The sequence below is a fragment of the Diachasmimorpha longicaudata genome, chromosome 14 (genome assembly GCF_034640455.1).
Source record: "Diachasmimorpha longicaudata isolate KC_UGA_2023 chromosome 14, iyDiaLong2, whole genome shotgun sequence".
NCBI classification, from domain to species: domain Eukaryota; kingdom Metazoa; phylum Arthropoda; class Insecta; order Hymenoptera; family Braconidae; genus Diachasmimorpha; species Diachasmimorpha longicaudata.
In genome coordinates this window covers 2692630-2764718 of record NC_087238.1, presented here as the reverse complement: position 1 = coordinate 2764718, position 72089 = coordinate 2692630, and the positions used below count along the sequence as shown (strand labels likewise).

General features: G+C 40.1%; 4 protein-coding genes across 11 annotated transcripts; 2 read left to right on the top strand and 2 right to left on the bottom strand.

Moving 5' to 3' along the window:
- The first annotated feature begins 15606 nt into the window (after positions 1-15606).
- On the top strand, positions 15607-17377 carry LOC135168990 (piggyBac transposable element-derived protein 4-like). 2 transcript variants are annotated; one of them, XM_064133650.1, is made up of 3 exons: positions 15626-15727; positions 15805-16120; positions 16202-17377. In XM_064133650.1, the coding sequence occupies exon 3, from the start codon at positions 16218-16220 to the stop codon at positions 17337-17339; it is 1122 nt and encodes a 373-aa protein (XP_063989720.1). In that variant the 5' UTR covers positions 15626-15727; positions 15805-16120; positions 16202-16217; the 3' UTR covers positions 17340-17377. The 2 variants fall into 2 exon arrangements, with proteins under 2 accessions (XP_063989719.1, XP_063989720.1); XM_064133649.1 differs by having other exon boundaries at positions 15607-16120.
- Positions 16252-60597, top strand: LOC135168989 (uncharacterized). Of its 7 annotated transcripts, none has more exons than XM_064133646.1 (9): positions 53367-56452; positions 56813-56918; positions 57194-57867; positions 58172-58570; positions 58645-58716; positions 58983-59063; positions 59142-59416; positions 59499-59676; positions 60039-60597. In XM_064133646.1, exons 3-9 carry the CDS (start codon positions 57633-57635, stop codon positions 60164-60166), a joined length of 1368 nt encoding a protein of 455 aa, XP_063989716.1. In that variant the 5' UTR covers positions 53367-56452; positions 56813-56918; positions 57194-57632; the 3' UTR covers positions 60167-60597. The 7 variants fall into 7 exon arrangements, 5 of the variants coding, with proteins under 5 accessions (XP_063989717.1, XP_063989718.1, XP_063989716.1 ...); XM_064133644.1 differs by having other exon boundaries at positions 56813-56999; XM_064133647.1 differs by lacking the exons at positions 53367-56452; positions 56813-56918 and adding an exon at positions 16264-16391 and having other exon boundaries at positions 57594-57867.
- Positions 25428-29985, bottom strand: LOC135168988 (uncharacterized). The gene is made up of 6 exons (XM_064133642.1): positions 29710-29985; positions 27222-27328; positions 26848-27143; positions 26538-26761; positions 25943-26406; positions 25428-25799 (listed from the first exon to the last, which is right to left on the bottom strand). Exons 1-6 carry the CDS (start codon positions 29774-29776, stop codon positions 25428-25430), a joined length of 1530 nt encoding a protein of 509 aa, XP_063989712.1. The 5' UTR covers positions 29777-29985.
- Positions 60598-64104: 3507 nt separating the features above from the next.
- On the bottom strand, positions 64105-68089 carry LOC135169161 (uncharacterized). Its single transcript, XM_064133898.1, has 2 exons — positions 68023-68089; positions 64105-67940 (listed from the first exon to the last, which is right to left on the bottom strand). Exons 1-2 carry the CDS (start codon positions 68087-68089, stop codon positions 64105-64107), a joined length of 3903 nt encoding a protein of 1300 aa, XP_063989968.1.
- Between the last annotated feature and the right edge of the window lie 4000 nt (positions 68090-72089).

Sequence of the window (72089 nt, the reverse complement as noted above, 5' to 3'; positions counted from 1 at the left end):
GGTTTCTACAAGGGCATACCGTATGACCTTCATTCTGCAAGCATGAGCTTGTAAGCTGTAACACCAAGTGCTCATTTCTAAAAAGACCACCCCATTTTTTACCCCCCTAAAACATGTTCCGTTCGATGAGGTGGTTTATTCTAACATATCGTTATTTATGCCGATTCTTCTGATTTCACTTGAGAAATCAGGAACATAAAAACAAGTTTCGCGACTGAAGTCAAATCCCGTCCATGAATTGTGTTAAAAATCAAGAGACAAAATATTCAATAGACTTCCAATGCAACACCAGGAAGAAACTATTTTTCAATCCGGGGAGCTGAAATTAATGGTTTCGCCCACGTGCAGAATTATCGGTCGAGTTGAAGGCGAGGTTTTTAGCGCCCGCCGGGACGAAAAAATCATTTCAGTCAAGAATTGTTAGGTAAAAAAATACCTTTTTGGAAAGTATTTCTCCAACACAGTAATTTTTTGGTGGGTTATTACAGTCATGTTAAATGACTCAATTATTTCAGTGATTTTAGCAATTTTTAATTCTCTCAAGTAAAATAATTTGGAAAAACTCCATGTGCTAATGGATTATGTAATCGGTATTGAAAGTCATCTAAAAACATTTGTTGAAATTATTATAATTTCTTATTTCAACCTATTTCTCATGCCTGAACTTGAATTTCGACGACCTAAAATTGACTGGATGTGTGTCATTATATTTATAATAAAATCATTTGTATTTCTCAGTGCAATGGCGGGTCCTAATCAGTTTATGGTCTCGGTATAACAGGTTACTCTCACATTAGAGCTCAACTAATTGTATTATAACAAAAGTACTTTATTCGTGTGCTCTTTTTTGCTGATAATTTATACATATATACAATGAACTGTCCGATGGACTTATATACCATACCATCAAGCCCTTACATTTTTTTTACAAGTCGATTGCAGAGTTGTATGCGAGTGAACAAGGTGCAAAATATTTAGTTGGGAATTGACCAGTAGATTTCACTTTTCGCTTCACCTGTGGGATCACTAGGGCAGAACCCACTTGGTAGTTGTTCCGTCAACTCCCATGTAGGTATGTCTACAATATGAATGCAAACACAGGTAGAAGACACCCGCCGTGCGATCCTACCTTGCACCTATTGTACGGCCAAGTTTTCTACATGTTATATACTTCCTGAAATACATGGTTACATAATTTCTACAAAATGTTTTTTCCCTCAACTTTTCACCATACGTCGTAAATATGACAAGTCGTTCAATATTTTCTATATTTTTTCACTCATCTGGCTCACAATTCAGACTTCATTGATATTATAAATTCGTTGAGAATCCCAGGATTCTATTGATATTTGTTGTTATACTCTGAGCACTGAAGAAAAAAAAATTTAGCCACTTGGTGATATTTATTAATAATTAATATGAATTGTTTGTTGTTCGTTTTTGTGGATTATCCAATTCATATATTTCACTGCCATATTCTAATGGTAATTGTGTCATTAGAAGTGTAAATTAACTACATGAAATATCATTGGAATCTTTTCCAGTGAAACTCATATATCTCAATATCATAGAGATATTTACAATTTATGATATTTCATAAGCTTTGCATTTTCGTCTGAATTGCTTGATACTAAGAAGCAACGAATCAATTGTTCATCCATTTCTTACCCAAATATGACTCCATGATGCTATCTAATAGCAACAATTTTACAATTCGGTTATCCCGAATTGGCTATAACTTTTCGGATTTCATTTACTACAGATTATTTCAACAAGCATTTTGGTGTCAACGGAACGCAATTTAGTAGTATAGCTATTTAGATATTGACTAACAAAAAACTTGGAAAAATTTGCCATATTTGAAAAACTAGTCAAACGATTGCACTGAAATTGTTCTGCATTTGCTCCCAAAAAAGAGGAATTATTCCACAGATTTTAGATTTTTAGTTTTAACTTTAGATCTTCTTGTTTTGGTGAAATTGAAAAAGTCATACATATGTACGGATATACACACATTTCTTATTAACATCAGACGCCCGCGTTTCACAACATTATATATCATTTCCACGCAAAATTAGAGAATCGGGAAAATGAGAGATTACAAATGAGAGATTCCGTGCTGAAGCAAAATGATAACACAACTTCTCATATATCTGATTAAATAGTTACCGCTCATATTTTTCAACTTTTCATGGTTTTTGCTTATGAATGGAACCTGCTTAAACGTGAAAATACCAAATTTAAGCCTCATGTGTGTATGCGGACATGGTCAACTTCACCCACTATTTTTGAAAATTAAAGAACTAAACGGCTAAAGTTATTCCGAGAAAGGTCAAATTCCATCAAATCACAGGTGTTATTAAGCACTAAGTCTGTGCGAATATTCAACTCGGTTGCTCCAGACATTTTTCATAGATTTCCATTTTGTTCTGAACCGGTTATCGCAAATATCTCGAAAATTATCGCATATAATACCACAAGAGCTCCGAAATTATCGGATATTTCCCGATAGGTTCGTTGCAAACAAATGAACGTGTCAAGTTTTCCAGTCTAAAAATCACGAGCGCGAAGCGCGAGTGATTTTTCTGGAAAACTTGACAAGCTTATTTGTTTGTAGGGAACCTTGAGGGAAATATCAGATAATTTCGAAGTTCGAGTGGTATTCGGGGGATTATTTTTTGCATCCGAATGGTGGAATCCTATTGGCTAAGATTTGGATGGGAAAAATAATCGAATTAATTTCAATTTTTCACTTCTCAAAATATTCGTCTCGATATACTCCATGAAAATTGATTAGAATTGGAGTACCCATTCGTATGGGGTTTTTAAGATATTAAAGTTTGTCTCTTTTGTCCAATATGATCTGTCAAAATTTTAAATTGTTTTTTCCCAATAGAAGCATTACAATCGGTCATTTTTTACGGTTCTTAATTTCCATTGGAAATTATGCAAAACATTCTGAAGTGGAATAATACGAAGCTTGAGGGCCATATATGTAGATATGTACCTCCTACATTGCTACTTTTGCGGAATCAACTTTTACAAAATTGAATAATAAATTGATTAAAAAAATTAAGACAGTAATAATCTGAAATTTTCACAGATCACAGGTCTTAATATCAAGTCGAAATTTGGAGAAAACATGCTCATGACAACAGCGATTCGTATTGAAGAAGGGCTCCATCGAACCCGTGGCTCTTGAGATATGAAAGTTTGTGTACAAATGTGTTTTTGCAAAAATTTGCAAGAACAGTAGACCCATTCCATTTTTCACATGTTCTTCTGAATATCTTCTATGCTAATCCTCCTCTAAAGGTGTCGAGGATTGATCAGCATAGCTCTAAAGTCATTCTCAGAAAATTTCGGAAGTATTTGGAAGGATTTGTCAGTTTTTCCGAAAGATCGTTGTTCAATCTCTAGCATTCGCAAAAGTTTACATATCAACTTGACGTTTAATTTTTTAATTTTTTTAATTATTCGTCTAGCCTTCATTGAAATATTCCATACCTCTTTTTAGAGACCCCATAGAATATAGGGCCCTGTTGCAGGGATAAAGTGTCAAGTCACATGATGAAATAACTTTGAAAAATTTCCAAAATGTAGGGGAAGTTTTGTATTTGAAACATTGGACCTTTGTGAAATTGAATTAGTACGGATTCATTCGTAAGCATACTACCAATGAAATTGGCAGAAATTAAGGACAGCATGACGCATAATGTGAAGCTCACAATTCTTGTGCCTATTGGTATAAAAATTGCATTTAAAAAAACATTTTTTACCCATCTATTTCAATGCTTCAGTTCAGTTGAAAAAAGGCAAAGTGCTCATCTTTGACAATTTGAATGATTATTCACAAGTGGCAGTTTGGTGTTTAGACGTAAATGAAGTTTGAAAAATCACTTTAATAATGGCGAGGACATGACGAGAAATATTCCATAAAAATTACGCAGTTTGTTCACCGATTACGCAATCGAGTGGGAAATTTCACGCAACAGTATCGTCAAAATTGCGGCACTTTCGAGAAAAATTCCGTAATTTTTTATTTAATTTTTAATTTTTCTTTAATATTTCTCTCCGTGTATTGTTTGAAAGATGGCAATGAATGTTGTTCTTCGAAATGGTGCTATTATCAGATAATATTAGAGCTCAGTTTTATAAAGTAAACAAATCAAGAGATCTACTTGTCGGAAATATACATATACACATATTTAATTATTCTTTAAGTTTGTTATCATACAATTGAATAAAATAAAAAGCTGCTGAAGCAACCATAATGCTGCAAGAAAGAACTCAATATTCCCTATTGGAGTGAGAATCAAGGAGAGATTAAAGTGGAGATGCAAGAGTGAATCGACGTGGGGTGCGCGAATAGCTGGCGGACGGATAGATCGTTTGACCGAGGAAGGGGGGATTTGCGTGATGTTGTAACATGACAGTAGGGAGCAGCACTTCGTGGTTCGAGTTATTGGTATGCCAGTAGTTATACCATTTCTACGGACTACGCACTGACCACGTTTGAGTGATCGTTACGGGTATTATGCTGCCATCTGTTAGAATTCCAGTGTACTTGAATCAATTTCCTTTGGTATACATTGAGATACCGGGGATAATTTGCAATAATATTTCAACGAATTGAGAAATTTAACAAGCGCTTTGCTAAATTCGGATTAATTATTAAATATAGAAATGGAATGAAATAATGAAAAATGTAAAAATTTCATCATTAATTGTTAGCATTTTTCGAAGATATTCTCTTCTTCCATTTGTATCCCAGTGATTATTCCATATTTTAACATTTTTCTTTTAAATATCGATCGAATAAACCGGTGCAGTTTAATACGCCATGAGTAACATTGAGGAGTACATCGTTTTTCTAAAATAATTAATTTAAAAAAACGAAGGGTTGCCCTCCGGGAGTGCAGGTAGAAGTGAAAACTTGAACTTATGGCGCGTTGGGCACTTTTTTGGGGGCGCTCGCGACATGAGAAATTGTACATAAAAAATCAAGTTTATCAAAGCAATGTGGGCACTTTTTCAATGGACATGAAGTATAATAATATAGAAACTATATTCGAAGGAAGTGGTTTTATTTAAATGAGTAAATATTAGTAAATAGTGAATACAAAATTTATCAATTCTTATCCATAATATCAACAACTCTTACATCATCATTATCAGCATTTTCATAAAATTCTAAAACTGAAAAAATAGGTCTATGGTAACTAAAGTATGAAATGAACAATTTTGATTTAAATCTATTTATATATCTTGTGAATACTGCATCAATAGTATCATATTCTTTTCTTTTTTGTTTTCTTTTTTCTACTTCATCCTCATAAGTGGAGTCATTTATCGAGTTTTTTCTTTTTCTTTTTCGAGCATCATTTGAATCACCCGCATCCATTTTCAAGACGAATCTATAATCAAAAATAAAAATGTAGATTTTTTTAAAGCTATAATCGTAGCATATATATTTTTTCGGGGTTTCCTACTTTTGCAGCTTTCCGATAATTTTTAATTCTTAGCTGAAATGAGTATAGAGTTAATTTCCCTAATTCCCCAAAATTTCGAGATTTTCTGTAATTTTGTAAAAATTTATCAACTTCAAACTTTAAATGCAGCGCCTTTCTAAACGCTAGCGCCAAACTTGTATTCTTGCGGTGCACGACTGTTTGGCGCCGGTACATTTTGGCGCTGATGTTATACGAGGAAATATATATGGGCGCCAAAAAGTCCAGCGCCAAAAACGTGGCGCCAAAAAGTCCGACGCCCAAAAAGTGGCGCCAAAAAATCCTGCTTCGGTATTCTTGTCATGTAACTGTTGGTAAAACAGGAAGTTGTCTCCCTAGCCGAAGAAAGAGACAGCTGATATATATCTATGCGTATACTAATAGTATTGTACACTATTGTAAACATATATGTACCCCACGTGTTTCTCATTTTTTAGATAATTTTATTTAATAACGTGTTGCATTTGTTTATGTACGTATCATGTACATAACAAAATTTACCAAATAAAATAATAATTTACTTACGTGATGACGAGCAGCAGTTGTAATAATGTATACAAAATATAGTAACATTATAGTATACAAAAGCACTACAACAATGTTTTTATTAACTCTATTAACACATTAGATTTGTTTTTTTTAACACAATACCATAGCAGCGACATAAGTCAAATGAAATATTTAAATAAATCAATTTTCCGTTTAATATTCATTTATAAAATAAATATAAAAAACTCTCAATCTCGTCTGTCGCGAGGGCACGAACGAATGTCCATGCAAAAACTGCGTATAGCATGCAGCGCTCTCGCATACCTATACACTCTGAGTATACATATAGGTATGTAATCTCGTATGTCGCGAGAGCACGAACGAATGCCCATGCAAAGAGCGCGTATAGTATACATATATTATAAGAATACACGCGGAGTATATCTGTGTAAAATCTCATCTGTCGCGAGAACGGCTGAAAATGCGCACCCACAAAAGTGCCCAACGCGCCATAAGAAGTTTTCATTTAAAAAATTATCCGTGAAATAAAAATATGTATCGAGAAACACGAGAGCATATCGACCTCGTATATATTTCGAAACCTCCATGATATATGCCAAACGATAACGTCCAAACTATGCCTACCACTTCCCCCGAAACTTATTTTATTAATTGGTCTATAGTGACAGAATTGAGATAAAAATTAATATCAGTCACAGAATAAATATCGCATATGTATTTTTTTTATCCGGTGCGAATGAAAAATGGAAAAGATACGCACATAAGAAAGAATTCATTTCACTTATTCTAGCGCTGAAATTATTTTTGCACTGTATCACCCGGACTGCAGTTTGGTTGGCGATATTTTTTGTCATATTTCGTAATTTTCAATGAGCAGTTGCGTAGTTAGGCCAATAATCGTGTAGCATGTATGTGCAACAAAGAAAAAACACCAACCCCAGATAGTTACAGGTGAGGCCCTAGGGTTCACTACTACAGATGGCGTTATTAATCGCCCATTTGTGGGTGTTTTGGATTATCTCACACAAAATGTTCAAAGCTGGTTGTTGGCTAAGTCAAGAATATTTATTGTCTTCCTGAAAGCAAGTCCTCAGGCCCAGTAGAATTGTCGACAAAATTTCAGGCCGAGGTTCCGCTGAGGACATGAGTGTTGCCTTCAAAATTCGGTGGCAACGTTCTATCATTCCGTTTGATGCGGGATGATATGGTGTTGTTCTCACCTTGGTTGCTCCTATAAAATTGGTGAGAGCTCGAAATAGAGCTGATTCTAATAGCCAATCTCAGACTGTCGTAATCGTCGACGGTGTTCCGAATTGAGGAATCCAATCATCAAGAAGTGCAGTGACTACAGTGGCTGCTGTCATGTCACGTAGTAGTACTAGCCACGACTGGCCACCTAGAAAATTGATTAATTATGGTTGAACAATAATGAAAACCTTTTACCCCAGGAAGAACGATCAGGTCCAGAGGCACGTGGTTGAAACGATTATCTGGCACACTAATTCCCTTGGCTGTCCATTCTCCTGCTCATTTGATTGCCTTCCGTTTTATTCCAGGCCAGATGTACTTTTATTTGATGTGATGTGAAGTTGTATTCCTTTTGGGGTGTGCTACATCATGCCCGGTATTAAAAACTTATTTTCAAAGTGTGGCTGGAATGTATGGCCAAATAATTCCCGTGAGGTGTCACAAAACATGTTCACATCTAGTTGCATTGTGAGTTTCTGTAGGTTGAGTGATGAATTTCTGTTGATTAGATCAGATAATTCATTTTCAAGCTCATGGTCTTAAAGAATGATCTGTGGATCAAGCATTGTTGGCATGGTAATGGAACCAATTTCATTTGTTCCGTATTAGAAACATGTTCGTGGAACTGCGGGGGGTCGAGTGTCTCAGGCGCGAAACATTTTCATGTAAACTCATTGCTTCTTCCTTTTGAGAAAATTCACCGGGATTTCCTGGGCTACACCATCCCATCCACTTTTTCTAGTACATGGAAGACTCGCGTAATTTCTCCAAGATTTAAAACCGACGGTCTCTATAAACATTCAAGACTATGTTAGTGTTAAACTGTGAGATTTTTCGAAAGAATTGTCTATGTCTCCACAAAGTCCAAGAAACTTTAACTTTTTTTGCTTGCAACCTAACAGTCGATTCAAACGGTGTATGACTCAGACCCTTTCAGTCGCTTCAAACTTAAGTGGCCCACGGTGGGCCTTTCCCCAGACGTGACATTTTTCCAAACACCCGGATTCCTTCACTCCACGCGGAGTTGGTCAACATCCAAGTCATTAACCGCCAACTGACCAATCACATTTTCAAGAATCACTCTTCATCAATCAGAAGGATCCTGATACCTCTATTCATCCTGAAGGAGGAACTCAGGAACAAGGGTTTGACCTGGAGAGAACGAAGGGGGGTAGAATCAGTAGGTTTGAACGTCGAGTGAGTCTACGTTGATAGAAAATAGAGTGCGCGTTCTGGAGATATTGCGACCTTTCACAGTTCTCATCAATTACCTAACTCAGTTTGTTTTAAGTGTAATAATAATTTAACCAAGCAAATCAACCTTACGCTAGAAAATGAACACGTTATTCACCCAAGTCATTGATTGTTTTGAGTCAATTCAATTAGTAGCTTAAATGTGTCGTCTGCTATAGAGATAGACGAAGCATCATTGATCCTCGACAGGCCATCCGCCACGACGTTATCTCCTCCTTTCACATAAACAATATCAGTTGAAAATTGAGGGATGAAATCCAGCTGTTTCAATTGACGGTCTGGTGCTTTTTCTGATTTCTGCTGAAATGCATAAGTCAATGGCTTATGATTTGTCCTAATGGCAAACTGTCGAGACTCGACAAGATGTTTGAAGTGTTTGACAGCAGAAAATATTCCCAGAAGTTCACGGCCATACACAGAATACCTGGTTTCCATTGCCCTCCGTTTCCTTGAAAGAAAACCGATTGGCTGTATGATATCATCCTCTATCTGTTCTAGAACTGCCCCGAGAGCTATTGTTAAAGCATCGGTAGTGAGTGGAGCTGTTGGAGTCAGGCGTCTGCTTACAAGTCTCAGAAGCGTTTTCACCCTTAGTGGTCCATATAATTTTTGTTTTATTATTTTTCTTTTGGGTGCTCTTCAAGTATTTGTTGAGAAGAATCTGGTGAGTTGCTGCCTTAGGAAAAACGCAACGATAGTTACTTATCATTCCCGAAAACCGTTGGCGTTCCCTGACTGTTTCCGGTTTGGGAAAATTGATAATGTTGTCTATGCGTTCCGTTGATGGTCAATAAACCTTAGTAAGGATGTGATAGCCAAGGTAGCTGACTTCTGATTGTCGAAATATACTTTTATCGACGTTGATGGCTAGACAATGTTCTTGCAATCTTCCAAAAATGGTTCGAAGATGTTCATGATGCTCTTCGGGTGTAGTAGACATGATCAACAAAAACAGAGTTTAGATTACGGAAGGCTGAATCGATGAACCTTTGGAAAGCTTGCGTCGCGTTCTTTAAACCAAAAGACGTCACCAAATAGTCGAAGAGTCCTCAAGATGTGCTAATAGCAGTTTTTCTTTATGTCATCAGCATGCATAGGTATCTGATGGTACGCACGAACCAGGTCCAGTGGGGAAAAGATTGTTTTGCCATACAGTAGCGGAAAAATATCCTGAATTAGTGGTGGTGTATATTTATCTGGAATCGTAATTGAATTCAACCTACGGTAAAATCCGGATATTCGCCAGCTATTTGCTTTTTTACGTGTTAGATAAATTGGACTGCTCATGCAGGGGCTGCTTGATGCTTGACGAATTCCAGATTCCAATATAATCTTGACATCATGCTTTTTCGCTGTAGCGTTTTCAACAGCTATTTTCCCTTAGCGCTCGACGACTGGGGGACCAGTGGTAACTATTCGACGAACAGATGACATTTTCAATCACGTTATTACAATTGACGGTTTAGTGATGACAATGAATTCTTGTAGCAAATCCACCTACGATCGATTGGAACTTAAAGTTGAAACCCCATAAATTGACATTCTGTTCACTTCACCTTCTCATGTGAATGTAATGATGGAGTCAATGATCTGCCAGGCGTCAAGAACTATCAACCGTGAGTAGTGGGCCAGAAAATCAGCTGCTATAATCGCTGACTGGCCGTCAGCGAGAGGTAACGTCTATATAAAGTTTCGTCGAAGATTCAAGTTCCATGTGAGTACGTGTGTGCCATCAGTGGGAATCACAGAAGAACTGGCTGCATATAGCTCAAAAACATTTAACTTACGGTTAGTAGAACAATACTGAACCGGTAATATTGATATCATTGATCCAGAGTGAATTAAAAATTTCTATCGACTAGCCTTGTCAAACAGATGCAGTCTCATCCCCGTTGAAGTGTTGACCTGATTGGTGTCACCAAAGGAGTTTAGCGACGACAGCTTGTATAATTTTCGGAGTAATCCACCGAGCCAAATGAATAAGTTTTGGTGTAATGCTTAACCTTGTTGCCATATTTTCTGTGATAACAGCGCATTTGACATGAATTTACTCGGGTAGTATTCGCAGAAGACATTCCCAGGGCCTTGAACGAGAACGATGACGTGAATTGTTGAATTTATTGACCTTCATGGTAAGATCACTGAATCCCTACAGGAATGGAGGATCAATAATATTAAAGGATAGTATTTGTTTATTGTATAAAGGTAATGGTAGGTAGGTAGGTAGGTAGGTAGGTAAAGGTAGGTTATTGGTAAGGTAAGTTTATTTTCAAATAGTATACACTCAAAATTATATTAATTTACTAGAAGAAGAGTATCCTCTCGCGCTACCGGGCAAGTCACAACTGAACTCGTACCGCTTTTCCAAATCCGAAAATGCACGGTTTTATCCTTCTTTCTTTAAACATTAACCTTCTCCCTGAGTCCTCAATAATGCAAGGTCTATCCTGAGAATGAACCCATATGGCCAGACAAAACCCACCGTTATAGTACATAGAAAATCATTAAAACTCGAAACATGACTGTCATAAAGCTGTCATGGTCGGCAGACATGTCTCCTTCTCCTCACTTAAACTTAGCACCTAAATACAAGTGTGCGAATATCTGAAAGAACACAGCACTCACTCTTCACTAATTTCATCCATTCCACAATCTACCATCTTGTACAGATATCGGACTCGATGCCGGGTTACACTGAATGGATATGTCCATCCAAATCAATCTCATTATCAGAGAACCGCTCGTCGTAACTTCCAGAAGTCTTAGCCCAAGGCTTCATAAAGTCGGCTATTGTGCTCGTGTGATTGGGACCCTCGTGATCCCCAACGTTCTCCACGAGGTAACGGTTGTTCCTCATCACCGGAACTGTCTTGTATGGGCCGAAAAACTTAGGGTACAGCTTAAGCCCCCCTCCAAACTGTGTCCTCTGAATGGTGACTAAATCGACAACCGCGTACCTATCAGCCGGTTTTCTCTTCCGGTTGAGGGTCTTCTTGTTCTCTTGGAGTTTAGAATATTCTGTCTTGCTTCCTCACGCATAGACGTTCGTTTCTCTTCGAGCAACTTGAAGACTTCCTCCTGAACTAAATTGCTGGTCATCAGCAAGCTTCATCTTTTCACCGACCAGCAATTCAAACGGTGTCTTTTGGGTGCTTCGGCTCAGCGAAGAACTCATAAGTCTTTACACCTGACCGACATACTTCCATCATTCCACTGGATTTTCTGCGGACAATTTCGATAATATTGGGATGATCACGCGGTTCAGCCGTTCCACCTGACATTTGCTGTGGGCACTCCAGTTGTAATGAGAACATGCTCAATACTCTCCGCTTTACAATAATCGTCGAATGCGTGAGCCGTGAACGCAGTGCCACGATCTGAAATGATCCGTCTCGGATTACCGAAATTCACCGCCTGGAACTTTAGCTACCCAATTGTCTCCTCCACTGTCGGTGACTTCGTGGGGTACAGCCACACAAACTTCCAGAATCCATCAACAACAACAAACAAATGATTCTATGCCTTCCGCGTCGACGGCATCGGCCCCAAATGGTCTATATGGTAGGTATCCAGCGGAACTGAAACTTTCTCGATGGGATTCAACAACCCATCACTCTTCCCACATTTCTTCTCTGATAGCAACCACTTCACACAATTCTGAATCAATTTTTGAATTTTTTGTCTCATATTGGGGAATCAATATTTACGTTGTAATACGAACTCCACTTTATTCCACCCAAAATGTCCTTGCTCTTGAGCCTGTTTGACGACATCATACTGCATGTCTTTCGGCACAACCATGAGTTCATCTCCATGGTGATGACGGTACAAAACTCCTTGTTTTGATATTGAAAAATCACTCGTCGAATCAACCTGCACCGAGTCAATGGTTTTCTTCAATTCGGGGTCTTCCTTTTGCGCCATCAGGCTCCCCTCTACGAGACCATCTCGGCCTCCCTGCACTAACAGAATCTGGACCGGATTTCTGCTTAGCGCATCAACATGCCGCATCGACGTACCTGCACGATGCTCGATCGTATAATTAAACTGATCAGTTAGCAACGCCCAGTCTGACACTCTTAAGCACAAGTCTTTTTTATCATAGTGGACACGAACGCTTTACAGTCTGTCACGATTTCAAAGTCAATGTCCAGCAAGTACACCCGAAACTTCTTCAACGCCTTCACTACCGCCAGGATCTCCAACTCATTGCTGGTGTAGTTTTCTTCTGCAAGGGTCGTCTTCCAGCTTGCCTAATAAATAGGGTGTAGCTTACCATCTGATGGATCTTTCTGCAGTAGAACAGCTCCTAATCCACCCACACACGCATCTGTATGTAGTTCGGTCACTGCACCAACACGATACAGCTTCAGTACTGGCCCTTCCATCAACGCTGCCTTCAATCTCTCGAATGACGCCTTCTGCTTCCCATCAAACTCAAAATTGACACCGTCTCGTAACAATTGCGATAAAGGACGTGCCTCGACCGCAAACTGAGGGATAAATTTCCGAAAATATTCCGTAAGTCCACGAAAACTTTGCACCTCTTTCACTGTTTTTGAGATCGGAAACCTCGCCACCGCTAACGTTTTCTTATTGGAGGGTTGAATCTTTCCAGCCCCAACAACATATCCCAAATACTCCTCTTATCTCACTAACAGTTCACACTTTTTCCAGTTTATCACTAAACCGAGCTCATTCGCTGCGCTCAAAACAATTTTGAGTTTTTCTAAGTTTTCCCTCTCGTCTCTAGCAGGGATAATTAGATCGTCTAAGTAAACTAGGACAACACCACTCGTAATTAATGGGCGAAACACTGCCCTGACATGACGCTGAGAAACTGCCGGAGAGTTGCAAAGTCCAAAAGGAACCTTCAGAAACTCATAGTGCCCATCTGGCACAACAAACGCCGTAAATTTCACACTTTCATCCTTGACCGGCACATGGAAACACCCGTCCTTCAAATCTAAAGTGGCAAACACTTGTGCATCCTGCAGGCGGTCTAACTGATCCTCGATCAGTGGCAACGGATTACGGCCTTTTGTAATTTTTTTATTGAAGGACCGATAATCCACAGATACCCTCATGGACCCATTGTTTTTTTTCACTAGTACTATTGGACTGGCATAATCCGACACACTCGGTCTCACAAACCCTTCATCTATCCACTTCTCAATTATTTCATTTACCTGCTTCTTCTGGTCAGCTGAGAGTCGTCGTGGATTTTGAAAAACCGGTGAATCATCCTGTAGCACTATATGCATTTATAGACTCATATCCTTCGTTTTGATCGGCGTATAACTCTCCACTATGTGTCGTAATTCAGTTTTAATATTTGGATTGCTCACATATTGGATCGAAACATCATAGTCACTGTCATTGTCCTCACACACATTTATATTTAAGACCTCGTTCCATCCAGGGTCATCTGTTTTAACTAAAAGTTCCTTGGAATCAATCCTTTTTAAAGCAGCTTGTCTATGTTTCCCTCGCACTCCAGCATGACCCGAAAATTCACCACCAATTAATAAATCATGCCCCAGAAATTCATCTGGAACGACATCAAAAGCAAACCTGAACTTCAGATCGTCGATTGCAATGTCCGCCTTAAAAAGTCCAAGTGTGCGTTGATTTGATGCTCCGACACCGTCAAAAGGTATAGTTTTCTGGTCAAGATGCGGAGCTCCCAGCCTCACGTAACAACTTGACCGCACTATATGTAGGCCGCTTCCTGAATCTAACACAGCGGTCACCTCTTTACCCAAAACTTTTACCTGCTTATAAGTTTTTTGTCTTTGAAGTTCAGCACATCGCAGCGGAGCTCTTCTTTCCTTTCCTCTCTACCCGTTTCACTCCTGAAATTCTTCTTCTCTCTCGGGCACTTGGTAGACACATCTCCAAACGCGATACAATTGAAGCATCGAGGCCCCTTGGCCTTGACCGGACAACTGTCACTAAAATGCGTCGTAACATACTGCCACAATTCAAGCAGTGTGCCTTACTTTTCCCACTATCCCGTACGTGATTCGACCTTTTCCTTCTGTCAGTTTTATCACTCTTCGGGGTTGACTTGATATTCCCTTTTGCTTTTGCATTTTTCTTCTGCGTTTCGTACTGCTTCAATTTCTCCCTCAACTCCTTCACCGTCGTCGCACCGTACAAAATCAGCTTGTTGATTTCTTCATCCTGAATACCATCGATGATGTATTGCAGCTTCGCATTCAACTCGATGTCACCGTGACTAGCCGTCTCTTAAACGCGGTAAACGTAGGCTTCACATGTCTCATCACCATTCTTGCTGACGTTACTTAGCTGCTTATGCACTTGCATGCTGTTCACCGTTTTGGAGAATTCCTCAATCAGCCACTTCTTCAATTTGTGCCACTCCTGGGCATGATATTCATAATCTGCAAACAATTTTGCGGGTCCGTCCAACAGTTTCTTCATATATATCCCCTGTGTGCCTCAGACCAGGAACACATTTCTGCCGTCTCCTCAAATCTGGAAAACCAATACCGAACATTTTGGCTTTCATCATCGCTGAACCTCTCAAGTGCATCTTCTATATCCTTAAATGACAGCATAGAAGGCGGATAACTGAGAAAACGGGATACTTCACTGCTCGTCACTGGAACACGTTCACGGTGGACTTGTCGTTGATGACCACCATTGTGCATGTACGGTAATAGCCTCGTCTTTAGCGACACATAGGAGCATTTTGACTGCTGCCACTTACGGTGGCAGCCCTTACTGTGGGCCCGTCGTCGCGTCGGTGGACATGTCGCATGAATCAGAGTACAGTCGGATTTGTGACGTCATTCGCAGTTGTCATTATAAACAATTTAATAAACTTGGGTTTTTTATGCCGAAAGGCTTTTTCCCAATCAAAATACTGTGTTATTATTTTATTCTTAACACTATTCCTACCAGGACCGGTCAAATGACCGTTTTTAAATTTTCATTTGGAATTTCCTACATTCAACGTATGTGAATCGCCTTTAAACTTTACGACTTTTCCTCATATATATGTATGATATATTTTTCAATATTCACTTATTTTTCTATTGTTTATTTTCCGAGAAAAATTTGTAGTCTGTCTTACCTACCACGAACGGTCATTTGACCGGTAGTACGATTTATACATTTTTGTAAGAGTTTCTCTCTAAGACTCAATGCCAAAACTATAAAGTCGTTACAAACGAAAGGTAATGTAGTTATGACACGATTTTATCCGATAAGTGCCTTCCAGAAATTGGTTTACGGCACTTCCAAGTGTTTACAGTTCTCGCTCGACTATCGGGCTAGCGGTGTTTATTTGCTTGATTGATATCCGATACGGTCAAGATCCTCGAATGTTCTACGCCATCTCATCTACTATGACGTAAAATAAATAAACTTGTAACTGAAGGAAATGTATAGACGTCTTCTCACGAATTCAAATCAGTATAGTCTTGCGACACGAACAGAGTGCATCGAACGTGAAAGTCACAAAGAGCATACTTGGCAATCTTTTAGTATTATTTTGTAATATTTTATATCGTATTACGTGTAATAAGTGCCATTTTCAAAATAGTGAACAAGACTAACAATACGTCGCAGTAAGTTTCACATTTTATCTTTTATTCTTTTTTTTATCTATTTTGATTTACATTTTCATATTTTAGTTTTTATTTTTGTAGAATATTTGTCCCCAAAATGTCAAGACGTTTGAGGAGTGCGAATGTATTATTAGAGAGAATAAATGATATCGATGCAGAATGTTCTGAAGATGATCAGGAAATTCTGGATATGGAAAATAACAATACGGAAAATTATGACCCACTTGAAACAGATTCGAACACCGATGAGAACGAAGAGAATATTTCGAACGTACGTAGACGACGAAAGAGAAGGAGATTTTTAGTTAGTTCCCATAGTGAGAATGAGGAAGAAGTAAGCGAAATTGCGATGCACGGAACTGTTTGGCAGGAAGTAAAAATAGGGTCTAATCCTGGAAGAGCACCTGGTCATAATATTTTTAGGGAAACATCAGGCCCGACTGGGTACAGTAAACGTAATATTATGAAAGGCGAAGTTAGGACGGCATTTTCTGTGATAATTGATAAGAATATAATCGAACTTATAAGAAAGTGCACAGAGGCAGAGGCATTTAGAGTGTTGGGATATAAATGGGAACTGTCTACTGCAAAGTTATATGCATTTTTTGCAATTCTGTATGCACGCGGCGCATATGAGGCTAAGAATATAGATGTAGCACTTCTATGGAATAAAAAGTGGGGCCCGCCTTTTTTCTCAAATACTATGAGTAGACATGACTTTACGGAGATTATGAGATTTATTCGATTTGACGACAGAAATCAACGAAGCCAACGGTTACAAACCGATAAATTTGCTATGATTTCCGAAGTTTGGTACAAGTTTATGGACAACAGTCAAAATTGTTATAAACCAGGACCATATATTACTATTGACGAACAATTGTTTCCAACGAAAGCAAGGTGTAGATTTACTCAATACATGCCCAATAAACCGGACAAATTTGGTATAAAATTCTGGTTAGCATCCGATGTGCGTAGCAAATATATAATAAACGGCTTTCCATATTTGGGAAAAGATGAAAGTAGAGAACCCTCAGTTCCTCTTGGAGAGTTTGTCACTATGAAATTAGCAAAACCGTATGTAGGATGTGGAAGAAATATAACCACGGACAACTTTTTTACAAGCCTACCTTTAGCAACAAAACTTTTAGCAAAAAAACTACGATTGTCGGGACAATTAGAGCAAATAGAAAAGAGCTACCAAGACTGGCAAAACTGAAAAATGACGACATGGCACTTTTTTCAACCAAACTCTATCGCTCAAATAATTGTATGTTGACAGTTTACAAAGCCAAACCAAGAAAGAAAGTTCTAATTCTCAGTTCAATGCACAACTCCCTAAAATTTATTGGAACCACCAAGGGTATGATGGTATTTAACAATTAAACATGGTGCCTCCTGTGAGGTTTAATTTCTGCCTCAATTAAAAACTGCGAGTGACGTGAGAAATTCGTATAGTGGTGAATAAGAAAAGACAGTTTTAAAAAAAAAGATCAGCCAAAGCTCAGGAACATCGGGACGTGCATCCGGATTGACAGCAGCCAACACTTTCGGTGGAAAAATCACCAGCGCGCTCAATGGGACATCGCTGGCTACAGACCATCTAAAAGATAAGTAATCATCTAAACATCATCTATGTTCATCTATTTTGCTACCTTTTTCACAATTAAACATATATTCTAAGAATCAGTGGAGTCAACGTCAATTTAACTCTTCCTCTCACTCATTTAAATATATTTTTTTTCAAATCAGGAATTTAAATTAATTGAATAACCTATAAATTATTCAACATGGAGCATGCCCCAGAAGAGGAAAAACATTTCACTCATTTGCGGGTGAAATTAAATCTCCTCATTGATCAAACCGAAAAATTAGTAAATGATATCGACGGTTTAAATGTTGACGCGATAAATGCGAAGGTACGTCTAGATCGTTTAACAACATACTATGCAAATGCCGGGAAATATAATGACAAAATATGCGCGAAATATCCCGACGATCCTCTCGTCAACGAGCGAATCGAATAGCGAATCGAATAGCGCTATTTTGAAGTGGCTAGTGCAATCGCAAAATTGAGACAGAGCGCGTCTCTTCTACGCTCTACGGCTAATACCGGTAACATCACGATGACTGAGCGACAAGAGCTACCGAAACTGCCCAAAATTCGCATCCCGGCCTTCGATGGAAAACGCAAAAATCGGGCTAATTATGAAAACAAATTCATCGTTTACTCGCGATCCGACATTAGCGATGCAATCAAGTGCAGTCAACTCATTGACTCATTTACCAACAAGGCCCTCACCAAAGTCAGCCAATTCGATCGTAGCGAAAAGGATTATCCGAAGGCATGGCAAACCCTTTTAGATTTTTACGATCACAAACGTATGGTGGCCGTGGAACATCTACACGCGATTCTTGATCTTCCTCAGGTCCAAAAAATGTCGGCTGACGAGTTATCAGCTGTGATAGATCAAGCTCGTCAGCATCTTCACATTTTCGAAGGTCTCGATGTGCAGGTAAACGATGATCTGATCGTATGCATCATCGAGCGTTGTTTTCTCCCTGTCCTCCGAAGTCGATGGCAGGACACACTCGAGATGGACACCCTCCCTAAACTGAATGACCTCTTCAAGCTCATTCAGAATGCCATTTTTAAACAAAAAGCCTTCGAACATTCAGCTGCATCTATCCAAAATCAATGAAAAACGGGTAGGAGAGAATCTCTCTCAATCATTTCATAAGGTCCCCAAAAGATTCAACACCTTCATTACCTCAGCAACAGCTGAAACCCCTGCAGCATTTTCGTAGTGTCCCAGCTGCAATGAGTACCATCGTCTTTACAAATGTCCAACTTTCAACTGACTCAGTACCTAAGATCGTTGGAACCTCATCAGAAAGGTCAAGGCTTGTCAGAAGTGTTTGTGGATTCAACAGTTCCCTTGCAAAAGCAACCAGCGTTGTAAGAGGTGTAATCATAATAACCACACGCTGTAACATAATGAGAGAGGTTCTCAGCAACAAAAAACTCCGGAACCATCTTCATCAAACATTGGACATCAATGACTAACGGTCCAATCGTATGCCTCGGTTGCCTTCCCGTCAGATTCCCACCTAATGACCACCGCGATGGTCAAACTGACTGACAATCGTGGAAAAATCCTATTAGCCTGTGCACTTCTAGCTTCGTGTTCGACCGTGAATTTAATCTCTTAACGTTTTGCGCAATCCCTTCGGTTAAACACCATTAGCTGTTCGGTTAACATCGGCGTGGTAGATGGCTTGTGCACCATTGCAGGAAAAGACGGTCAATTAGAAATACGATCGAATCACAACGACTTCAAGCAACGATTGAATTTTCTAATAGTACCTCAAATCGCAGAGAGGATTCCCAACGAAATATTTCCCCGACAACTATTCGATATCCCCAAGAATCTTAAGTTGGCCGATCCTCAGTTTCATCTGCCCAGACTGGTCGATCTGTTAATCGCGTCGAATACTATGTTATCAGTGCTCTCGGTAGGGCAAAGTAAACTTCTTCATAAAGACTCTAGCATCGTGATTCAAAAGACCCGTTTGGAATGGATCGTCGCCGGAGGATCCGAAATCGTAACGTCGTCCACAAACTTGCCTTGTAATGTCGTAAAACTCGACAAACTCATCGAACGTTTTTGGGTCATCGAAGACTTCGACCATTGACCCAGTTCGATCTCGCGATGAAATCTCCTGCCAGCAACATTATTCGACTCACACCAAAAGGGACGTCACGGGTCGGTATATAGTTCGTCTCCCATTCAGAGATTCCAAATTCAGTCTGGGGGAATCTCGTATGCCGGCCCTTAAACGGTTCCAGGCGTTAGAGCGAAAACTCTCAGCTAAGGCTTCACTGAAACTGAAATACACCAGGGTGATGGAGGAGTACATTTCTCTCGGTCATATGACTCTGTGTGACGAGGTGGAAGGGGGATGTTATCTTCCTCACCATGCTGTCATCAAGGAGTCCAGTGAGACCACCAAAGTTCGAGTCGTGTTCGACGCCTCCGCGAAAACTTCTACGGGCATTTCCCTCAACGACACTCTTCTTCTCGGGCCCACTATCCAAAATACCATCTTTGAACAAGTCCTCCGATTTCGCGTTCATCGGTATGTCATTACGGCAGACATTGAGAAAATGTACCGTCAGATTCTCGTCCATCCGGAAGATCGCCAATTCCAAAAGGTGTTATGGACCCATCAGGGCCAACTTCGAACCTTTCAGCTTAATACTGTCACTTTCGGGACAGCCTTGGCCCCCTTTCTCGCGGTTCGTACCATGCAACAGCTTGCTCAGGACGACGCAGAGCATTTCCCAGGCGCTAACAAACTCCTACTTCGCGAATTGAACGTCGATGATTTCATCTCCGGTGCAGATTTTCTCGACGAACTCTTAACCATCCGGGATGAGATAATAGCATTGTTGGCTCGCGGCGGTTTCAAAATTCGTCAATGGCCATCCAACCACAGCGCGGTGCTCAATTCCATAAATAGAAAATTCTTCGACCTGCATTGTCTGGTCAAAACTGATCCAATTCAAAAAACTCTAGGTATCATCTGGGACGCTGAAAGCGACGTCCTTCGCTACACCATCGCCCAAGTTAACCCGAATGTTTCCGCAACAAAACGGAAACTCCTTTCTGAACTCTAAAATGTTCAATCCACTGGGCTTATTAGCTCCCATTACTCTTCTCGCGAAAACCCTCATCCAGGATTGCTGGAAATCAAAAATCACATGGGATGAGTCGCTTCTTCAAGATATTCATTCCAAATAGATATCATTAGTACCCCAGCTTCCAAGCCTACAAGACGTAGTTTTCTCTTGTCAAATTTTGATTCCGAACGCTGTAAGCACCGAAATTCATGGATTTTGTGATGCGCCCATCAATGGCTACGGAGCCTGTCTATATGTTAAGTCTCAGGACACTCAGGACACTCAGGGCACTGTCGCGATTAGACTAATCTGTAGCAAATCTCGAGTAGCCCCTCTGAAGGGAGTCACAATTCCGCGTTTGGAACTTTGCGCAGCCACCGTTCTCAAAGGGCTATATGTCGAGACTACACTGAGAAAAAAAAATTCTAGGAAATAGAAATTATTGCATTGAAACAAAACTTTCTCGCATCGTATAGTCGTAAAACGAAATCGCATTGCAACCCAAAGACATCCATTTGGATTTGCGGTTTCCAGTTGTACAATTATAATATTCCTCGTTAAACTTTCAGTTTCATCCTGACCAATTTCTCGATAGATGGAACTCGAAAATTATGTGATAAAAAAAATTAATGTATAACTCCAATCCGTTATCGTTTTGAGAATAGCCGCTGTTTTCTCCAAATACTCAGATTTTTTTATGTTTCCGTCACCATTCACTTCAAATCAATTGAGTCTTTATAAAGCATTAAAATCCCTGCTTATGAAGTGAAAAAGACAGAAAATGGATACAAATGAGTAAGTGATTGGATCTGAGATATTATATCGGGATTGGTAAGCATGAAATATTGCAAAAGTTAATTCATATTTCTTCCACCAGATAGAATACGATAGAAGCGAAACTATTCCAATTTGATCAGTAACGATATTGACTTATTTTCAATGTAATTTTATTTCAATTGATTCGATCCCCCATCTGGATGACATGCCAACTCACCCATCGCGGTTGACTATCATTTCAGATGTAGTTGATAATATTTCATGGACAGAAAACATCATTTCAGTTTCTAGTATTAATTTGAGAGTTTAAATTTATTCACATTTAGTCCAATAATCGATACGAGTGCGTGAAAACATTTTACTCGATGTACGAATTGGTTTCATACTGGAAGGAATTCCTAATATATTAATTGAACAGTTCTTTCGGTCAACGAACACTTTTCCAGTTTTGAGAGAATGTATTTTCATTTCTGGATTAACCCGGTATTTTATAGATGGAATGCATGAATATTTTACTTAGAAATTTTATCAATTAAACCTGGAAAAGATGTAGTTCTGTCCGATCCTATTTGTATTAAGCAGAAGATTCATCACGATCGATTCTATCTTGGATCTTATTAATACAAATGAATACTCAACACAATAAACTCGTTATTTAATAAAATTTTATTAATTGAATCCTTCTTTGAATAGAATGTTATTTTACATTTTAAACTTTATATTTTTATATTTATTATCACCCCTTCTCCTCATTCACTGAGGTTCACATAAACACTTTACCAATATCATAATGTTAAACTAACGAACAGTATTTTAACAATGTTAGCTTATAGGTAAGTTTCTCTCCGTCTGAGGGAATCATGAGACTTAATGTTCGATGCAAAAAAATGATTTTCCAGAATCTACTGGAATCAGGCTCGAAGAAATATAAAATACAAGAACTGAAATTTTTTGAGAGAGCATGACAATCAGATACATGAAATTACAGATGTACCACAAGGTAGAGAAAAAATTATGTGAGTGACGTGACTAGCCAAATCATTCTTCCTAATTGCGTGCCAATTATCACTTACAATTACTTGATAGGCTTGAATGTGTTCAAGCATTCTGACAGTGTTTAACACCCGAACTACCATATAAATTTCTTCTTCTGATTGAAAAATATATTTTATTTTCGAAAATAATGGAAGATTATCTTTCTTTCCAAGGCATACTGCCATGTCCTCTCTGTACAAAGTACCGTCATATTTAACCCAGGATAATACACTAATGTTATCCTTAATGCCTTCAGGAAGAGCGTGACTGAAAAACTGGAGGTCCTCAAACGATTTTAAATGGTAATTGAATTTTTTACCCAATGTTATGACATTCATCATTGGTTTATTCAGATAAAATCTATAAGCCAGGCGGAGTTGATGTTTTTGAGCGAGGGTATGTGCTATATTTACTCGAGTTGTGACAATGTTTGCCTCTTGTTTGAACTCTTTATGTTTAGCTTCGTAACGAATCGTGCTGACATAACGTAAGGGACCCAATTTTTTCATAGCTGAAGGATAATGAAGTAGGAAATGGTGTTTGGGTTTCAAGTTTCCATACAGCTGGCGATATATTTTGTGATGTTTTGTAATTAGATGTTTCAATGGTTGCAAAGATTTCAAGGTGAAAGAGGGCGCCATTACAGAACAATAAATTTGCCTCAACATTTGATACAATTTCCATGCTTTATCATTTTTAGGTACGTAGTCACCAACGAGTACACCCAAGTTTAATATTAGAAATCCCATTTCTGATGCTGACAGAGTAATGTAACCTTTTTTAATTTGTTTTATAGAGATAAAAGGAGGGATGTTGATTCCATTTGAGAGATCTACATTTATGTTTGAGAGCCTTTCATTTAAATCATTAAGAGTGAAATATTTCTTTACGACAATTAGATCTCGCAATATTGAACCTATTTCGTAACGAGCAATGCCTTCATTAATGTCGTGTGTGGGATCTAGTGTTGGAAAATCACAAATATTACCTATTACTGGATGGAAAATGCATTCTTCCTTAACACCGTGAGAACGACTAGCAACATCTTTCTGGTATTTTTGAGGGGTACGCAATGAGGCTTTCCTTTCAGTACATTGTGTCTCACTCTCTGTTTTGCTTGTTTCACAAATTCTACACCAATAAAATGCGTTGAAACTAGTTTGAAAGCCCAGCAGGGCATTCAAACCCAAATTATCCCCTATAATCCTTGCTATTGCGAAATTAACCCTTTTGTTTTCACCATCAATATTCAGCACAATCCCCTCATCTGCCAAGTCCTGTAACTCTTGAATCAACTGAGTAAAAAGAACTTTATTCCCAAATTTTGCAGAATCCTTATCAAGATTTAGTTGTGCTAAGAATGAATTTTCTAAATGGCTTGAGAATTCTGGGGGAAGGCAACTGATGGAGTAATACACTCCGTTGAGCTTTTTCAAACCGCGGTGACTACCTAAGGGATTATTCGTCTCATACGCGTCTGAGAATAGATTTAGTGGGATTACTTTTTTATCTCGAAATCGCCCTTGAATCTGTTTCCACACATCCCCTTGTATCATCGATGAAATTTCATTGTCAGGGTAATCAGTAGCATCGATTGATTTCATGACGGATTGATAAACACGGGGCAGCTCTAGAAATTTCTTTAAAACTGTTTTCATCGAAATAAATTCAAAAGTACTTTTCAATATTTCAGGCTGTAATTTTTTTTTACCTTGATTAAGTGATGACTCTATGTGAATTGTCTCGGGGGAAACAAGAGAACCGTTTTTTTTTAAATATTCAAATGATCGATACTCTGTGCTGAACTCGAATAAAGAATTTTCAAGGATATTAAGGATCATATTAAGTTTTGAAGAGTCTGGACAATTGGAGAACTGATGACTTTCTCGAATTGTTTTAATTGTTGTTGCTTGATATTCATCGATAATGTTCAAAATTTTATGAGCCGTCGCTCTGTTCAATGAATTATCGGCATATAACTTGCATGCTAAATCTGCAGCTGCACGTGATTGTCTTGCTTCGACTCTATCTAAAAAATTGTCAACTAAACTGAAATCATTCGATGACTCTTCTGAATTTTTTTCGAAATTACCGAATGAACTGGGTGGGAGTAATCCATCGTTTGCATCACTCGAGTCGTTCTTTTCAGATTCAAGAATGGACAATTGAAATAATTCTGCTGTATTTTTGTAATCCGTAGGAATTGTACTGGACTTCGAGGCAAATCTCGTTTTATTATATTCATCAATTGCGTGTATTTTTTGTAAATGCGATTGATAACTATAGATCGTGCTGAATGATGAAGCACAAGACGAATATGGACAATAAAATCTTCCGTGAGTAGTATTATGGATGCATTTCACATGTAGAATGAGTAGATCGGGTTTGCTGAGTTCTTCAGAACAGAGAGGACATGGAAAGATGGGAGCATTCATTTTAAATCTTTTCGAGGGAGAACAGATTTAATTATCGGTGATTTGGCTCACTTATGAAATATCGAGTCTTTTTATAAGATAGAGATGTGCGTGGTTATTACCACGCAAGTAATATTCTTAATCTAATAAACCTTTAATAATTTCATATCATCTGAATATTATATTCATTGGCCTCTTATAGCAGCCATGGAGTTGAAGAGACTAAATCTTCAAATCCAATATCGCAGTAAAAAAAATCTAAGGAAGATCAAACTCCGGTGATGACGCAGCTCACAGTCAAACAGAAAAAATGCGCGTTTTTCATGTGTATAAGGTGGATTATATGAAGATGTTGCAAACGAAAGGCTTACAGTACTTAACGTGATTATTAACAGGCCTATGCATCAGCATCCGGTGACCTTTCTGCTACAACACTTGCAGCGTGATGTATATCCAGATCCGTGCAAATCTCAGCCACAATTGAATCTGGTTCAATTGAGATGTCATAAACGGCTTTCTTGATTAAGCTCCAAATAGTCTGGCTTTCTGCAGGGAAGTCTATCTTGGAGAGGGTGAAAGCTTTGAAGACAATATCTAGAGCTTGCAGCACAGTTGGCACTTGGTATTTTACTCCTCCAAGACAGGCATAGACATGAGTTACAGATGCGATGGTACTACCAATCACGAGAATGAACGGCTTAACAAGCGTTCTGCGAGTTTTTGCAATGATGCCTCTGGCTTCAACTGCCTCATCAATAGTCTGTACGCTCTGAAACACAAAACCATTTCTTTTTCTAAATATTGTCCCAGAAAATCCGAGCATGCTCTTGAATTATCGAATTCTTAGAATTATGAATGAAGCATTTCATGAGATTTTTTCGATTAAACATTGATTAGAATGTTGAAAACTACCTGCGTTGAAACTAAAATGCTGTCCTGGCAATCGGGGATTGAAGGCTTCCAATTTTTATTAATTTTCTTTTTTGGAGGAACGTTGTGAGCAAGTAGATGAATTTGGAGTGCTGTTCGACTGTTCTCATTGGTGTTAGGGTGATCCAATAGCTCGATCCAATTTTTTACGATCTGGTCACGAGTTTTAATGGGACGAACTGCCTGGATTCCACTGATCAATAATTCCCATTTCTCACGAGTCAACTGAAGCTCTGGAGCAGGAAAATCTCTCAGGATTAGTTCGTGTCCTCTGTTAAGCTTCAGAATCGGCCATTCGTTGATGAAATTATTAATGTCATTCTTTGCGTTCAGTGCATCTGCTGCGCGTTCTTCATACAGTGCATCCCAAATTGTGACAACTGAATCCCAGGGTTCAGAATTTTCCTGCATCCACTGTTTCTGTTCTGAGACCTCATGGGTACTAACTATTAAAAAATAGAGAAAAATGCATCTATAGAAATTCACTGAATTTTAGCTTGGTTAATTGAAAACAGTTTCACCCAAATGATCGTTGGTTATTCAATCATCTCGATAAATAGTCATCAATCTAACTTACCTGCAGATGCTTCCGGTTTTCGGCCTGTGTGGCCCTTTTCTAGCTTCGTCAATTTTGCTTGCAAATTGCGATATGCATTGGGGATTTTTCCCATGGGCCCTTTAGATTTTATTCCCAGCTTGCTGTTCCCAGAAACTGGAGGAATGTAATAAATCTCCAGAACCTCAGTAGTAAATATCTCGATGACCTTTCGTGCTAAAAGTTCCAAGCATTCTTTGTCTAACCTGGAAAAATCATGAACAATAAAATCCAAAGATTGATTTTCAATGTTTCTCTCAAGCACATGCTTTTGTATATGAATCAGAATTACTTTAGTAACTCCTTTACACTAGCTTTAACTACGATTTCAGCAATCTTGTTGCGTGCAGTCTCAGCATGAGAGAACTCTTTTGTAGTTTTGTATCGAGAGAGTATCCTTTCTCCGTGAACATCAGCTTTCAAAACCCTCTCCACAGAAAAAAATTCAAAAAATAAAGCCTTCCCTACGAATCCCTTTTGTTTCGTCAACCGATACTGGTGTCCATTTTCCTTGACCGCTGCGATATTTCTAGAAGTATTCTCCTTATCTGAAGAATTTTGTGCTGATGCCTCGGGCTTCGCAGCACCCTACAATTAATAATGGATATATTCATACACGGCGGAAAAGGGTCTTCTGAACGATTTAAACGTAATTGAAAACATTACTGTTGAGATTTCAGATGATTCAGATGTATTGGCCATATTATGTGCATTAATTTCTTTTAATTCCTCTGAACTTAAATTTTTCAATAATTTGTGATTAATACCTTCACCTGGAAGATGATTGAGAAACATAAAGATCGGTTAGTCGGTGAGAGGAATATGAATATTAGTACTGTTTGCATATAGGTTTCGTAAGTGGAAATGGACTTGTCACATTCTGAGAAATAATTACATTAAATGACTAATTCGGATTTCTCCTAACAGAATTTTTTGGCCGTTTGACTAATATTTCGTCATCTTTTTCCACTCCACTAGAAACGTTTCAATTTCAAATTTCAATTTCAAATTTCAATTTCAAATTTCAATTTCAAATTTCAATTTCAAATTTCAATTTCAAATTTCAATTTCAAATTTCAATTTCAAATTTCAATTTCAAATTTCAATTTCAAATTTCAATTTCAAATTTCAATTTCAAATTTCAATTTCAAATTTCAATTTCAAATTTCAATTTCAAATTTCAATTTCAAATTTCAATTTCAAATTTCAATTTCAAATTTCAATTTCAAATTTCAATTTCAAATTTCAATTTCAAATTTCAATTTCAAATTTCAATTTCAAATTTCAATTTCAAATTTCAATTTCAAATTTCAATTTCAAATTTCAATTTCAAATTTCAATTTCAAATTTCAATTTCAAATTTCAATTTCAAATTTCAATTTCAAATTTCAATTTCAAATTTCAATTTCAAATTTCAATTTCAAATTTCAATTTCAAATTTCAATTTCAAATTTCAATTTCAAATTTCAATTTCAAATTTCAATTTCAAATTTCAATTTCAAATTTCAATTTCAAATTTCAATTTCAAATTTCAATTTCAAATTTCAATTTCAAATTTCAATTTCAAATTTCAATTTCAAATTTCAATTTCAAATTTCAATTTCAAATTTCAATTTCAAATTTCAATTTCAAATTTCAATTTCAAATTTCAATTTCAAATTTCAATTTCAAATTTCAATTTCAAATTTCAATTTCAAATTTCAATTTCAAATTTCAATTTCAAATTTCAATTTCAAATTTCAATTTCAAATTTCAATTTCAAATTTCAATTTCAAATTTCAATTTCAAATTTCAATTTCAAATTTCAATTTCAAATTTCAATTTCAAATTTCAATTTCAAATTTCAATTTCAAATTTCAATTTCAAATTTCAATTTCAAATTTCAATTTCAAATTTCAATTTCAAATTTCAATTTCAAATTTCAATTTCAAATTTCAATTTCAAATTTCAATTTCAAATTTCAATTTCAAATTTCAATTTCAAATTTCAATTTCAAATTTCAATTTCAAATTTCAATTTCAAATTTCAATTTCAAATTTCAATTTCAAATTTCAATTTCAAATTTCAATTTCAAATTTCAATTTCAAATTTCAATTTCAAATTTCAATTTCAAATTTCAATTTCAAATTTCAATTTCAAATTTCAATTTCAAATTTCAATTTCAAATTTCAATTTCAAATTTCAATTTCAAATTTCAATTTCAAATTTCAATTTCAAATTTCAATTTCAAATTTCAATTTCAAATTTCAATTTCAAATTTCAATTTCAAATTTCAATTTCAAATTTCAATTTCAAATTTCAATTTCAAATTTCAATTTCAAATTTCAATTTCAAATTTCAATTTCAAATTTCAATTTCAAATTTCAATTTCAAATTTCAATTTCAAATTTCAATTTCAAATTTCAATTTCAAATTTCAATTTCAAATTTCAATTTCAAATTTCAATTTCAAATTTCAATTTCAAATTTCAATTTCAAATTTCAATTTCAAATTGGAATTTCAAATTTCAATTTCAAATTTCAATTTCAAATTTCAATTTCAAATTTCAATTTCAAATTTCAATTTCAAATTTCAATTTCAAATTTCAATTTCAAATTTCAATTTCAAATTTCAATTTCAAATTTCAATTTCAAATTTCAATTTCAAATTTCAATTTCAAATTTCAATTTCAAATTTCAATTTCAAATTTCAATTTCAAATTTCAATTTCAAATTTCAATTTCAAATTTCAATTTCAAATTTCAATTTCAAATTTCAATTTCAAATTTCAATTTCAAATTTCAATTTCAAATTTCAATTTCAAATTTCAATTTCAAATTTCAAATATCAATTTCAATTTCAAATTTCAAATTTCAATTTCAAGTTCAAATTTCAATTTCAAATTTCAATTTCAATTTCAAATTTCAATTCCAAAAGGCGGTTTCAGGAGAGTCTAAGAAGATGACAAAATTGTAGTCAAACTATGTCATCTACTGATATAGTTTGATGCATGTCATCTACTCCTCTTTTCTAAGTGCGGTTCTACGGAAATTTCGCCCCCCCGTCCCTCTCACTTCCAACGGACAAGTACCCTTTCTCCCTTGTGGAATATCAGCGAACAAAATAATGGATAATTTTATATATTGCTGAATTTTCGATGAATTTTTGCCACTCACGTCTGAAAAAATCAACACAATCGTCAGGTTCGTAAGACTTCAGGTGATTTTTCGTGGTATGAGTCATGAGACCGCTAAAAAATTATATACACTTCTGGGAATAGATAACAAATCACATTTTCGTACAAAGTATCGATGTCAGTCAATTCAAAATCAAAAAGGTTCATTCCAACAGTATAATCATTTAGTTCAATAACATTCTGTTTGCGACTGTTGAAAAATAAACTTCTCCGAGGCCAGTATTTTTTTTTCCTCTGCACAGGGTGTATCTCGCATTGGAGAGTGTTTGTAAACACCCCCCCCCTTCCGAACCGTCGTACGGGCCAGCGTTGAGTCCGCGCAGGAATGCGATCAGAAAAAGTGAATATCGAGATTTCATTTTCTTCCATACTAAAATAATATTCTCTTGGAACAAACCGTTTTGATTTCGAATTAATTGCATTCGGTCAATCTTGGTTTTCATAGTGTGGATGCAATCCATTCAAAACCAACATGTTTTTTCCCGAGAGAGTATAGCCTTGCGTCAGTAAGATTTTTTTCCAGACTATTCACAACGGAAATTTCTCATTTGTTGTAATTCTTTTTGTTAGTGATAAACATTGTTTTTTTTTCATGAAGAATTAGAATTAATTGATTGATTATCTGGAATTAATTGATTAGAAATTATTCGAGAACAATCGAACTCACCACGTAAAAACACTCGAACTATCACTTAATCCTTGAAATCGGAATAATTTGGGTAACGTAGCGAATTATTCGAAACTAAAAAACCTGGGAAGCTATATTTGCTTTATAATTACACCTATTTTTCGTTTGTAATCTCTAGACTTTATCAACTTAATTATGAAAGATTGAGAAGGAAAACGTTCACGCAAACTGAATTCACATTCGATACTGACTAACGTGTTCACCCTGGCATCGTGGCCACATAGTGTGGAAGCTGTCGAATTTCAGGGCGCTCAAATCGCCTCACCCCCCCGCCCCCCTTACCGTAGTGACCAGCATCGAATCTATCCACAGTGCGACAAATCGTTTCAAAAAAGAAATATTTTCGAAACGAACTTGAATATTCACAACGGAAATTTCTCATTTCTTGTAATTCTTTTTGTTAGTAATAAACATTGTCTTTTTCATGAAGAATTAGAATTAATTGATTGATTATCTGGAATTAATTGATTAGAAATTATTCGAGAACAATCGAACTCACCACGTAAAAACACTCGAACTATCACTTAATCCTTGAAATCGGATTAATTTCGGTAACGTAGCGAATTATTCGAAACTAAAAAACTCGGGAAGCTATATTTGCTTTATAATTACACCTATTTTTCGTTTGTAATCTCTAGACTTTATCAACTTAATTATGAAAGATTGAGAAGGAAAACGTTCACGCAAACTGAATTCACATTCGATACTGACTAACGTGTTCACCCTGGCATCATGGCCACATAGTGTGGAAGCTGTCGAATTTCAGGGCGCTCAAATCGCCTCACCCCCCGCCCCCCTTACCGTAGTGACCAGCATCGAATCTATCCACAGTGCGACAAATCGTTTCAAAAAAGAGATCTTTTTGAAATGAACTTGAATATTCTCTACAGGAATCGTTCTCTTTTTTACTAGCCCATGAGTTATCCAATAGGAGGAATTCGTTCATTTCTAAAGAATTCTATTTCAACGTAAGAATAGTACGATCTCTTGAAATTAAAGTGCAATCTTTAATTTAGAAAAACATCAGGAGAAAAAGACAATGAATTTATTAGAAACGAGTAAACTAAAAACGCAAACAGGACATAATGATCATTGTTATACTTACGCTTTGCATTGCATCGACTCACTGTTGATATCATTTCCGCACAACACTAGAAGTGAATGCATTCAAATCGGAATGGATTCAGTTAATTTGATGAAAAATTGAAAATAAATAATTCTAGACATTTATTGCTGCAAACTTGTTGTTGCATATTTTTCGTTTCAATGAGCAATTACTCTCAAATCTAGTGCATATCACTCACTTTTGAATTTCATATAACGCAATATTGAGTAATTCAAAATGTGTAATGAATACGCAAAAATGGTAAGTCAACCAACGCAGTCAGTTTCAATGAAGCCGGCGAAGTATCAATGCAAACATTGAATGTAGTATTTCATTCCATTCTCAAATTGAATAAAGAACCCAATAATAGACGGAATTAAAATCTTATTAGTACCAAAGCGTCGCATTCTCTTCAAACAGACAATTTCGGTCTTAAAATGAGTCACGTGGTCATGAGGTCTTACGAAATTCGTTTCCGATGAAGCAGACAACACATGCATGCGATATAATACCGATTAGATTTATGATAGACATACGCTTTTGGATACATTATCACAAGAATATTGCAGCAAGGAGTTTTACATTTAACTCAAATCGAGTTCTTGAAGATCTCAGTAAATTAATTCTGAATTTCAATTGAGAAAATAACCGTCTTCGCTTCAAATCTGATGAGTTTGGGACGAAAGGAACTTGTTTAGTATCCAGAAATTTTGGATGCAAAAAAACATAATTCTATTCATATGAGTAATTTTTTTCTCAATGTATTAACAGAACTATATTTTTTTGCGCCCAATACGTATCGGTTCCATTCAATCTATAATGAATTCGTTTCTACAGGATTCTGTTTTACGACTATTCAAAACGATAATTTCTAGTTATCAGAGAATTTTTCTCTCAGTGTAGGGCTCAAATTGAATTTTCGGTTGATCAAGTATATTTATGGTTGGATTCCACCATCGTGCTGTGTTGGTTGAACTTTAGGAGATCACGTTATCTGGAAACACATCCGATCCGAGGATAATCCCGCTGATGCCCTATCCAGAGGACAGATGCCTTTAGAATTTCTAAAACATGCACTCTGGATACCGGGCCCGAATGGCTAGACCATGATCAAACACAATAGCAGAATTCAATCATACCTTCAAACCTTCAAGTTGTCGCATTAAAGAAAGGCATTTGCCTCCTGGCTGAGGCACCTCCCGAAGCGATATAGGCGCGATTTTCCAATTTTGGACGGCTCATACGGGTTATTGCGCGTATTCTCCGATGGAAAAAATCAAAAATTCCGCGTTCGGGCACCGTTTCAATTGAAGAGCTCCAAGAAGCCTAATATCGCATCTTAGCTATGGTCCAGCGCGAACGATTTTCCAACGAGCTACGAAAGCTAGCCGCGACCCACGATTCCAGCGAATCAGTCCGACCGCGTCAAATAGGGACTCCCTTTGATCAATTACATCCCTTCATAGACGACAAAGGAATTCTACGGGTAGGTGGACGCCTCACCCAGTCGGAACTTCCGTTTAACCGGAAACACCCCATTTTACTGCCAAGTAAATATCTCATCACTGATATGCTCATTCGCCGAGTTCATCAGTCAAACTACCATGCCGGGATTCAGACTACCCTGTACATCCTTCGGTCCAAATATTGGATTCTCAATGGCAAGGATCAAATCACGAAAATTGTTCATTCCTGCCTTGAATGTATCCGCCAGAGACCAAAATTTGCCCATGCTCAGATGACAGATCTCCCAAAATTTCGTGTTAACGAAGCCCCAGCATTCGGGAAAACAGGCGTCGACTTCTTTGGGCCAATTCTCATCAAAGAGAAGAAGGACCGCAATCTATCTTTTTTGAAGGCATACGGATGCGTTTTTATATGTTTGGTGTCGAAGGCAGTTCATATCGAACTCGCTATCGACCTTTCGACGGAAGGCTTTCTTGCAGCCTTCCGTAGGTTCGTTAGTAGAAGAGGAGTTCCGGAACATATGTACTCCGATAACGGCATGAACTTCGTCGGGGCGAATCGAGAACTCGATGAATTATATAATCTAATTTCTAGTCCCGATTTCGAAGACACTGTTGCCGCGTACGCGACATCTAAACGTATCCGTTGGCACTTTAATCCACCATTAACTCCCCATTTCGGCGGGATTTGGGAAGCAGCCGTGAAGAGTTTTAGACATTATTTGAAACGTGTTTTAAAGGATCATAAATTAACATATGAATAACTAAATACTCTGTTAATAGAAATTGAAGCAATATTGAATTCCCGACCGTTGAGTGCTCTTTCGGCTAATCCCAATGATCCCATAGCTATAACCCCAGCACATTTACTCATTGGTCGTCCCTTCAATTAATTACCCGAAAGGTGTTTTTCCTCAGTTGCAGTTAATCGCTTGTCCATTTATAACTTCATCACCAAGGCCAAACAGGACTTTTGGAATAAATGGCACAAGGAGTATCTGCACGAACCGCAAACTCGCCACAAGTGGCAGGATTCCACAGCTGAACTCAAGGTGGGATCAGTGGTGTTTTTGATGGATGATCTCCTCACTTGTGCTTGATGGCCACTAGGAGTCATCACTGAGGTGTTTCCTGGCAGTGACGGAATCGCTCGGGTGGCAACCATCAGAACCACCAATGGAACATTTAAGCGCAACAACACCAGATTGTGCATGTTGCCAATAACTTAGTTTTAAGTTGTATTGATTATTTGTATGTGTCGTGAGGCAGTTCGATGAAGACTGACCCACGACGGAACTTATACATTCCTTATCATACGATTTTTCACTGCTACGGAACTGTTCAGTGAACATTCGTTTCGCAGCTTCCGCCGAGAGCATGTACGGTAATAGCCTCGTCTTTACCGACACATAGGGACATTCTAACTGCTGCCACTTAAGGTGGCAGCACTTACTGTGGGCCCGTCGTCGCACCGGTGGACATGTTGCTGTCGCCGATTGCGAGGCGGGACCCAAAAAACGCCTGCGTCGGAAAGCTTTTTTTATGAAAAACCCAACGGTCAGTTGGAAAAACCTTGTGAAAGCGTGCACTGTGCAATTGTATCGATCGCGATTTACATCCACCTTTTTAACAAGCAATCTGTCCCGCAAAGACAATAAACTTGATTAAACAAGTGATCCCGAGTATTACAATGGACAAATCACGAAATATTTAAACTATTAAACATCCGTAAAGAAAAAAACGCGATCTCGAGATCAGTGGTCCTTAGCCTCTTAGCTAGCCACATAAATAATTCACGAACGGTGAAAGTTAATTATATATCCTAAACGATCAACTCTAACAACCGAAATGTGAATCACAAATTATCAAATGCATTCAAAAATAACCGCGGATTAATTCCAAACAGAAACTAGTGTGCGTGTATGCGTGTACGTGTTGGCGCATGAATCAGAGTACAGTCGGATTTGTGACGTCATTCGCAGTTGTCATTATAAACAATTTAATAAACTTGGGTTTTTTATGCCGAAAGGCTTTTTCCCAATCAAAATACTGTGGTATTATTTTATTCTTAAATACTTCCTAAAATTCATTGCAACCACCATACCACCAAGGGTATGATGGTATTTAACAATTCAACAGTGCATCTCATGTTCATCGTCACTGTCACTCGAACTATCCGTCGAATCGCTATCGCTGCTGTCTGAATCGCCTTCAACAGACTTGATCAGCGAGCCTTTCAACCTTGCGAGCGATTCCGTCTTTTTGCCCGTGATTCCCAGCCGCAGTCCTTGGAGATAGGATTTCAACTCTTTCGTCCTAAGTTGTTCCGAACTGTACCCTTCTCTCGTTCGTGAGGTTTCACCTGCTATGTCGTTGCCTTTAATAGTTGTGATGTTTTTGTCTGCCAACTCTGCTGACCGTATGCGTTCAATCAGCGCAGCCCTTTTTCCAATGACCCGTAGTTGTAGCGCACGTAAACTAGACTTCAGCTCGCCCACACTCAAAGATTCCAGATCTTCTTCGTACTCGTCTTCTTCTTCGACGTCGTCGTCCTGGGGGACATTTAGTTGTAACTCAACTCTTCCCAGTCGCTTCAGCAAAACAGCTTTCGCACCTTTAGTTGATAAACCCAGCACTTGGACTTTGCACCTCAACTCCGAAATTGTCAAACTGTCAAAATTGTCAAACACTGCGGGATCTGCCATTTTAACACCGTAATTGCGTTATACAAAAATTAACAACGTGTGGCCGTCTGCCGATTGTGTATCACTGCACCTTCATGATGACTCCGCAAGGACAATGTGTCACTCTTCAAACTTCACTGAACCCTCCTAAAACAAATCACAAATCCCATGAGATGATCCCGGACGGGCCCCCAATTTGTAGGATCAACAATATAAAAAGATAGTATTTGTTTATTGTAGAAAGGTAACAGTTTATTTTCAAATAGTATACACTCAAAATCATATTAATTTACTAGAAGAAGAGTATCCTCTCGCGCCACCGGTCAACTCACAACTGAACTCGTACCGCTGTGCCAAACCCGAAAATGCACGGTTTTATCCTTCTTTCTTTAAACATTAACCTTCCCCCTGAGTCTTCAACAATGCAAGGTCTGTCCTGAGAATGACCCTATATGGCCGGACAAAACCCACCGTGATAGTACATACAAAATCTTTAAAACTTGGAACATGACCGTCATGAAGCTGTCATGTTCGGCAGACACGTCTCCTTTTCCTCACTTTTCTTACGTTAAAAACAAACACATAAATTACAGTGAAAACTTAGCATCCAAATGAATCTTAACGTTAACCAATGTTATATTGTTCTCTCACACGTGCGCGAATATCTCAAAGAACAAAGCACTCAGTCTTGTAAGGAATTCCGAGTGAACCCCTTCGCTCATCGCGGAATCTGCGGAAACACCGCTTTATCGTGAGTAGGCAGAGAGAGAATGACCTAGTCGAGCTCAGGTTGGCGAGAATTAGGAAAAAAGGGATTTAATTAATTATCTTTGGGGAGTCCGATCTCAACAGTAGTTTTCTATGTTTTCGCGTTTTAAGTTATTAAGGGTTCGAAAATTAATAGAATTATTAGTTATGTTAAACTTAAGTTTTGCGTTTTTTTTTTGAGAATTCGAAGGAATTGGAAAATGATGTTTTATTGGGTTTTGCGGATATTTGATGCGGCTCGCGGTTTTCGATTTCGGCTTAAATTAGGCTATTGGGTTCAGGGAAAATTGTCGCGTTTTTAGGCGGAAATATTACAGAGCTACGTGATTTATTTCATTTGAAACCCTTTTTTCGTCTTCGCGGAAATGTGTAGGTGCAGTTGAAATACTGCCGCTCAAATAGTGGATTTACGGGGTAGGATGGGTTTGTTTTAGGCTTTGGGTGGAAGGTCACGCGAACAATTATAATCGTTGCTCTGGCGTGAATTGCCAAAGGTTGATTACGTTTAAGATATAGTTAATGTTAGGGCGATAAAAATATCATATAAAATGGCGAAAATATTATTTTGTTTCTGATTATGTATTTACGTTTCTCCTAACGCCGGAAATCCCGAGAATACGGTCGCGAAGATAAAAAGCGAGTCCTGCGGAACTTCAAACGTTCGTGCCAAAATCTGCTATTACCGGTCGTAGGCCAAATCTGCGTTATCATAGCGCATGGGGCGCTACGCTCCCGTCTGTCGGGGGGGCTGCATTCGTACTTGTTCAACTGTACAAATGGTCACCGGTACACAGAATTTTCAGACGGTGAGAGCACCACTGTGCAAGGATTCCACTGTCGAGAGAAAAAACTAGGCAGAGTCACATCTGTACATGCGGCGTAGGTTCGGTTAAACAACGTAGACAAAGTAGAGATTGATAGTTTTTTCTCTCGACAGTTGAATCCCTGCACACTCAATGCGGTTTGATGAAAACAAGCTTGGCAGGTTATGGTTTTCAAACCCTCGCAAGGCCTATTAATCTACTCTACGCACATGATAACAAACACTTAGGCCATTACCCACTGCCAAGAGGGGGTTTGGAAAAATCGATACTGTCGGCCGGTTCAGATGGCCGAAGGATACTTAGCAACCATGATGGCGCTGGGTCATAAGTGACTGACGCAGGCATGGCTCCCTCGGGGAACCTCGGGGTGGTGGTACTTGGTGTCAGTCTGACACCCAGAATGTGAAAGGTGGATAAGGTTAATTGGGATAAAAAGAAATAAAATGGAAGAAGAGGAAGAAAAGAGAAGAGGTGACTCGAATTCTCATTCATATCTCCAACCGGGCCAGGGTTGCCCTGAGAAGCTTACTGGGTTCCTGCCCCACGACTCTCGTCTCCGACAACGAGAGCTGGTTGGTCTCATTCATTCATTCACTCATCGTCTCCGCCGTTTCTTATTTCCGCGTACGCTTCCACGCATTTCAGCCACATGCATTCTCGACAAAAATCCGCGAACACGGAGAATGACTCCCTCGATGACACTAGCGGTCTTGCCGCCTGGGGCCATGGGCGTTTCCCGTTTATACTCACGATGCACTCCCGTTGTGGTGCATATATCGGACAGTCCATGATGACATGCTGGACGGTGTCTTCAGCCTGGTCGCACTCGCAGTTGCGTGACTGGGCAAGCCACCGGTCTTGAAGATAGGACCGGAATTGCCCATGCCCCGTCAGGACCTGCGGGACCCAGTGGCCGCACTCGACCCACTTAGCGTCCAGGCGCGCCGCAGTATCGGGGAAGAACGCAAAGACGTTCCTCCCGGTTGAAGCCCGCTCGAACCTGGCCTTCCAGAGATTACGGATCTCTGCTTTTATATCGTCGACGGCCTCGATCGGGAGGCCGTTGTTATCGACGCGCGGATTGGCGGGGTCTATATCTACGTCGCCTATTCTGACCGGAATGCCTTTCTTGGCTTGGTAGCGTGCTGCTCTTTCCCTCAATAAATGTCCACAGGAAAAACTACCGCCGCTGCGCAGAGTCCTTCGCGTGAAGCCGTCTTGTACGCGCACGTCACTGTTAGCAGCACGCTCCTCTGTGCGGTGCGGAGCTTCCGCCAGTCATAAAGTGTGCACCGGTCCACCCACCCGTGGGCTGCATACGACGCGATAGCCTGAAAAATGCCCTGGAATACGATTTTAACCGATCGGTATCGGAGCCCCCAATGCTTGTGCATTAGGGCTGATAGCCGAGTGAAAAGGACCCTAGCTTTTTCTCGTATATATTCTGTATGGGTCCGGACCCTCATGTTCCTATTGAAATGTACCCCGAGGTACCTCACGCTTTCCCTGAATTTAATCTTCTGCCCGGCAAGCCTAATTTCGGGTGGGCCGGCTGTCTAATGGCGGATTGATTTGATGCCGATGCCTTCGCGCCCTATCCCATTTAAGATGCGCCAGCGGCGCTCTCTTCTGCAAATTGCATGACAGGACAATTGTCTCTGTCTTGCTCGTTGACAGTTCGAGCTTCGCCGAGGCACACCACGAAGAGATGTGGTGAAGGACAGTTTGGCCTAACCTCTGTGATTCCCGACGCGAGTCGGTCGATACGACTGCGATGAGGTCGTCCGCATACGCGACTTCGATTGCGCTGAAGATCTGCTCGATGCCCTTGAGGGCATCGAACATGAGATTCCAGCATGCGGGGCCGAGGTCTGATCCTTGCGGACAGCCTGGAGTGGCCGGCTTGGAAACCTGTTCGTCGCTCGAGGCGACCTTAACGGTCCGTTTGTCGGAGTAGCTCCGGAGCACTTCAAAGACATTCTTCGGGCAGTCTCGATCCGCCAAAGACTGGAGGCCTAGGAGCCACCACACGTTGTCAAAGGCTCCTGAGATATCGAAGAGAAGTCCAATGACGTACCTCTTGTCGTTACCGCGCTGTACCAATTCACGCAACTCTACTATCGCGTCTTCCGTGGAGCGTCCAGGCAGAAAGCCATATTGACGTCCTGATATCTTGTCCTCGGTAAGGACTTTCACCGTCAGGATCCCGTGAAGAACCTTTTCGAAAAATTTCCTGACAACCCACAAGAGGCAAATGGGACGGTACGATTTGGGGGCGGACACATCCTTGTGAACTCCTTTGAGGAGAGCACGAAGTGTGCCGACTTTCCAAACGCTGGGGAAAACACCGTGCGTCAGGCAGGCGTTGAAGACTCTAGTGAAGATGGTAGGCATCCTTATCACGGCGGCTTTCAAGACCCTAACTTCTACTAAATCGCATCCTGGGGCTTTGTCCTTCTTAAGGGTCTTTACGAGACCCTTAAGTTGGTCGTCCGTCGCGTCTGGTGCGTCCTCTGTCTGAACCCTTAGGTTCCTCGCGCATTCGCGGATGTACGTCTGTTCCGGTGTGTCGTCGTTGGGGTCGTCGTCGGGTACGTGTGTGTCCAACAGTACCTCAGCAGTCTCACGCATCGTAAGTGTCGTGCCATTCGCGGTGCTAAGTGTGCTGAGTACCGTGCCTACACGCAATTTATCAGCCGCGTATTTATAGTGGAAGCCCCAGGGATTCGCGTTGCTTTCCGCTGTTATGTAACCGCGCCAGCTATTCTCCTTACACGTCCTAAGTAGTCTGGTATAGGACCGTAAGAATACACGATACCTATTCTGCTTGATTTTTCGCGCGTCAGGGTTGGTCTCCCTTCAGTAGCCGTGACGGAGACGACTGACCAGCTTGCGTTTGCTGGTCAGCTCCTCGGTCCACCACGGATTCGCGCGACGGTAATGTTTCCGACGCGGCATCGAATCTTGGCAGGCTTTGGTGAGTACGTCACCCAGTAGTTCTGTCATTCTCTCAACATCTGCTGGGAGATCCAGCGGATGGTCCGCGAGTTTCTTACGGGCCTCCGTATCGAGGGTCGCCTCGAACTTTTCCCAATCGGCCCGACGGAAGTTGAACCGCATGGTAGAGCCCTCCCCGACCCCCGAGTTATTGACGCGCTGTGAGGAACTCCGGATCGCTAACCGAAAACTAACAGACGTGTGGTCACCGGTCGACGACTCCTCCTGCAACCTCCAAGCACGTATGAATTTATACATGCCAGGGGTGGCCAGTGTGACGTTGATGAACGACGTACCTGCGGCACCCCTGAAAGTTGGGCCCTGCCTAGCATCATTCGCGACGCGGCGACCGAAGGCCTCGATGAGCTCACCCAGGAGGACACCACGGTCGGTGGTCCTGGGGCCCCAGAGGGAATGTTGGGCGTTGGTATCTGCCGCCACCAGAACGCGGCGACCCCTGAGACAGCTGAGAACCTTTTCAAGCTGCCTCAGGTGGATTTCTATGTCGTCTGAGTACTGAAAATAACTCGAGCCGACGAAGAAGGACCCACCGGGGACGCGGGCTTCAGCACAAACGCAATGTGCTGTACTAAGTTGGGACACATAAGCAATCTCCACGATGGAGTTGCACGCAACTACGGCCGCCCACGGTCGCTCCGTTCAGCTCGCGGCAATACGCATACCAAGTCCTAGGTCTCAGATGGCCCAGGTGTTCGCCTCACGAATGGCATACGGCTCTTGGAGCAACAGTATGTCCAGACGCTCTTTGCGAACTAGCTGGAAGACCTCCCCGGTTACTGCAATTGAGCGGGACATGTTCAATTGCAATATCTTAACGTCGCGTTGCGTGCCCGGTCACTCGACTGTGGGGGTCCGGGGAGGATGACCTATTGGAACGGGGGTTACCGGTGAGCCTCCGGTCGCGACGCGATGACTATCGATCCTACTTAAGGGGTTACTCTCATGTGAACGCCTATATTTTACCACTTTTCAGGAAATTTTTTTTTTTTGCGACAACAAACTTCAATCATGTAGATTTTTTAATATATTTTTATTTGTATCTTGAAATTACGAAAAATTTTTTTTTTTTCGTTTTCAACATTTTTAACATATATTTTTTTAAGGGGTTACATGGGTTTCACGGTTTTAAAAAATCGATTTTTTTTGTCTTATTAAATTCTATAACATCTCTAGAATATTGTCCTAAATTTTCAAGTTGATCCGAGTAATAGTTTCGGAGATACAGCCCTGAAAAGACGGACACTCCAGGTCATGTATAGGCTGAGCGCGCAGTAGGTATAACGCTGCAGCGGCTCGCCTATTGTTAGCCGTAATTCTTGTCCTTTTCTTTCACTGTGTAAGGTAAACAAGTGGGAAATACTTCATTTGGTGATTTCTCGTTAAACTACGTAGTTTATTTTGACTTTATAAGTGTTTGCTGTGAATTTTTTCGATAAAAAATGCCGTTTACAGTGTCTAGAGCCGAGATAACGGAAGGTGTTCGTAGAAAAGATAGACCTAAGAAAAGGAAACAATCGTTTAATCCGAAAAATCCTGAGACAGATGATAATTCTTTCACGAGTTCGTCGGCAAAGAAATTAAAAGGCGAGGATAAACAGCACGTGCCAGAGGAAGCCACACTACAATATTCGATCATTGACTTTGCTCTGTTTTTTTCTACACTTTCGGCTTTTGTACGGTGTTCAAACATTATTAAAAGTGCAGGTGAAGAACAATTTTGTAATGGAAAAATAGATTTTAAACAATGCTCCAAATTCGGTCTGGGATTTAAACTTGTGGTACAATGTGAACGATGTAAACCAAAATATATTTTATCATGTCAACAAATTGGCAGAATGTATGAACTAAATCGGCGGTTTATTTTTGTTATGCGAGTATTGGGTTTGGGTCTTGCTGGATGCAAGAAGTTTTGCGGTTTGATGGATATAAGCAGCTCCTTTTTGAATCAATCAACATACGACTTTTATATTAATAAAATACATGAATGTATTACCATAGTTGCTGAGAAATTGTTCTCCTCTGCTGCTACAGAGGAAAAGCAAATGACAAGTTTAGCAAACAACATTGAAGATACGACAGATGTGACTGTCTCCGGTGATGGGACGTGGAAAAAGCGTGGTTTTGCATCACTTTATGGTGGCAGTTCTCTAATCGGATATCACACAGGAAAAGTCTTGGATGCTATTGTTAAAAGTTCATACTGTAAATTATGTGAGTCTTGGAAAAAAAAATTAGATACGGCAGAATTTGAAGAGTGGAAAGAAGAACACATCGAAACTGATCAATGTACCGCCAATCACACTGGAGGATCTGGAAACATGGAAGTATCTTCAATTATTGAAATGTTTAAACGTTCTATTGTAAAACATGGCGTGAGGTACGTAAATTATATAGGAGATGGAGATTCTAAAACATACTCTGGTATTCTCAAAGCCCAACCTTATGGTGAAGATTTTGTTGTCAATAAGAAAGAATGTATTGGCCACGTACAGAAGAGGATGGGCACCCGGTTGCGTGATTTAGTGAAGAAAACCGTTGAGGAAAAGATGGTCAAAGGCAAAAAAAATCAAAAAAAAATTCTTTCCGGTAAAGGTAAATTGACTAGTAAATTGATAGACAAATTAACTGTATATTATGGCTTAGCGATAAGAAGAAACAGTGATTCAGCTGATAAAATGAGGAATGCAATATGGGCTACTTATTACCACTACAGCTCTACAGACAAAAATCCTCAGCATCAAAATTGCCCTGAAGCTCCAGCCACGTGGTGCACCTGGCAGCAAGCATCAGCATCACATAATCTCTCATCGTTCAAACACAATTATACTCCATTACCAGATGATGTTTTGATTGCAATGAAACCAATTTATGAAGACCTGAGTAAGGATGAGCTTTTGGAGCGGTGTGTTGGTGGATTTACATAAAATAACAATGAAAGTTTCAATCAGTTGATTTGGAAAATTACTCCCAAAATACTTCCAGCTGGGTCAATAATCGTTCAAATTGCTGCATTAATCGCTGCATGTACTTTCAATGAAGGAATATCAGCATTATTATTAACTATGCACAGTATGGACCTAAAACTTGGTCCAAATTCCCACAATTATGCCCGAAAGATAGGTCAAAACCGGGTGATCGCAGCCGACAAGAAATCTACTAGCGAGACTCGTGAAGCCAGGGTTCGTCATCGACAGGAGCAAAAGGATGCCCTGGACATTGCAGCTGCAGCAGGTTCTCTACTTTATGGCCCAGGAATCGACGATTCAATGTAAGTTGAAAAAAAAAATTTTTTTCCCCACTTTTATTGTCTCCAAAACTTTAAACGCGTTTTTCTCAAAACTATGTTTTCACAGTCGGTTGTCAAGATTTCTCGCGAACTACTCAACCGATCTTAATGAAATTTTACACAAGTCTTCGAGATATTATTTACAAGGTCTTGAACGAAGGATTTTTTTTTTTTAATTACAACTATTTAAAAATTGAAAAATTTCGAGAAATTTTCATCAAAATTTGCATTTTTTTATAAAAATGTCTGCCAAAAATCGAATGTTCATTTTTTTTTCCTTCGTCCAATACCTAGTTTATTGTCTTTACTAAACCACGAATTTTTCCTTTCATTTCAGATAATCCTGAAAGAAGTTCTGCTGACAACGCGGAGGCAGCTTTTTTCCGAGGGACTGCCGGAAATGGCGTCGTAATGGCCGCCATCTTGATATTTTTTTTTGAAAATTTCACAAAATGTTTATTAAATATGTATCTTTTGAATAATAAAAAGTTTCATGTAAATATTTCATTTTTTATATGCAAAAAAAAATATTGAAAAAAGGCCGTTTTTTGCCCGAGGAAACCCATGTAACCCCTTAAGTCAAAGTAGTCCCCAACAAAAAAAGGTAGTTCACTGGGCAAGGTGATAGCGGCTGTTCATGTTGTCTGAGATAAAAAAATCGAATGCATTATTCAATAGATCTGCGGCTATCGTCCCTACCAAATATAATCAATTTCATTAAAAAAAAAAATAGCGAACTTCAAAAAAAATCATGAAAATCTTATTCTTTTTCGTTAAAAATCGTTAAAAAAAAAAACTCGTTGCACTCCGGGAGTGCAGGCAGAAGTGAAAACTTGAACTTATGGCGCGTTGGGCACTTTTTTGGGTGAGCATTTTTAGGTGAGCTCGCGACATGAGAAATTGTACATAAAAAATCAAGTTTATCAAAGCAATGTGGGCACTTTTTGAATGGACATGATGTATAATAATATGGAAACTATATTCGAAGAAAGTGGTTTTATTTAAATGAGTAAATATTAGTGAATAGTAAATACAAAATTTATCAATTCTCATCCATAATTTCAACAACTCTTACATCATCATTATCAGCATTTTCATCAAATTCTACAACTGAAACAATAGGTCTATGGCAACGAAAGTGTGAAATGAACAATTTTGATTTAAATCTATGTATATTTCTTGTGAATACTGCATCACTTATTGGATATGGAAAATTGAAATGGTATTTTGTATTTAAATATCAGTTTCAATTTTCGGAGCCGCGCAATAAAATAATTATTTTTGTTTAGCGTGAATCCTTACCTTTAAAGTGCTGGGCACATCTGTTTCATAGAAGGGATTGAGGATCAATACTCAAATAAACTCTCACAGAACTGTACGATATTGAATGTATTTTAGACCATATAATTATAAGTATAACAATAATGATTATTTATGTGACTAAACAGTAACACGTGAAGTTGAATTTGATCTTTCTACAAGATATTCGCGAAATATGAGTGAGAGAATAATGAATTAACCCGAATATTATCACAATAGCCTGATTAGGGTTACTCACTCTTTCAGCTGCTGACACACTCCAATCAGAACACTAGTTTAGGATTTATATAAGTGTTCTTTTAATTTTCTCTCTTGCACTATTTTGTATTTGTTTGTTTTTGTATGAGTCCTCTCTCTCGATCTTGCACTGCAGCCGCAACGCGTAATTTTGCAATCCGTCAAACGGTACCGCACGAGATCATTCGGTCCAAAAACTAACCGCGGGAATAATCACTACGAAGATGTGCGTACTTGTGATCATTCTTCCCGATACTTGAAACAAAAGATAAACGCCGGGCAGAATTATGGACTGATTCCGGAATCAGGTATCTTAAGTTTCAAGGAGTTCGCCCCTTGGTGTGATCGTTCGCGATGCTAGGACAAGACTGATTTTTAATTTTGACAAGGGTCGGAAATGCGTTTGCGGTCAATGCCCGTGTGCGGATGGTTCGATGTTGACGTCGCACTATTTGGGCTTTGCTCATCGCATTCTGTGGATGACGCCAATGTCCGAAGTTGGGAAATCGAAGCATTTTGCTTGCTCGACTTCGCTAGACATTGTTTAAATATTTAATTTTTAAGAAATAAAATATTATCAAACACAACACCCCCCCCCCTGAGAGGTGGCTCCGCTGTGTGGAGGGACCTCTCAAGGAAAGTTGGCCCTCATCCGTTCATTGCGATTTGGTTTCCCGAACTTGTGATTGTTTAAATAGTCGTCAAGAATTCCATTCTGTTTAAAAAGGTAAGTTCGAATTATCATATTATGTAGCTCAGTGGGTTAGTGTCAGTGCTGACTAATTGGATTCTTGTAATCCGATCCGGGATCGGGTTACATTCTTACGGATTAGACGTGTGTTCTCACGTTTTGTAATTGTTTGAAGCAGTTGCCTAGATGGCTTCGTTCTGATCGGTTGGACACAGTGAATTGTCTAATAAGAGTGATGCGCACGGGTTAACTTTGGATTATTGTCTTGTGATCAAAAGTTTGTGTTAGTGATTTTAAGTTTCTGAACCACACGCCTTTTCCGGTGTCAAATAAGTTAGCGGATTATTCTAGGATGTGTGGTTCTTTACATTACATTGCGTTTTCTCCCTTGATAATCTAATAATAGCCACTAATATAATATGATGGGTTTAGTAATTTAATATGGTAGACTTAATAATCTAATATTATAGGCTGGTGTCGTGATGACGCGCTTATTGTTGCGTGGCTGGGTGACGGATGCGCGACAACCTGTTTGAGGGCGATCGCAAATCGTCGTTGGTCCGGATCTTCAGTTGATGTGCTGCTCCGTAGTTCTGGTGCTGATAGGACTCTCAGGATTTTTTGGTCTTGTTCTACTGGTATGACTGTTGGGGTAACCGAGATGAGTTGTTCCAATTTAATTCCGTCTTCGATTTTTGATGTTGACTTCCTCTTGGTAGATCTATGGCACCTGCAACCAATGCATCGTAGCATCCATCGGATCACGCTGATTGCCTTTGATTTGCTGCACAGCATGTATGCGGAGCCCAGCAACGAGAGGAGTCCTATTCCGCCGATGGATCCGAACGTAATTATTCGATGGTGATAGGATTCCTGTTTTTGTTGTCCTATCTGTTCGAGTTCTCTCTGTGCTTCATCCAGACTCATTTCGATTTTCTTTCCTTTGGTGAGTTCGGGCATTGCAAGTAGCCGAATAGTTTCTGTCATATCCTGATTAGAAGTTCCGTCCGAAGCGTTCGTCATCAATTCTTGTAGGTTAAGGTTCACTGTTGGTAGGTGAACTTCTGTTTCATCCGCACCTAGTACACCTGTATGTGTTACTCTGTCTGTGGGGGTCAGTGCATAGCAGTTGGGCTTTAGAGCAATGATGCCAGTGCCTTTTATCTGGAACGAGGTTATGAATTTTCCATGGCAATACAGCCTGCCTGTCTCTTCTCCCGTGGTCGAAAACAGCCATTGATCGGATTTGGCTAGATTGGTCCATTCGGTGCCGGCTGATGGGGAAATCCTAATGTCGCACAGTTTGAAAGTTTGTTGCTCTGGTTTCAATAGCAACATAGCCTCGCATGTTGGCTTCATGGTTGAGCTAGAAATAGCAAACTTCGGCCTGCAGATCAATTGATCTCCCAGTGAGGCACACTGTTCTAGCTGGGTTTTTTCCAATTGTGCGTAACAATATCGGTCTTCGGTGATGGCTAGAAAGGGCTTTCTTGGTTTTATCCATGCGGTCATCATCCCATTGGTGGTTTTCGGTGCTTTTGCACAGGGGTGAAGCTCATAGAGTTGAAAAGCCTGTCGGCTTAATAATGGTAAAGTAATTATAATTAATACTTTTCCTTTAGTGTGGCCTGTGTGGATCGTGCTGATTTTTGATAGCGCAGGGTAATCCGTCTTGCCTTTTGGGATCGGGAATTCTAGCTCTGGATGGTGTTTCCGGATTTCTTCCGTTGCTTGGTTTAGTTGTTCTGGAGTGAGGAAGGTTTGTGTGATTCTCCCATGTTTTGCAGCATCGATGGCTTCGATGATTTTTTCGGTAGAGTCTCGGAGGATCTCTACAGAGTGAATCAGCTCGTTGCCTGCATGCTGGAACTTCATTGACATTTCAATTAAAGCAATAGAGTTTGCTTGACGGTTGAGCCCTTGTTGTAGATGTTCAGTGGCATTCCTTAGAATCTTGATGTTTCTCCGGGACGTCTCCATGTGAGCCATCATCTTGTCAATTTCCGACCTGATTATGTGCGTTGCATTGTTCACCAGGTGTGTGATTTGGTTTTGGCCACTGTAAAGCTTGTCAATTTCCTTGTTGATATGTTCGAAATCGTTGTAATCCATGGTACCGAACAGCGATCGTGATATTGATCCGATGAATCCGAGGAATGGAGCTCTTTTCACGGTTCTGCTTTCTTCCTCTTCCTGTAAACCAGCCTCTTCTTGAGTTCCAGCTGTTTCGGAATAATCTCCTAGTGGAGGGTCGTCATCCTGATCGTTGTCAGAGTCATCAGAATCCTTTCTCGGATAAGTTTCTAAGGGGATTATTGCAGGGTTCTCCGGTGGCTCCTCTGACTGCTCGAAAACATCATCTTCGATCTCTTCGGGTTGTTCTGAGCTTCCTGCTTCACTGATGACAGGTACTCTAAGGATATTTACTGATTCGGGTCTTTTCTTTTCTTTAGCCTTATTGCTGGCTGTTTCTCGAGTTGATGGTGTCGGTAATGTTCTCCTTTCAACCGGAGTTGATGCATTTCGTGATCTTGTTACCATACCCGTTATTGACTGACTTGATCTGGCTGCTTCTACGTTCTTAGTGGGGTTCTTATTCTTTGACCCAAGCGGACGTCCTCTCTTTTTGGGAGGCTCTGTTTGATGTTTCGATACTCCTGGCTGCATCGGTGGCGTTACCTTTTTAAACATCGTTGTTGGATAATTCTCCGAGAATTCTGTTTCGTCATCGTTTTCTGGTGGGTCTACAGGGGATGAAGCCAAGACCTTAGCGATCTGCTTCGTTTTTGCTGTACGATGGTGAGGAATGAAGTCAAAGCGGGATATTTTGGTTTTGAGTAGTGCCTTGCGTGTGGTTTGATCTTGAGTATCCTGCAACCACACCACTGCGGCAGATTCTGCATACAGGTGAAACTGTTGTCCGTAGAGGAGTGGCCTGAATTTGTTCAAGGCGTAGACTACTGCCAGGCACTCTCTTTCATCTTTGGTGTATCTTGTTTCCGTGTCGTTTAGTTGCCTGGAAACATAGGCAATCGGACCTTCAATTCCTTCGTCATCCACCTGTGTTAGGATTGCTCCTATGCCTCCACTAGTGGAATTAATTGTGACGACGAACGGACGACTATTGTCCGGGTGTCTGAGGAAAGGTGCTTGTGAGAGGAACCACTGCAGCTCTTCAAAGGCGAGTTGTTCCTTTTTGCCCCATTTCCATTCTGTCTTTTGTTTTACTAAGTTGAATAGAGGCTTCGCTCTCGGCGCATACCATTCTTTGAATTGATGGAAGTAATTACACATGCCCAAGAAGCTTCGCAGGTCCTGTTTCGATTTTGGCGGAGTAATGTGAGTAATGGATCGAACTTTGGCAGGGTCTGGTCTCATTCCGTCCTTGTCGATGACATAGCCTAGGAAGACAATCTCGTCTTTCAACAGATGGCATTTTTCTACTTGCAGAGTGGCTCCATACTCCGACACTCGTTGGAACACTTTACTCAGCAATTCACGATGTGTTTCAAGGTCCGAAGTATGTACTATGATGTCATCCAGATAGACTTGGACCCCATTTCCTATTAAGTCCCCTAGCATCTCGTTCATGCAACGTTGGAATATAGGACCAGCATTCTTTGGCCCGAATGGCATGTGAGTGTACTCGTAGTGACCATCGTGAGTTGAAAATGCAGTCTTTTCTTGATCCTTTAGCAGCATCGGTATTTGATGAAATCCGCTGGCAAGGTCCAAGGTCGAGAACAAACAAGAACCTCCGAATCTGGACATTAATAAAGGAATGTGGGGCAAAGGGAATTTATCAGCTATTGTTTTCTTGTTCAGGTGACGGTAATCCACGACCATCCTCCATTGCTTGTTTCCTCTCGCATCGGGTTTCTTCGGAACCATCCATAATGGCGAATTGTAAGGTGAGACGGATGGTTTGATTTTGCCCGTGTCCAGGAGCTTATTTACTTGCTTTGTGACCTCTTCTTGTAGGTTCCCTGGGAATCGGTACTGTTTGACATGCACTGGTCGTTGATCGGCTGTCCGGATGGGGCAGGTCATGCCCTTCATTTCGCCGCTTGACTCACCAGGCAATGAAAATGCTTGGGGAAATTCGCAAACGAGATCCTCTATTACTGATTTCCTATCATCCATGGTCACTGCTTCAGTGAAGATCTGAATAATTTTTCCTACTCTGGTGCTGGCTGAATATTGGGCGACGTTTAGAGGAATTTCGAAGTCGGGTTCACCAAAAATGGACTCAGGGAACCCCAGATCTGAATTGTCAAGCTCGAAAGCAGTCATCATTACTGCCAGTGGTTCTACGGCCTTAGGTGCCAACGTAATGTCCATGCTGACGTCATTTTCATTAGCTATTGTTACCCAGAAAACACCCTGCGAGTCTACCTCTACTTCAGACGGTAGGATGATCAATCGTGGCTCGACTGTCGTTTTGGGAAAGTAGCCCTTACAGTCGGTCCAATTTTTGACTAGCACGGGAATATTCATTTCGCACCGAGGGATACATATTGGACCTTCAGGTCTCAGATCTTGATAGAATATTATTGGGTTGGTGAGAGAGTTCTTAAGGAGTAGGCAGTTCAATAGGAATGAGATTTCTGCCTGTTGGTTGCGCAAGAATTGATTACCCACGATTCCTGTATATTCGGTTTCGCGTAATGACGCAACAACGTTGAATTCTGCTGACGCTCCTTGAATCTCAAGTGTAATGACACCTAGGATGGGTTTCACCCCCCCCCCCCCGACTCAAAAAGTATATCTCGGTGGACAGTTTCTAATAATTATATTTTGGTCAAAACCGTTCTTCGATATTAAATTTAAGCATGCCCCAGTGTCTAGTAGGAATACCTGTTGACCTTTTTTTAATTTTGGAGATTTAATCGGTATTCTGGGGCTTTTACCAATTGCGCAAATTGGAAACTCATTTAATGCAGGAGGTTCGCAAAATTCAAGGTGGAATAATTTTTCTTTCAATAGCAAAGATGATGTGTAATACGAAATTGTTGCAGACTGCAGAGTTAAAAATTTTAAACCAAGAATGCCGTTATAACCACCCGGAGGCTTCGGAGTGACGTAAAATTTAAATTTTATATCCCGGATTGTCAGCTCTATACATCCGTATGTAGAGAGAATCTTATCGCCAATTCCCACTATGTGGATTTTATCGGTCTGGTCAACCCGCGTGTCGGGGTCTAATTGTGCTATCCAAATTAAATTTACCTCCCCCCCGGTATCAACCAAAATTTGGGTTTGTCGTGACTTAAAGGCTGGGTGTTTAATCGTTATCACCGGACATGCCTTTGAGGGAGGTTCTCCCCGTTCCGCCATTTCGTTTATTTTGTTATTGAGGAACTTCGTTTCGACATCTAACTCTGTTGGAGCTCGCAAACTCGAGTTCCCGACGATTCTCTTTTGCTCGCTCCCGACGGTTGAGAGCGAGCACCTTCCCAGTTTAAAGGCTCGGATCGAGTGTCGCGGGAAGAGGATCTATCTAGCGGTCTTCTTTCTTGTAGGCGTACTCTGGGACGACCACGTTCTCGCGAGTTCTCACGCTGAATGTTGTCTCCGTTGGCTTGACGGTGTAAATCTCCTACCTGCGATTGCCTTCTCCCATTCCCATACCTACAGTGTTCGCAGTTGCAATTGTGCTCTGACTTTTCACCAGATTTTCCAGCGAGCACCCTTTTTACTGCGGCCAGGATTGGAAATGCGAGATCCTTTTCAAACCCCGAAAATTGACAATCGTCTTGTACAGGTCTGTCAAGTTGGTAGTCCCTGCGTCTTGACTGTGACCAGTCTCGATCGCGTCGTCTGTCGTAATTGTCGCGACTCCTGTCTCGTCGATAGCTACCGTTCTCATACCGTGAACGACTTCTATCAAAAACATCATTGCGTCTATTTCCGGTACGATCCCCACTTCGGTCTTGTCTATATTCATCCCTATCTCTATAATCTGATCGATTATTTTTTAGCCTCATACCATGTATACCCGATACCAAACGATCGTCTTCCACTAAGGGCTTGATAGCATCGAACGCTTCTCTTAATGTCCTATAATTTTTTGATCTTATTTCGGCACGATAATCTGGAGGAATTTCACGTTCAAATTTTCGCAACGCGAGATGCTCAATCACCTTAACTAGCGTCTCGTGTTCATCAGGAAAAGAATCTTTGACTGAAGCTCTGGCATTTTTCAAAACACGCTGCAACCGCAAGTTAAAATCATCAGCTTCCTCATTTCGCCTCAGTCTCATATCCCATGTAGGGTTTGCCGACATACACAATGCGGCGAATAATCGGCCCAATGTCGTCATACCGAATATCGGCTACCGGCTCATCGGCCAATGTCCGGCCGCACATTAGTACACCGATTATCGGCTACCGGCTCATCGGCCAATGTTCGGCGTACATTGGTACACTGATTATCGGCTATTCATTAATCTGCCAACATTCGGCCGTTCGCACGTATGCAAAAAATCGTTTGGAGATGTTTTATAGGACATTTCTATCGGTGATTCTATAGGAATTCTATATGTTTATCGGATATGCTATTCGAACAATTCCATACACAGTTCGTGTAGAGAAATTCCTATAGAATCACCGTATAGAAACGTCCTATAGAACATCTCTATACGAATTTCTTTATACGAATGGTCACCTCATAGGCGTAACGACGCTCCTCGATATATTCAAGACATTTATTGTGACAGTGAATATAACTGAACAAAAAAAACAATGTCAAGTGCCTACAGAATGAAAAAATTTCGTTTTTTGAGACAAACACGAAGTTCTCAGGAAAGTAGTGTTGACTTGGAGTTGAACGACAGCAATTCTAACCTCCAAAACGTGCGCCTGGACGAGGATGAAATTTTGTCTTATGATGTTCAATCTAATTGCGATGAAAATGTACTGTTGCGGAGTTTGGATAGTGAAATTATTGATCTATCAAGTAGTTTTGAACAAAATATGTGTATTGGCTCAATTAACAGTGATGGAATCAACGTAGATGATTGTCATAATGACGATGGTCATAAGCGAGAGGAGGATGTTCCTGAAATTCCTCCCCAAATCAATTTAAGGCAAAGTTTGAGAGATTGGACTTTAAAAAATTCAACCTCGTTGAATTGGACTGTCGTTTCTGAATTATTAGAGATTCTTCGAAGAGCAGGACATAGGGAATTACCAAAGACATGCCAGGCATTAGTTCATACTCCCCACCGTAGAGAATTAGCACCTACAGTCTTCCACAGAAGTGAAGGTACAGCAAGTGAATTTTTGAAAACAGTGAGATCTGCTTTTATTAATCAAATAAAAGTAAAAGTTCCTTAACGTATTTTCAACAATAACAAATAAACTTTGAATCCATGTAAAAACAAAACCAAAATTCAGTATATAAAAAAAGAAAATGATACCAATATGGTGATAAGTCATTATATTGGGTCCACAAAAGTCAAGGTACACCTAAAGAAAATATATAGAAATTGTAGTTATGGCATTACTTTCTATTCAAACCTCACCTTTTTCAGTATTTTGTAGGATATCCTTTAGTTTTTATTACTGATTTCAATCTTTTAGGCATTGAATGCACCAATTTTTTGGTGAGCTCACTGCTAATGTTGTTCCACTCCTCTAACATAACATCCTTAAGCTGCACCTTGCTTGAAATCTTTCTTTTTCTAATTCTAGTCTCAAGTTCATACCAAAGATGCTCAATGGGGTTTAAATCAGGGCTTTGAGGTGGGGTAGGAAACATACGAGCATTGTACAACAACCACATTCGTACTCCAATGATACTGACAAGAGGAAAATTTTGTGTATAGTAAAAGAAAACCCATTTGTAAGCTGCAGAAAAATTAGTGATGACCTTGTTGTTTACGACAAAAAACAGGTTAGTGCAGAAACTGTGCGAAGAGCTGTAGTAGAGAATGGATTTTCATCTAGAACGCCCAGGAAGAAGCCGCTTGTGAGTGCTATAAACAAAGAAAAGCGTATAACATTCGCAAAGACATATTGTGACAAGCCTGTGGAGTTTTGGGATAAAATTTTATTCTCAGATGAGTCTAAGTTTTGCACATTTGACGTAAATGGGCATAAAAGGGTCTGGCACAGAGCAAGAGAAGCGCTCAATCCAAAGAATACGGTCAAAACTATTAAACATGGAGGCGGTGGCGTTATGGTGTGGGGGTGCATGGCAGCTGCGGGGGTAGGAATCCTGGTTTTTGTCGAAAATAATATGGATCAGAATTCATATTTGGATATTCTACGAAATAATATGAAGCAGAGTTCTCTTAGGCTAGGTATACAGGAAGACTTCTTGTTTCAATATGAAAATGACCCTAAGCACACTGCTCACAAAGTACGAATGTGGTTGTTGTACAATGATCGTATGTTTCCTACCCCACCTCAAAGGCCTGATTCAAACCCCATTGAGCATCTTTGGTATGAACTTGAGACTAGAATTAGAAAAAGAAAGATTTCAAGCAAGGTGCAGCTTAAGGATGTTATGTTAGAGGAGTGGAACAACATTAGCAGCGAGCTCACCAAAAAATTGGTGCATTCAATGCCTAAAAGATTGAAATCAGTAATAAAAACTAAAGGATATCCTACAAAATACTGAAAAAGGTGAGGTTTGAATAGAAAGCAATGCCATAACTACAATTTCTATATATTTTCTTTAGGTGTACCTTGACTTTTGTGGACCCAATATAATGACTTATCACCATATTGGTATCATTTTCTTTTTTTATATACTGAATTTTGGTTTTGTTTTTACATGGATTCAAAGTTTATTTGTTATTGTTGAAAATACGTTAAGGAACTTTTACTTTTATTTGATTAATAAAAGCAGATCTCACTGTTTTCAAACATTTACTTGCTGTACCTTCACTTCTGTGGAAGACTGTATGTTAAGCGCTTCCAAAAAACAAGGTGAATATATATACATCGGCATAGAAAATGTGCTCAATCGGATGATATCTACATCTGGATATAAAGAAGAACAAATTGCCTTACTAGTGCACATCGATGGTATGCAGCTCTACAACAACTCAAAGATGGTAGTTTGGCCCATAACCATCAAAATTTATCATCCAGACTACGACACTTCTCCTGCGGTAGTTGGAATTTACGCTGGAGATTCCAAGCCAGATTCTGTTCAAGATTATCTAAAGGATTTTGTTAGCGAGGCCAATTCGTTGACAGAAAATGGAGTTAAGCTACATGATAGGAATTACTCTTTCAAAATTCTGGCTATAATTGCAGACTCGCCTGCCCGGGCATTTATCAAATGTTGCAAAGCGCCTGGTGGATTTTTTGCCTGCGAGCGATGCACAACGAGTGGCATATCCGTTGGAGAAGGCCGCCATAAGACACGTGTGTATCCGGAGATGGACTGCCCAAAACGAACGAAGGAATCATTTGAGAGCAGAGAGCATTCAGAACATCATCATGTTGACAACAGTCCCCTATTGAAAATCTGTGGTTTTGATCCAGTTCGGCATGTAGTTCTTGATGCTATGCATTTATTGTATTCATGTATAATGAAAGGACTTTTAGAAAAATGGATAACTCGGAAAAGTGCAAAACGCCTTAAATTAAGTGAAGTTAGAAATATACAACTGTTATTAGACCAGGTAGCTACTAATGTACCCATGGAATTTCAACGTAAAACATTTGATATTTACTCTCTTTCAAGATGGAAGGCTACACAGTTTCGTTTTTTCTTGCACAACTGTGGCCCCATAATATTGCGGAATATTTTACCTGCAGAATATTACACACATTTTCTTTTATTATACACAGCTTGTCGTATTTTGAATCATGGAGAGTTAATTTTGACTCATCGGCAAAGTGCCAGAGAATTATTACGACAGTTTTTTTATCTGTTACCGTCACTGTGCGACCAAAAATCTCAAATCCTCAGTTTTCATAATGTTTTACATATAACAGATGATGCCCCGCAGGGGGGAAAGGGGGGGGCAACCCCCCCTGGACCACGGGCATGACGAACCCGCGGACCCTGAGTCCAACTGGGAGCCTCCCGACACGCTCGAACGCATTTGAAATACGATTGTGCTTCGTGTGCACTTCACTGGGGACCAAAAACCTCGAGATGGGTCTATCTCTACTAGCCGGACCACCAGTTGAGGCTGTACAGGGGTACTTGAAGTAAGGATAATGCCAAGTGCGTGGTGTGTGTTCCTAGTTGTTTCGATAATAATTTGATAATATTACCAAATATAAAGATGGAAACCAAACCATGGAAATCGGTACCTCGCTGAGTCCTAAATTCCATCAGATGTTCTTTTGACTGTAATGGCATCCGTTGAGAATTTGGGAAACGGACCACTGAGGGGCAGTAATGCGTGAGGTCCTACAAATCTGGGCTTAGGCCAGGGACCACCTCCCCGTGGTTCCCCGTGGGTGCAATTCCGGTCCTTTTCAATAAGAAAAGTGCTGGCATTGTAGCGAAGTGTCCCCCAGCTTGCTGGCAGATCTGGATTTTTCCAAGACCGGAGAAACTTGGCAGAGGGGTCACGTTTTCCGGAAACCATAACCCGGCAGGGTTGTTTCCTTATAGCGGCATTGAATATAACAGATGATGTAGATATTTTCCAAGTGACATTGAGTGAGTTGTCAGCCTTTTGGGGTGAAAATTACATTGGTTACTTTAAAAAACTTGTCAAATCTCCATCACAACCGCTTACTCAAATTGCTAATAGATTAAGTGAACTAGAATCTGCTGATAAAATTCAGATCAAAAAACGTTCAATCATGAGCAATTTAAAATTTGATGTTGGTTGTGGCATTTTAATTTATAATGATCAAAGATTCGTTGCTCTATCTTCTATATTGATGTCAGGAGTGACTTTAAAGGCAACTCATCCTGACAATACAGTCATTTTATCCAGTGGCAAAATTTTTCTCATTAATCAAATAGTGATGAAACAAATGGAAGAATCAGATATTAAAGGCTTATATTTTATAGGAGACGCAGAAATCAGAAGACGAGAGTTATTCGATGTGGGTCTTATTAAAATAGAAAAGTTTTCACGAGAAAAGATAATTATACCAGCAACTGAAATGAGATATAAGTGTGTATTATTCAATTTGAACAATTCTCAATTCGCCACGACTTTTCTACATGCTCATCATAGTCACCAAGGATAATTTAAGTAAATTCTAACAATTCTTTGATTTCCGATCTCATCTTGAAAAATAAATTTACAACATTTCAATCAACATCCTGAATATTAAATTTAAATAAACCTTTAAAAAAATGGAATTAATTAGAATTTTGTACCCTCGAAATTGATTGATTTCCAAAGGAGACTAGCTGCGCAATTCTGAATTTGAATTTGAATTGCAGTACAAAAGTGTCCACGGTGAGCGCTTGATGCTCGTCCATTCTTGGAATTACTCGACATGACGCCGCACGACTCTTTCGACAAGACCGCTCAAACAATCTACGTTCCACATGCGTTGTCTAATTTATTATATAATAAATAGGTATTTTTACGTTTTCGGTGCTTGAGTGAACTAAATCGGTTCACTGAAGCATCCGGATAAGGATTCAGCATTGAACACCTCGCTTGGGAAAGAAAAATAAATTCGTGGCGGTGGTTAACCTCACTTATCGTTACTGCTATCAGTGACCGGTGATATCATATACTTTATAAAGGCTTTTCCCTCATTGTGAACATCTGTTCAACTAATACATAGTTCTCAATATATTAGCAGTGATTTTTTTTCGTGCATATATTACTCAGTGATTTGTGACGGTGTATGGTGATAGAAAAATCATCACTATGGCTCAACCCTATAATCGGCAGTATGCAGTTATTTGGTTCGTCGAAGAAGATAAAGCACAAGGCGAAAGACAAATCGATGTGGTGCCAGGATCGTGGATCATGCAGACTAGTGGAGATCGGTATTTGTGCAAATATCCACCACAAAAATTGTACAAGCGAATGCCACAGTTAAGGGAAGAAGCAGCCTATCCTACGTGGGAGACATTTATAGTAAAAATTTTGGCTGGTGCTGGTGAGTCTCACACATTTTCACTTTCAATATGACCTCTTTAAATTCTATTGTAAAATTGGTATGGTACTCTGTGATTTTCCCTCCTTCTCATATTTTTGAAAATTTATTTTACTTTTATGAAAAAAAATATGACTCTTTTTCCATTTGCAAAATTACTGTCTATTGTTTTCATTCGAGCAAAAAATTTAGAAAAATCGCTGGTGTTAGATCATAGAAGAAGTTGTTGAGTTAACATAGAATGCACCACATAATAATAGACAGTTTATATTAACTTTTATTTCCATTTTTGGTTAATGCTTGATAGATACGCTTGAGCAAGCTAACAGACGTGCTGACCGTGCATGCAGGGATATCGATTGTGCTAGCACAGACACAGAACTAATGAAAACTAAAAAACCACCAGTTCTAGTTAAAGAAAAAGTGAATGAAATTCTGAGAAACAGAATTTCAATGCGTGAGAACGTTGTGACGAGAGTAACTGCCAAAGCCACTGTTGAGTCTCCAAGAGTTCAAGGCGGAGCTAAACGAAAAGAAGTCACCTTGTCTTCTCTATCCTCGACACCTAAAGGAAAGTATAATCGGGTTCGTGTAATTAGTAGTTCCGATGACACCTCTCAGGAAGATGATCCATCTCCTCAGAGAATAGATATTCCTCTTCAGAGAGACTGGAGAAGATCCAGTGGAAGTCCAGAAATGATTATAGGTTTGAAATACATTTTTTGGATGTGTTCACATTCTATTTCCTCTTTATAATTAAATCTCTTTGTACTTTCCTAGATAGTGACGCTCCAAATTCTTCACTGCAGTCAAATGAAAACAGGAGGGTACGAAGCTACAGTAGAAATAGTGGTGAGAATTTGAGAAAAATGATCACTCAAGATTTTTCCAATCACGTTTCCGTATTCTGTCAAATATTGAACTATTTAAAATTAATATTGATAAAATCGTTTTTCTTAGGAAAGTGTATACATGTTTAATTCAAAATCTGATTAGTTGTAACTAAATTCAATGGAAAAATTTTAAAGTTAACTGAATAAACCCTTGATAAAAAGTTTAAATTTAATAGTAGAAAATGCACATTGGCAGATGAGTGTATATCTTCATTTTTTTCGCAGTTTCGAAAATGAGCATTGATTCGGAAGAATCCTTGAGAAGATCTGTCTCCGAAACTCCGAAGTGTTCAAAAACAAAACAAGGTAATTTATCGATTTTTTCATTCATTAACCGAAATATTTCAGTAGGTGAATAGCTGTAATATTATTTTTTGTGTGAAGTTCCAAAGGAATGCATCGACATTGAGTATATCGATAAACAATTCAAAGCACTGCGAGCACAAATCGAGTCTACGAAACGCAGCATTCTCTATGACATTGAACATAAACTTAAAGGTCTTAGTCTCAATATCACAGCTTTAAAGACTGAAAATATACAATATGATTATAAGAAAATTCAAGAAACACTTGGTACTACTTTACCACTAACTACACTAGAGGGTTTTCTGGCTTTTGAAGCGGAACTTGATCTTATTGAAGACAAGAAGAAGGCTTTGGTACGATATTGTTCCTTCTTACTATTGATATTATTTTTATTCGGATTGGTTGTAATTTAAATTATCTCTTCTAATTTCAAAGAGGCAGCTTATGGAATATTTGAGTGTAAATCATTCTAGCACCAAAGAATGTATTATTAAAGTTCTTCCCTCTGTGATTGACAAGAACGGGCAATCACATTATTCGGGCCAAGGGATGAAGAAGGCTTCTGCAGCCAAACGTTGTTTTAAGGATACAGCTACATATGCTTGCTTTGAAGGTAACTATTTTTTTTTATTTATAGCATTCGGAAAATTTCTGAGGCATGGCTTTCGACTTGACGGACGATTTAGTTTCCTACCACTATATGGGAAACACTCTTCAGAATTTCTTTTATGAAAATAAAAATATGATAGCGAACAAATGAGGCTTATTCTCAAACAAAGGGTAGCAATTTCAAAATGAAACGTTCCTGAGAAAAACAATTTTTTCTTAAATAAAAGCGAAATTCGAAAAATTTGCATTTAAAAAAGCTCATAAATCTATTTTTGAACAGAAATCAACATTTTTTCCGAATGTTCCTTTAACTCTCACTTAATTTTCAATTAAACTAGTTTTTTCATTGTTTTTGTTTTATTCCAGCTGCAATGATAAACCGATGGGGAACATGTCCCAAATTAATTTCCCACGTGGGAGTTTGGCTAGCTAAACGGCAAGATCGTGAAGGAGGACGAAAACAACGTGTCAAAGTTGGGGAAATACTACTATAATCAACAATCAACAACAATAACAATCCATAACTAACAACACCAAAACAAGAACAAAGAAATCTCAATATTAATATGGAGAGTCTTAAATTCAGAGTTCTTAATATTTTCTCAAAAAAATTACATCACAATGGATGTACTAATTCATGTTCCGTTCATACTTTATCAATAAAAAAATTTTAAACCTGAATTTTCTTCACAGATGACCTTTTATTACTTGCGACCATCATCGGCCCCCTCGAAATTGAATATAAGGCCGACTATCGGCTTAGTTAAAATTAAAGATGCGGCCGAATATCGGCCCACTCAAGAGTGAGTATACGGCCGATTATGTTCGCCGATCATCGCCTCTATATCGGTAGCGTTTATCGGCGTATTGTAACCAGCCGATATAACCCGAAGATCGGCGAATGATCGGTGACGATTATCGGCCATGTCGGCACCGATATTGGGCCGATTATCAGCCCGATTGTAACACCCTGCATGGGTATTGGAGATTTCGTTTTCGTAATAGGCTTGACTGAACCGTTTTCTATATTTATTCCCTAAAATTTTCAGAATATCTAACGCCGACTCGATCCTTACACCGCTTAAATGGTCACGCGCTGGATACTTGATTTTTTCAATGATGGCATAAATGAGGTCTGGATTTCCATCATCCACTCGCTTTTGGCACATTTTAATCGCCGTTTCTAAGTCTGTGAAAGCCGTCTCGGACCCATCTCTACCATCGAACTTCGGAATATTATTGAACAGATCCCTGATTCGAAAATATTCAACGAATTCCGGACCGATTGTCATATTCTGAGTGTTATCTACATCTTCAGTATTGTTCGCCATTTTGAGGATATAATCAATGTATCGCTATTTTGTTTCAGATGAAAAACAAATATTTTGTCCAATCTGACTTTAAGCCTCAATTCTTTCTAATTGACAGGTTAAGGATCCCACTTCTGACACCAATTTTACTGTTGGATATGGAAAATTGGAATGGTATTTTGTATTTAAATATCAGTTTCAATTTTCGGAGCCGCGCAATAAAATAATTATTTTTGTTTAGCGTGAATCCTTACCTTTAAAGTGCTGGGCACATCTGTTCCATAGAAGGGATTGAGGATCAATACTCAAATAAACTCTCACAGAACTGTACGATATTGAATGTATTTTAGACCATATAATTATAAGTATAACAATAATGATTATTTATGTGACTAAACAGTAACACATCAAGTTGAATTTGATCTTTCTACAAGATATTCGCGAAATATGAGTGAGAGAATAATGAATTAACCCGAATATTATCACAATAGCCTGATTAGGGTTACTCACTCTTTCAGCTGCTGACACACTCCAATCAGAACACTAGTTTTGGATTAGTATAAGTGTTCTTTTAATTTTCTCTCTTGCACTATTTTGTATTTGTTTGTTTTTGTATGAGTCCTCTCTCTCGATCTTGCACTGCAGCCGTAACGCGTAATTTTGCAACCCGTCAAACGGTACCGCACGAGATCATTCGGTTCAAAAACTAACCGCGGGAATAATCACTACGAAGATGTGCATACTTGTGATCATTCTTCCCGATACTTGAAACAAAAGATAAACGCCGGGCAGAATTATGGACTGATTCCGGAATCAGGTATCTCAAGTTTCAAGGAGTTCGCCCCTTGGTGTGATCGTGCGCGATGTTACGACAAGACTGATTTTTAATTTTGACAAGGGTCAGAAATGCGTTTGCGGTCAATGCCCGTGTGCGGATGGTTCGATGTTGACGTCGCACTATTTGGGTTTTTCTCATCGCATTCTGTGGATGAGGCCAATGTCCGAAGTTGGGAACTCGAAGCATTTTGCTTGCTCGACTTCGCTAGACATTGTTTAAATATTTAATTTTTAAGAAATAAAATATTATCAAACACAACACACTAGTAGTTTTGTATTTTTTTGTGCTTAGATTGCGATCATTGGACATCGTTAAATCAAATTCTTCATATAAAACCGCATCCATTTTCAAGACAAATCTATAATCAAAAATAAAAATGTAGATTTTTTCAAAGCTATAATCGTAGCATATATATTTTTTCCGATCATCCGAATTTCCGATCGTCGATTCACGTCCCTAGTGAAATTCTCTACTAAATTGAGTATATTTTCGATTTTTTGGGTTTTCCTACTTTTCCGGCTTTCCCATAATTTTTAGCGATTTTCCGACCGCCGATTCACTTCCCTAGTGAAATTCTCTACTAAATTGAGTATATTTTCGATTTTTCGGGTTTTCCTACTTTTCCGGCTTTCCCATAATTTTTAGCGATTTTCCGACCGCCGATTCACGTCCCTAGTGAAATTCTCTAATAAAACGAGTATATTTTCGATTTTTCAGGTTTTCCTACTTTTCCGGCTTTCCGATAATTTTTAATTCTCAGCTGAAATGAGCATATTGATAATTTTCCTAATTCCCCAAAAATTCGAGATTTTCTGTAATTTTGTAGAAATTTATCAACTTCAAACTTTAAATGCAGCGCCTTTTTAAACGCTAGTGCCAAACTTGTATTCTTTTAATGTAACTGTTGGTAAAACAGGAAGTTGTTTCCCTAGCGGAAGAAAGAAACAGCTCATATACAGGGTCATTTATAAGACTTTGTTGGGGGTGCACCGGCATGTTTGGGGGGTGATTTGGAACCGAAAAGTCCTTTTCCACTTTTCGCTCGGACGCACCCCTATCGAGATATGGGGGTGAAAAGAACGGCCAATGGGGCGCGAGCATTGCGCGGCTCCACGTCCGTGTGCCCGGGGGTAAGCGGTGTGCGTGCTTCCCCTTCTCCACGGACGGACGTTCCATTCCGCTAGTGAGAGGAAGAGAGAGGGGGAAAGATATTTCTCTCTCACTCATTGCCAATTTCATGACAATCCTTTGGGGGAGGGGGGTGATTAGATTACATAATTAATGTTTAAAATCGTCGAAATAATAATAAACGCGTTTTCTTGATTATCAACTAAACAAATGGATTTACGGCCCTTTGTCATAAGAGATTTGTTGCAGAGACTCAAATTGTCTACAACAAATGTCTTATGGCGGGTCCCGTACATCCATTTGTTTATTTAATAAATCGATTTGAAATTTAAACAAAAAACCGCGATTAATTAATAAAAGAAGATGATTTCGCGATTTTTATCTGAGATAATTAATATTTATAATTGAATTCCTGGCAAAAAAACCGTCTTGACAAAATGTTGTAAACCCATTTGTTTACAAGATAATTGTCAAAACGTCTTTTTTGATGGAAAAATCCCGAAAACCACGGGCATCCCCCTTGGCATTCCGCAGCTAATTGTTTAAATGTTAATTATCTCATGATGCAGGAGGCGTACAGTATTTTGTTAAGAGACCTTTCTTGTTGTAAATTTAATTTGCAACAAGAAAGGTCTGTTTGGAGAGGATACTGAATTTTGGGTGGATTGGGAGGGGTGCGATGATCGGTAATATTTGAACTGAATTAAATAAAAGACTGGGGTAATTATTCTGTCGATTTATTGCTGCTGTGGACAACCACTTGGGTCAATGTAGGTAAAAACACCACGTTGGGTTGAACTTCTTAATCGCGAATAAATTCCCGTGATTTACTGTTAGATTTAATTATACAAGGTGATGGTGATTTAACTAGTTATTTGAAATAGGCGTCCACACTGACGGTGGTGTAGCTGGAGACACTCAGTAGTGGATCGGTGACTGTACCACGAACACTTAATTTAAACAAAACGAAGCGTTAAGGTCCAAATACGACGCTGAACTGAACTGGCCGTTGGGTTTCCGGGTTTGCGATAGGGCCTGACCGTTGACCCGACGATGCCCGAAATCTGACGGGTTTGATCGATTTGATCGACCGTCCTCCTGGAGGTTAGGCTTAGTTTCAAACACCCCGGGGGCATTCAACATCAGGGTTGTTGAATTACTGGTGCTCGCTCTGCTGGTCTTCTTCTTCGTCTTCATCTAGCTGATCGTCTTCTGGAAGTGGTTCTGGTGTTGGTGGGTCCGTAGGGAGCAAACAGAGTTTGGTGATAGGTCTGTCAAGCTCCAATGGGCTCGCTGTGATATTCTCATGGTTCGGTGTCCCATCTCGATGTCTACCGACCTCTACCTTGTTGAATCTGACTGTAGCAACTCTGGTAAGCCCATCTGCTCCTGGTTTAGTTGCAATAACTCTGGCGATTGGCCACTGAGCTGGTGGACAATTCTGGTCAACCATCAGCACCATATCGCCAACCTTTATGTTTTGGTGACGTGTCTTCCACTTGTAGATCGACTGGTATCGCTGGAGACACTCCTTGGACCACCTGGTCCAAAACTGTTGAATTAACTGGGTCACCAGATTCCATCTTCCTATTTTGATCGGATTCCTGTCGACATAGGATGACTCTGGTATCACCTGGAGAGGTTCGCCGATCAGGAAATGTCCTGGGGTGAGGGCCTGTAGATCTTCTGGATCATCTGACATCGGTGAGATAGGCCTGGAGTTGAGGCAGGCCTCGATTTGAATGAGTGTGGTGTTGAGTTCCTCAAACGTTACCAACGTCTTCCCCAATACTCTCTTGAGATGATATTTTGGTGATTTCACTGCTGCGTCCCACTTGCCACCAAAATGGGGTGCTCTAGGTGGTGAGAAACTCCATTGAGTCCCATTTGTGGCGAGAGCAGCTTGAATTTGAAGATTTTCTCTAGAAGCTTGGTGATAGAGCCTTTGTAGGTGATCTGCTGCGCAGGTGAATGTGGAGGCATTGTCACTGTACATCATGGCTGGAATACCCCGTCTGCCGGTGAATCTCTTGTAGGCTCCGATGAACGCCTCGGTGGTTTGTTTGGATACGACTTCTAGGTGAACGGCTGACGTCGTGAAGCACACGAAAACTGCAATGTGCACTGATCCTGGTGGAGCATTTGTTGGTCTCCACTTGAGGATGGGGAATGGACCAGCATAGTCCACCCCCGTGTGGAGAAATGTCCTTGCTGGTGAGACTCTTGTTGCTGGCAGTTGACCCATCTGTTGTTGAGCTTGTCTGGCTCTGTGTCTGGCGCAAATGGCGCAGCGCAGGATGTAAGCCCTGACTGTGCCTCTTCCGCCAATTATCCAATACCTTTGGCGTGTGGATGCCAAGGTGAGTTGTGTCCCTCCGTGGAGAGTTCTGTGGTGAGCTTCTTGTATGACCAGTGTGGTGAATCTGGACTGGCGAGGCAAGATTATTGGGTGAATTTCTTCTGGGTGCAAGTCTGCATTTTTAAGGCGTCCTCCAAGTCTCATGATGCCTAGTTGATCGAGAGTTGGGGTGAAGCTTGCTAGTTGATCATTCCTGGGTAGCTGCCCGTTTCTTGCGAGGACCCGAAGAGCTGATCCGAAGTACTGATTCTGAGTTATTTTTACCCAAAATAATCTTGCTTCATTGAGTTCCTGAGGTGATAAGACTGGTCCCGGGGGCGTGGGTAGCCGCCTGAACCGGTTAATTGCTCTGTTTATTGTTGATGTTACTGCGAGTAGTCTGGCCATTGTGTTGTACCTGGTGAGAACTTCTGCGATCTCATTGATCCTAGGTGCAACTGGGTGAGCTGTTACTGGCTTCGCTTCCTTGGCCACTTGTGGGATGTCCATTGGTAGTGCATCAATTGTTGATTGTGGCCATTCTTCAGGGTCCTGGCTTAGCCATTCAGGCCCTGTCCACCAGAGTTGATGACGCGACAACTGGCTTGGAGATATGCCCCTGGAGGCACAGTCGGCAGGGTTCTCCTTTCCACTGACGCGTCTCCAAGTAGCATCTGGGAGAGTTTCCTGAATTTTTACCACTCTGTTGTGGACGAAATCCTTCCACCTGAAGGCGTAGCTTCTTATCCAGGCTAGTGTCACTGAAGAGTCCGACCAAAGATGAGTTTCTACTTGGTTTAGCTGCAGCATCTGCTGAGTTGATGCGACTAGTTGACTTAGCAGGAGCGCTGCTGTAAGCTCCAATCGAGGAACAGTCATGCGCTTAATCGGTGCTACCTTGGTCTTCGCACAGACCAAGACTGTTGAAGTTGGCTCGTTGGGATTCTCAGTACGGATGTACACTACCGCACTCATGGCTACGGTTGAAGCGTCTGCGAAGCCATGTAGCTGAATGTTGGTTGTCTGGGAGGAGAGCTTGAGCCATCTGGGTACGTCTACTTTATCTAAGTCGTTGAGCTGGCTGCGAAATGACTCCCAACGTTGAGTATACTCTGAGGGAAGGGAATCATCCCAACCGCATTTGAGTTTCCACAAATCTTGAAGGAGAATTTTCCCCTGGATGACGACGGGTGCCATGAAGCCCAGAGGATCAAATATCTGGGCTATCTCTGAGGACACGATTCTCTTGGTGATCGTCGTGCCTTTGAATTTCCTGGCTTTGTACTTGAATGTGTCGGACGACTGATGCCAACACAGCCCAAGTACCTTGGCGACTGATTCTTCAAACTGGATAACTTCTTCCTCTGTTGATAGTCCGAGCTCATGCAATAGCTGTGGGCAATTGCTGCTCCATTTCTGGAGAGGGAAGCCTCCTGCGTGACAGAGTCCCTGTAACTGCCAGACTATCTCTTTAAGTTCTTCTGCTGATTCTGCGCCGCCGTAGATGTCGTCGACGTATCGACCCCTGGTGATTGTCTCGACGGCCTTAGGGAAGCGATGACCTTCGTCTTCCGCTAGCTGTTGCAGAACTCGAAGGGACAGCCACGGTGAACAGTTGAGACCGTAGGTGACTGTGGTTAGTTGGAAGGCTATCTGTTGGTTAGATTCAGACCACAGAATCCTCTGAAGATCCCAGTCGTCTTGGTGAACTCGTATCTGCCTGAACATCTTGACTATGTCAGTGCCAAACACGAGCCGGTGTTTCCTCATCCATGTCAGCACATCCATGGCATTGACCTGTAATTTTCCACCAGGATGTAAAATATCGTTTAATGACATACCTGCTGAGCTGGGGCTGGAGCCGTTAAAGACGACTCTCAGCTTGGTGGTGATGGCATCCTCTCTCAAGACCCCATGGTGCGGAAGATAATAGACTGGAGAGGGTTCTGGAGAGTCTGGAGCACGCCTCATATGCCCCATTGCTTCGTACTCATTGATGAACTCCTTGTAGAGCTGGGCATATGCTGAATTTCCGTTGAGCTTGCTGACCGTTGATCTGAGCTGGCGAGAGGCCTTAAACCTCGACTCTCCCAGCGCTGCTGCTGCTGTTTTCAAGGGGAGCTTTACTATATAGCGCCCTGTTGAGTCTCTGCTGTGCGTGGAAGTGAAGTGTCTCTCACACTCCATTTCGTCTGGAGATAGCTCTGAATTTTCTGAACGTTGGACTGGTAGCTCTTCCTGGACCCAGAACTGTTGTAGGAGCTCTAATAATCGTTCCTTTGAAGATTCTCGTACAGCTGCTAGAGAAATCCTCGCGGAGCGACTGGTGCAATTGATTGGTCCAGATAGGATCCAACCAAAGACTGTGCGTTGGCCAACGACTCTTGACTGCTTGGATTTGACAACTTCATTCAGTATGATCCGCCCATAGTTGTCAGATCCAATAATAATATCTATGGGGCCAGGTTGGAGATACTGCTGGTCTGCTAACTGTAAATTTTCCAGTGAGCCAACGTTCGCTGACTCACAGGAGAAAGACGGGAGGATTGCTGTGAGTTTCCTTAAAATGGGGGCGTTGATGTTCACTTGCTGAGACCCGTCGATTGCCTGAAGGGTGACTGATACTGATCCTCTTGTGTGTCCGGAATTGATCCCTCCAATTCCAATTAATTCCAACGTTGATTTCTGTCTGTGTAGGTGAAGTCGATTTACTAGATTTTCAGAGATGAATGATACCTCTGAACCCTGATCTATGAGGACTCTTGCTCCCAATGAGAGAGTGAGTCTGTTTGCTGTTTTGCATTCACTTACTCAAAGTTTCCTCTGCCCTTTCTTCCGTGGATTTGGTGGAGGGCCCTGCTATTTGGATCTACTCCGAGTCACGGCTCTGCTGAGGCTGTCCAAGGGTGTACTTGCTTCCTCCATGGATCAGCGTATGGTCAGTGCCTCGGCATTTGTGGCAAAGCTCCGTTGATGTGCACCTTGATTTTCTATGGGTTCCCAAGCATCTGAAGCAGAGGCTGTTGCTGACAGCAACGTCATTCCTCTTTGCTGACGTCAGATCCTTGAACCTCTGGCATCTATCGATGAAGTGATTTCCCTTACACATTGAACAGCACTTGCCTGGGTGTGGAGTCTCTGTAGTGCTGTCCTCTGTTGGTTGCGTTACTGCTGCGTAGGCATTTCCCTTCTTGAAGGCCCTTCTGCTGCTTGCGGTGACTTCCTGAGTGGCATGAAGTTTTGCTCCTGCATTGATGCCTCTTCCGCAGGCCTCAAGGAATGCCACGAACTCGTTTTCGCCCATATCTTTAGAAATATCATTGCTACGACAATCTGGCTGGCGCCATTGGATTCGTGAGACGATTTCCGATTTTTCTAGGTGTCCGGGAATTTTCTAAAGTCGATTTTTTCGTTTTTCGCGTTTTTCTCGGCTCCTGGGCCTCCTAGAGCAAAACGGGCCCGGATTTGGGATCACACCGTCTTTTGCCCATATCTTTGGAAATATCATAGCTAGGACAATTTGGCTGGCGCCATTGGATTCGTGAGACGATTTCCGATTTTTCTAGGGGTCCGGGAATTTTCTAAATTCGATTTTTTCGTTTTTCGCGTTTTTCTCGGCTTCTGGGCCTCCTAGAGCAAAACGGGCCCTCATATGGGATCACACCATTTTTCGCCCATATCTTTGGAAATATCATAGTTAGAACACTTTGGCTAGCGCCATTGGATTCGTGAGATGATTTCCGATTTTTCTAGGGGTCCGGGAATTTTCTAAATTCGATTTTTTCGTTTTTCGCGTTTTTCTCGGCTCCTGGGCCTCCTAGAGCAAAACGGGCCCGGATTTGGAACACACCATTTTTCGCCCATATCTTTGGAAATATCATAGTTAGAACACTTTGGCTAGCGCCATTGGATTCGTGAGATGATTTCCGATTTTTCTAGGGATCCGGGAATTTTCTAAAGTAGATTTTTTCGTTTTTCGCGATTTTCTCGGCTCCTGGGCCTCCTAGAGCCAAACGGACCCGGATTTGGAACACACCGTTTTTCGCCCATATCTTGGGAAATATCATAGCTAGGACAATTTGGCTGGCGCCATTGGATTCGTGAGACGATTTCCGATTTTTCCAGGGGTCCGGGAATTTTCTAAATTCGATTTTTTCGTTTTTCGCGATTTTCTCGGCTCCTGGGCCGCCTAGAGCAAAACGGGCCCGGATTTGGGATCACACCGTCTTTTGACAATATCTTTGGAAATATCATAGCTAGGACAATTTGGCTGGCGCCATTGGATTCGTGAGACGATTTCCGATTTTTCTAGGGGTCCGGGAATTTTCTAAATTCGATTTTTTCGTTTTTCGCGATTTCCTCGGCTCCTGGGCCTCCTAGAGCAAAACGGGCCCGGATTTGGGATCACACCGTTTTTCGCCCATATCTTTGCAAATATCATAGTTAGAACACTTTGGCTAGCGCCATTGGATTCGTGAGATGATTTCCGATTTTTCTAGGGATCCGGGAATTTTATAAAGTAGATTTTTTCGTTTTTCGCGATTTTCTCGGCTCCTGGGCCTCCTAGAGCAAAACGGGCCCGGATTTGGGATCACACCGTTTTTCGCCCATATCTTGGGAAATATCATAGCTAGGACAATTTGGCTGGCGCCCTTGGATTCGTGAGACAATTTCCGATTTTTCTAGGGGGCCGGGAATTTTCTAAAGTCGATTTGTTCGTTTTTCGCGTTTTTCTCGGCTCCTGGGCCTCCTAGAGAAAAACGGGGCCGGATTTGGGATCACACCGTTTTTCGCCCATATCTTTGGAAATATCATAGCTAGGACAATTTGGCTGGCGCCATTGGATTCGTGAGACGATTTTCCATTTTTCTAGGGGTCAGAGAATTTTCTAAAGTCGATTTTCTCGTTTTTCTCGGCTCCTGGGCCTCCTAGAGCAAAACGGGCCCTCATTTGGGATCACACCGTTTTTCGCCCATATCTTGGGCAATATCATAGCTAGGACAATTTGGCTGGCGCCATTGGATTCGTGAGACGATTTCCGATTTTTCTAGGGGGCCGTGAATTTTCTAAAGTCGATTTTTTCGTTTTTCGCGTTTTTCTCGGCTCCTGGGCCTCCTAGAGAAAAACGGGGCCGGATTTGGGATCACACCGTTTTTCGCCCATATCTTTGGAAATATCATAGTTAGAACACTTTGGCTAGCGCCATTGGATTCGTGAGATGATTTCCGATTTTTCTAGGGATCCGGGAATTTTCTAAAGTAGATTTTTTCGTTTTTCGCGTTTTTCTCGGCTCCTGGGCCTCCTAGAGCAAAACGGGGCCGGATTTGGGATCACACCGTTTTTCGCCCATATCTTGGGAAATATTGTTACGTGTCCCCCTTCGAAGACTCATTCATTTGTCTATGATCTGAAATTCGGGAGAATCACGACTGTCTTTTGGATATAACATTAGTCTTTTGTGTCTCTCCTCGGAGCTCTGACGTGTCACATCGTAATACTCTTTGTAACTAATAAACCGCCCCAAATATTTATCAACCTGTGTCGTCTTTATTCTTCGCTGGATATAACATTGGTGTCAGAAGTTATTCTTCGCTGGATATAACAATATCATAGCTAGGACAATTTGGCTGGCGCCATTGGATTCGTGAGACGATTTTCGATTTTTCTAGGGGTCAGGGAATTTTCTAAAGTCGATTTTTTCGTTTTTCGCGATTTCCTCGGCTCCTGGCCCTCCTAGAGCAAAACGGGCCCGGATTTGGGATCACACAGTAGTAGTAAGTGGGCACGATTGGCGAATTTTCTTCCAGGAATCGCCCCCCTTCCCCCCTTTTTCCAGACGTGTCCGAACACGTTTTCCCCATTGTCCTTTGAGGAGGACGTCGCCGCTCTAGGGCCCCCTGGGGTGAGGGTCCCCAAAAAATGTCATTGTTCGACAGGAAGTGGGTGGTGGGTGGGTGACGAAGGAATGCGAGCAGGTCCCAAAACGCCTGAAAGCATTCCATTGTTATGCAATGGAATGTCGTTCACGTGTTAAGGGAAACTGCCCATTATTTTTTTTTAGATGGAGGATTGCGCAATGCCCTTGTATGAATGGCGCAGTAGATGAATGCTTTTTTTTACAGGTTTTTTAGGGTAATAAATTTTCCCTGGCTATGGAAGACCGTTGGAAAAATTCTCAACGATGTCTCCTTTTTTTTTGACTATGTTTTTCTCTTTCTTTTTATTGCATGTTTTTTCCTTTCAAAAGTTTTTTATCTAAAAGTCAATAGCTTTTTTTTTTTGCCTTCCGTCTTTTTTATACCTGAAAAGATGTTGAGGGTTTTTTCATAAATAATTCAACATAGGGTTTAAATTTTATCTTTTTTTTTTATATTTCATAAAATCGTAGGTTCCATTTTACAAATCATTTACATAAAATCGTATGTGTATGGTTTTTTCAATATGAGGGCATTCTGTAAGCCCCTCCCGCGAATTTATCTAAATAACTAAAACAATTATGGAATAATTCTCCAAATAATTGGTACAAATATCCCAGATTTTCGTGGGGTATTGTACGTCGGAGATCATCGCGAGCCATGAGATAAATTTCCTCGAAATTTACGCCTATGCGATGATGAAGATCCTCCGTGGCAGGCATTCTATTGTATTCCATATAATTCATAGCAATTCCTTTAATTGATTGTACAAGCGATTCCTTATATTCCTTGAGAGGCAATGTCTCCAAGAAATCCAGCCACTGATTAATCCATGCAGCCTTGTTTTTCAATGTAATGATGCTCTGCCCCATCATCATTATGGGAATC

Excerpts from the sequence above, each read along its gene's own strand:
- LOC135168990 (XM_064133649.1), top strand. The coding sequence starts at position 16,218 with ATGTCAAGACGTTTGAGGAGTGCGAATGTATTATTAGAGAGAATAAAT.
- LOC135169161 (XM_064133898.1), bottom strand. The coding sequence starts at position 68,089 with ATGCAAAACAGCAAACAGACTCACTCTCTCATTGGGAGCAAGAGTCCT. Across the intron at positions 67,941-68,022 it reads TCATAGATCAGGGTTCAGAG|GGATCAATTCCGGACACACA; the intron begins GTATCATTCATC and ends TTGGAATTGGAG.
- LOC135168988 (XM_064133642.1), bottom strand. The coding sequence starts at position 29,776 with ATGACTCATACCACGAAAAATCACCTGAAGTCTTACGAACCTGACGAT. Across the intron at positions 27,329-29,709 it reads TTGTGTTGATTTTTTCAGAC|GTGAAGGTATTAATCACAAA; the intron begins GTGAGTGGCAAA and ends ATCATCTTCCAG. Across the intron at positions 25,800-25,942 it reads GCATTTTAGTTTCAACGCAG|AGCGTACAGACTATTGATGA; the intron begins GTAGTTTTCAAC and ends TTTGTGTTTCAG.
- LOC135168989 (XM_064133647.1), top strand. The coding sequence starts at position 57,633 with ATGGCTCAACCCTATAATCGGCAGTATGCAGTTATTTGGTTCGTCGAA. Across the intron at positions 57,868-58,171 it reads AAAAATTTTGGCTGGTGCTG|ATACGCTTGAGCAAGCTAAC; the intron begins GTGAGTCTCACA and ends AATGCTTGATAG. Across the intron at positions 59,417-59,498 it reads AAGACAAGAAGAAGGCTTTG|AGGCAGCTTATGGAATATTT; the intron begins GTACGATATTGT and ends CTAATTTCAAAG.